Here is a 60948-nt window from a genome sequence, read left to right as displayed (position 1 = left end):
TAATTAATTTTAATTGTAAGGCCCAAATTTTGCCTGGCCCAAAATACAGACCCAAATTAAACAAGCCCGATAAGCTCAAGTTTTTGGAGCTTTCGGAAACCCTAGGGTTTCCATCTGCCTCGCGCAGCAGCCACCAGCAGTCACCACGCACGCCCCACACACGACCCCTCGATTCCTCCGAGGTCGAATCTAGAGAGGGGGTTGGGTTTCCTCCCTTCGTTCTCCTGATGTTGTGGAGCGACTAAGCCTTCGAGTGGCCTGAGCGGAGTTAGAGACTCACCTTTGCGTATGACCAAACACCAAGTTTAATGATAGAGTGACGGTGGCCGGATTTGCAAAGTTTTTAGGGGCTAAAGTATAAAGCTTTTAGGGTTTTGTTTTTAAAAAATAAAGGTTAAAATGTTTTTCAAACGCAAAAGTTGGTTTTAATAATAAAAACAAAACGGTGCCGTGTTATGGGGGGTAAAGACCCGCGCGTTGACCCGACCCGTGAGGAGGGCCCGAGCGTTTTGGCTCTGAATGGGAAATTTGCACTATCAGTCCCCTTTTTTTTCGCGCCAGTTTCTAATTAGCCCTATTCGCATTACATTTTTTTAATTTTCCCTGAGGTTTTTGTGTCATTGCAATTTAGTCTGCGTTGTTTTAACTTAACCCATGCTTACACGCAGCGTTTTGGGGTTTGAATTATTTACGGTTTTAATCCTCGAACATTTGTACGTATTTTATTTTGGCCCTCAATTCTGTTTAAATGATTTGTTTTGTTTATAAGTTACCCTTTTGATTTTGTTTTTCTTTCAATTAAGTCTAGTTATTCATTTTTTTAAAAAAATAAGTACATATTATTGTAACATATTATTTTGTATTATTTTGTTGATTTGACACTGTTTTCTTTGCTTTTTCCCATGTGCATATTTGTTTTTTTTCAAACACTTTCATATATTATTATTACTTTTTTTATATATATTATTTATATTAAGTTTATTCATTTCATATGTTATTTACCTAGATTGACATATATATATTACTTTGTATATTACCTACTTTAGCCTTTAATATGTATTATTTATTTTAGAAATTTCATTTATGTATTATTATTACACATTATTTATTTTTGTTTTTTATTTTTGATGCATTTCAAACTTTCATGTAAATTATTTATTTTATAATATTCATTTTAAAGTTCATTTAGATATTATTTAATATATTATTTATTTTTGTTTCTTCTCCTTATTTTAAATTCTTATATCTATGATTTGTTTTTGAAACCTTTGTGTTATTTGTATATTAATGCTTTCAAAATTTTCCCTTTTCCATATTGTTCATTTTATTTTATTTTAAAAATTTGATATTTCTTTAGTGTAATTTGCTTGGAATTTCCTCTAAATTAGCTTCTAATTCATTAGCTTTCGATTATTAATGTTTGTATTTATATAATATATGATATGTTGCCATTGCATGTACCTTAATTTGTTCATTTATGTTTTTTCTTATTATTTATTCATGTAATATTATTGCCACATTCTTTTATTTCATGCTCAATATGCTTGTATGTTTGTTATTTCATTGAATTTTAAATTTTAAATTTTCGCCCAACATTGCCCTAAAGTAAACCGAACGAATATATTTTAAGCCGGATTTATAATTACTTATTTGTAAACTCCTCAAGACAAGTCAATGTTTCGTGTTTGGAAATTCGAGGAATCGTGCCCTAACTTGCTGAGTTTTGATTTATCGTTGGACTAAATAATCGAATACCCTTTTAAAATTTCGTTACGTGTTTTGGAAATCATGAGGTGATCTCAGTTTTTGGAGGCTTAAAATATCGTATACTAACGTGCTGGATGTGGTATTTTATTCCTTTGGAACAAGTGAATCTTAAAATTCAACTTGAGTTGTTCACACATTTTTAAAGGGATTGTATTTTAATGTTTTTTTTTCAAATTTTCAATATTAGGACATTAATTAGTCAATTAGTACCAATTTTTGGCTTTACGAGGGTGCTAACCCTTCCTCGTGCGTATCTGGCCCCTAAACCCCTTTTCTCGATTTTTGTAGACTCAAAATTATTGTTTTAATAAATTAAAATGTTTTATTAAAATGATCAAGATGGTCCGATTACACTTCGGAAAAGATCGATGGCGACTCCGTACCTCATTTGAAAGTCTATCTCCATTTTTTCAAACTTTTTCAACATTAATTATTCTAAATCAAATTAATTATAAAAACAAATCAGAAGATTTGAACTAATTTAACATCAGCTAGCAAATCGTGAATTGAACATCAGCTAACACTTAGAACATAAATAAATTTAGTCTGTCACTTATAAGTAATTAAAAAAATATGAATTTATCAAATAAAAAATAATTAAAACAATTAAACAACATATCTATCGAAATCAAACAATTACCCCTACCATATAGCTATAGGAATTAGCCAACTTACACAATATATGGTTTTGTTCTATCAAACTCACCTGCAACCTTGACTGTACTCGAGCAAACTTGAAGCAGGACTGGCCCTGCGGCCTGCTTTGAGGTGCATCTGATTAGGGCTCAAATAATGTTTATTTCATTAATGATAAAAGAGTTTAAAAGATAAAAATATATTTAAAATAATATTTATTTCAGATAAAAAGTTTCTTAAATATTATTTGTTGTTTGATATAAATAATAGATTTTTAATAGGGTAGTTATTTTGTCCAATATTAATTGAGTAAAAAACTCAACAAACAAATCTAAACTAAGAGAAATGATTGTATGAAACAGTGACGTCATATCATTTGTATCCAGTTTCTAATAGTTTTATGCCACATCAGTATTTTCATTCTGAGAAAAATTAAATCCAAATAAAAATCTTGAAATTCAGGATAAAATTATTGATGTAGCATAAAACTATTGGAAAGAGATAATATTCCTGTTTCATACAATCCTTTTAACTGAACTAATGCCAAGAATTTTTTTAATTTTTATTTTATTATACTCTAAAAACAAATGACATCAATCTATACAATTTTTTTTTTACTCCTGTAACAATATATAAAATAATTATATTTTTTAATAAATTCATAATAAAATTTAGGTTGAATTAATTCACCGTTAAGTAAAATTATTAAATAGTAATAGTATGAATATATTTTCTTTTCTTACTTGAATACAAAATTTATTTTTTTCGACGCATTAAAATCAAAAATTATAATTTATTGTGATAACAATCATGCCATATCCACTTATAATTGGTTTTTTATATAAAAATTCAAAAAAAAATATAATCTACGAGATTTGTACAATGGTGACCTAATTGTAACTAAAATAAATACTATATATATAATAGCTTAAAATATGACTTTAAATCCTTATACTTTTTGTATATTTGAAATTTAATCGTTTTATATTTCATGTTTTAAAATTCGGGTTCAATTGTTAACTCTGTCCAATTTTTCTAATAAGTTCACTAATATGATATTTTAAAATAAAAAAAAGATACTTACTTAATAGTCATGTATAACATTGCACATTAGACCAAAATTTATTCGCAATTTTGAGTCTTGTCCCTTTTACTAGTAGTAACTAATTTTAAAATAAAAAATAGGAAGGATTTTTTGGAAAACATTAATGTTAATGTTATTATTAATAATTTTGCATCTCAAAATGCTTGTAGAATTTTTTTTATATTATTTTTTTATGTTTTGTAGTTGATGATGATATAGGAGTAGATTAAATAAAAAATATATTATCATCACAAGTATTATTTTAATAAAATTACTAATATATAATTTATTTTATTATATTATATTTTATAATTTTAAAAAAAATTAATTTATTATTTCGCCTAAAAACTCAAAAATGTAAAAAAGGTTCCTCAACATCGCGATTGAAAACAAAAATAAAGAAAGAAAATAATAATAAAAGAAAAAGAGAACAATTAAAAGCATCATCAATGGCGCAATGAATGAATGGCAGCGAGGTTTTGGATTGGAAGAAAGAGGTTAGAAGAGAATGGAGAGAAAGAGAGAAAAGAAGTAATGGAAAGTTTTGGTGGGAAGGACCTGTAGTTTTAGAGGGTTTCTTTTTTAAATAATGACGGCACAACATAGAAAAGGAGACGTGATTTTTCTACAAATTGTGCTTAGGGTAATTGACCATTGGCCCCCTTGGGTTAATCACAAATTAGACCCTTCCTAATTCTTTCATTATTCAAATTAAAGCTTAAACTATTAAAACTTCTAATTTCTCATCCCTCAAAACAATCCTTGGTTCAAATTAATATCCGATAATTTCTAAACTTCGAAAAATAAGTAGTAATAATAATAAATTTCCAGTATAAAAGTTCTCATTTCAAAAAATTTAATTTTCAGTAAACCTTGCGATATTTACCAGAAATTTTTGTGAAATTCGGGGAGTTACAAGGGACCTTCACTGTTTTAATTTGGCTTTGCTAGGTAAGCAAGGTTGGCGTCTGATTTTCAACCCGGACTCTCTCCCTAGTAGGATTTTCAAGGGTAGATAGTTTCGAATGGGTGATTTTTGGTCTTTGTGGGAGGGTCATAATCCCTTGTTTGTATGGAGGAGTATTTGTGCGGCCAAGGGTTTGCTCGCTCGTGGCATTAGATGGCAAGTGGGTGATGGCAACGACATCTCAGTTTACCATGATCCTTAGCTTGATGTTGATGATGATACTTTTTATGTCGCATCGAGTACACTTCCTGGTTTGGAGTCGTTGCGTGTGACGGACCTTCTTCAACTGATTGGTTCTGCTTGGGACGTTGATCTTATCGACGGCTTGATGGTTCCATCAGACATCATTCGTATTCTTCAAATACCGGTTAGTTTATTCCACACTCGTGATAGGCTTATTTGGCATTATGAGAAGCATGGTACTTACACCGTTAACTCTGCTTACCGTCTCGCCTTTAATATGTTTGAGAGTACCCGTTATCTTGTCGTCGATGGGCCATGGCTTAAATTATGGAATTCTACCCTCCCTCCAAAGTTAAAGATTTTGTTTGGCGCTGTCTTTGTGGCTTTGCCGACTCGTTGTCGATTAGCCGAAAGGGGCTGCATGGTTCTGACTAGTTGTGTCCGTTGTGGAGGGCAAGAGAATGTTGACCATGTTTTTCTTTCTTGTACGATAGTGGTGGCTATTTGTGGGTTGGCGGGTGTTGTTTTGCCTGCTTCGGGGGTTATTCAGTGGCTTTCTGCTATGTTACATGGTTCCAACAGCGGCTATATGGAAAATGTTGCTATCATCTTGTGGAGTTTGTGGTATTTTCGAAACTTGGTCCTTTGGAAGAATGCGGTTACGGATGGCCCTCAAATCCTCGCCTTTGCCACTCGGTTTTGATCCGACTGACTTGCTTCACATGTGGCTCACGGTCAAGTGCAATTGCCGCCCTCCTTGCGGCAAGATCCTGTCGTTCATGGTCACCACCTCTAGAGAGAGCCTTTAAATGTAATGTCGATTCTGCTTCTTTTTCTGCTCAACAGCAGACTGAGTTTGCTAATGTGTTGCGGGATGCTCGAGGGTCATTTATCAAGGCTTTCTCGGGTTCCTGTCCAGCGTTATTGTATCCTCGGCTAGCTGAGGCGTTTACGGTTCGGGAGGCTCTATCTTGGCTCAAATCGGAGGACTATTTGCAAGTGATTCTTGAAGGTGATTGTATGCAGATATTTTCTGCTCTTTGTACGGCTTCGCCAAACTTTTCAGAATTTGGAGTTCTTTTAGAGGATTGCCATTTCTTGCAGACGTATTTTCAAAGTCTCACGTTTTGCTCGCTTCGAAGGTCTTCCAATCGGGCCGCTCACAAGCTTGCACGAGCCTTGTTTCATGCGAATTCGTCTATTCTACTATTCCAGCATGTATTTTCGATGGTTTACATTCTGAAGGTATGCTTAACTCTGATGTGGAGTAGCTTTATGCTCGGGTGCATGAGATAAGCCTGATGGCTTAGGTTTAGTTTGCCTTTCTTACTTGTGCGCGTTATTTCTGTTTCCTTAATGAAGATTTGACTTAAAAAATATATATATGTAGCAAGTAGCAAACAAAATAAAATTAATGATACAGAAGATGGTACAAAACAGTGAGATGACGTCATTTATATTCATTTTTTAATAATTTAATTTTAATCAATATTCTAAAAAAAATTAAGATAAATAAACTAAGTTAGCCTAATAAATCCATTAGGGGTAGTGTGTGTCGCAAGATTGGCAGCTCTTCCCTTGAGGAGTCACCAGCTTTGTGTCCAAAGTAGTCTTAGCTTGACTTGAACTTTTCCAAATTATTTAATTAATGTACTTCAAATAAGAATATAACTCTAGCATATATCCTTCTATAAGTACGATGTTGTAGTCGAAATTAAAGAATATATAAAAAAAAATACTTGAGAAAACTCTATGAAAATATAATGAAAATTTTATTTGACTAATTTTCTTGAGTTTTGATTCTAGGTTTGTGAGAGTTATAATTGTAGTCACTCAATAATTATAATTCAAGTCTAGAAGTAAAATTTTGGGTTTGGCACATACATATAGGGATTTTAAGTTTTACCCTATCGGATGTCTTAGTTTTCATCCAATGTTCGGTTGTTTAAGTTAAAACCAACTTTCTAAGCATTTGAAAGTTTGAGAATAGTGAATAAGATCATTCAATTGAAAGCTTGAAAATTTTGGTCTTTAATTCGAGTTGATAAAAAATTCAAGCATCTCTTAGAACCCGTTTGCGCTTTGAGCACTCTCATGAGCTTTGAAACACATATACTTAATTTGATCAAATTTATTACTTTAGATATCACGATAAATTTTTTTTTAGAAAAAGAAAAATTCCACTACATCAAATATGACATTTTTTTTTCTAAATTATTTTCCAACATGTAAATGTCTAGCCAAAATACTAAATCATTTGGAAAATCTTAAAGCTTACATAGATGTAGAGGTGTGCATGGGCCGGGCTACCCGGCTTGGCCCGAAGGCCCACCCTAAAAATGGGAGAGTTTGGGTAAAAATATAGGCCCGAAATATGGGTTTGGGCAAAAAAAGGAGGCCCGTTTAGAAAATGGGCTAGGCTCGGGTAAAACTTTTTTGGCCTGGGCCCGACCCGAATTATATACTAAATATATATATTTTTTATTTTTAATCATATTCACATTTTATTTTCAATTTTAATATAATCACTTTTTATTATATTTTCAATTTGTGTATTGTTTTAAGAATTGTTTTAGTATCATTTTTTATTTGTTTCTTGTTCTAATATTTGTTTTAAATGTATTTGATTTATTATATTTTTAATTTTTTTATTTAATAAAATAAACTAAAAAAAATTAATATGGGTCGGGCTGGGTCGGGCTCGGGCTTAAAAATTTTATTTCGGGCCGAGTCGGGCCTAAAAAATAGGCTTAAATTTTTGTCTAAACCCGACCCGGCCCGGCCCATGCACACCTCTACATAGATTGCATTATACTAATCTTGACACGATGTTGAGATTCGACCAAAAATCTTAAACTTTAAATTGAAAAAAATTACAATAACCCCAAAACTCTAAATCTTAAATAGAAAGATATTACAATAAACTCCACATCTATTTTCAAGATGAATCTCAAATTTCTAATGCCCATTTTTCTAACACAAAAATACGACATTTAGAAAAGATATATATATATATATATATTATATTATATTTAATATAATATTACCCAAAAATTACAAAAACCTTAAACCAAAGCCTTTTTAATTAAATAATAAAAATAATTTCAATTTAATTCAAATATTTCAAATGTAAGTATTTTTGGTATGTTATTACAATCATTGTTATATTGTCATTATACAATTTGATTGCGTAGAAAAATGGTGATGATTTGTTGCGTGCTCTTAAGGTTTTAAGATGTAAGCACAACGTTAAGAATTGAAAAAGCTTACACAAAAATTGATAAATAAGGAGATAGATCCGAAAGAAAAAAAAATGTAAAAATGATTTTGAAATGTTGCATCTCAATTAGGCATACAACCTTAACAAAATTGCATGGTTTAAAGAAATGGTATTATAATTTAAGAATTTGTGATGCTATATAATAGGGTGGAAGCTATGAAGATGACAAACATCTTAATTGTCCCAACAATGTATGATAAAAGTAATAATTGTTTCTAGTTGCGTAGCTAAAATTTTTTTTAGGGGTCGGAATTAAATTATATATTTTTACGATAATAAAAATGTAAATTTATCATTTTAATAGTTTATATTTTTATAATTTTTAAATAATTAAATTAAAATTTTTTATTTTTTTAGGAGGGCCAAAGTGTAATTTTACTAGTACTACTTTAAAATTTTATAAATTATAAAAGGCTTAAATGAAAAAAATTTCATTTTAAGGGGACAGGACCTGCTAGCGCCCCTTGGCTCCGCCACTGATTATTATTTAGTTTCTCATTAGATTGTCTATCCATCTTGATATCAAATTAGATAATAATTCATTTTTCTTACTATACTTCATAATGCGTTTAAGTGTGACATAATTGATTCATGTAAATATAATTTGTGCATTTTTTGAGTATGATTTGTTGTTTTTAATAGGTTTAATATAATATTTGATAAATGAAATTGACTTTTTTTTTCATTTGTTACTTAATATATTTTGGGTTAATTTGAGATTAGAATTTTACTTTTTTTTTCTTAATTTGATACTCAATTTTTTTTATCTAATTTGATATCTAAACTTGTCAAAACGTTATACAAGTTACTCTAATGTATTAATAATGTTATTTTTTATGAGGTAGAAAAATATCACTGTATAATCTAGATGTGGCAAATGATATGCTATTTTATTTTTGTATTTTAAATATTCAATTACTTTTGGCTTAATTTATTTATTTCATTTTATCAATTTAAAATAATAATTTTTTTTATTTTAGGTTTTTAAAATTCTTTTTTCTTATTCAATATTAATTCGTTAAGCATTACTCTATACAAATTCTTTATCACCGTTAGTATTTTAAGGCTAATTTGTTGAAGTATAACATTTAATAAGTTTAGTACCAAATTGAATCTAAAAAAACTTAGGTACAAAATTAAGAAAGAATGTCAAGTTCAAGTATCAAATTGGACTCAAAAAAAAATTTAAGTACCAAATTAAGAAAAAGCATCAAGTTAACATACTAAATTGAAAAAAAAATTAAAATACCAAATTAAGAAAAATTGTGAAGTTCAATTACCAAATGTTATATTAAACCTTTTTAATATAGCCACTAATGCTATGTTTGGTACCGAGTATTTTTTTTTTTCACTTTATAACTAATTCAAATAATAATATTTAAACTTATTCTTAACAAAAAAAAAATCACTTATTTTGAAAAAAATCTATTTTTTTACAAGAGTTTTTACTCTTCTTTTTAATTTTAAGTTTAAATTTTTACTAATTCTTTATTTTTTATCTAACTATTGTAATACATATATAATAAAAAAAAATTTCCTCGTATTATTATACTAAAAAGAAAACACTAATAATCAAGGCATATCGAAAACAATAATTGAAAAAAATATTATTAGGTAATTGATATTTTGATAAATATTTTCGACCAAATTTCACTCTGAAATGACTTTTCAAAAAAGAAAAGATATAAAATAACTTCATTCATTCATGTAACTTTCAGAGTGTAAAACAAATAAATGAGTGACATAATGGATTTTTTAATTTCGCTCGTATTGTCAATATACGGATTACCAAACAATTATTCAGATAAGCCAACCATTGACCAACATAAAGTCAAGGTAAAGCCTATATATCAGAAAATCTTTTACACAGAACCTGTTGAGCTGAAAAGGGAAGTGTCATGTAATATTATTACTCAAAACGCACTTCTTTGTTCATGATGATAGTATAAAACAAGAACAATCTAAATGTTAGCAAAAAATGTGAGAGAATAGCAAGGGCTCAAATCTTCTATTGTAGACACTTTAAGGATCAAAATGAAAGATAGTGTAAAATGCTTACTTCATCACACTTTGCTGCCTGCCATCAGGAATTGCAAACAAAACCACAGGCTTTGAAGGTCTGGTAAAGGGCACATCACATCTGTAGTAGCCTTTCCTCTCCAGCTGCAATATCTCTCCTTGCTTTAAATTGCGCATGTTGGAATCTCCGATGGCTGCGATCTCCTTTTTCGTACACGGGTTTAGTGCATCTAGGAAATCCTCTCCTTCTTCCAGCTGCATTCACAACAGATAAACCAAAATCCATAAAGTTCTTACTAACCACCATAAGCTTTGACTAGGCACCAAATCATCCTGGCCAGACAAAGGACTACAGTATATGACACCCCCACCCATGCAAAACCCCAGAGAATATCCCACAATCCAGAAGAAAGACTCCGAAAAATATTTGGGTTCAACTTTTAGCACATGATTGTCAACAAATAACATTAACTGTAAGGTTAGTTTCCACAAATTCCGCAAATGATTTACAGTGCAGCCATGTTGATTGCATATGAGATTACAAACAGCTGTGTTGCTACGACTCTTCATTTTTCTTGAAGTCCAGCCAATATCTAGATATTGATATGGAGATATGACCCTCAAACTACCCCCAAAGTACATAGAAAACTGTTAAAAAATTGAATATAATCATGTCAAAAACATTTTCCTATTCGACACTCTTACCAGAGTCCAAGTAACATATACAAACAGGTACATATGCATGATTACAATTCATGCATAAACATTAACATCTATGGTTTTTGGCATAAAATTGGAAGAGAAACAACCCTGAGAGGAAGTTAGAGTAGCAATCATTACTACTACTTTTGAAATCTGCATACACATGGGAACAATATTCCCGTATTTAGCTTTGTGCAATTCCATGTTACATGAACCCCAGTATAGGTATCCAATACAAGTTATGTATTAGAGGGTTTTTCTCTCCTTTCAACTGAAATTTTGAAACTCACAAACTGTTAGAATGTACCCAAAATAGGGTAATACGTTGATACATTCATAGCCTTAACCCAATGGCTCAAAAAATATACTTTTATTCTCTAGCATTGTTGCCTCATATTATTGAATAAAATTAAGTTTGGGCTTGTAAATTCTATCTAATACATTCAAAGGTTTATTGAATTTATATTTTAATGCTGATTCATTGTAATGCAACAACAGATTATTAATTTTAGAAAAATGTAAGACGATACCTTCTTCTTTGTTATTAGATAGTCAAACTCCACCAAGGAAAGGTTAACCAGTTCATTTGTTTCTGCTAGCCACGTGAGCTTCAACTTTGTTGTCTTGACAGATCCTTCAAGATGCAAAACTCCTACTAACTGGGTTATGTTTCCATCCTGATCCTTAATGATTTCTTTCACAATGGCATTTCCCCAATCCATTAAGGTTACCTCCTCATCCACTGAGATGCACTCTGCATCAGCATAGTCTAACAATATCCTCTTTGTGTATGTAGTTGCCTTCTCTCCAGCACCATCATATTTCTTATGCCTAGGGATAATGCGAACAAATGGCTTATCAGGACCATTAGTTAAGGTCAATAACAAACGTCGTTCTTCAATCACTGCTGTATGCCTAGGACAAACAGGATCAATGATCTTCTTATTAAGGGTCCAAAGTTTGTCCCATTCCATAAGATTGAGATTTTTGGATGCCCCCTGGAACAAAAGGATGAGAAAAATTAATACTCCTTGGAAACAAAGCTTATATTCTAAAGCAAACTATGACACTCCAAAGAACATTGAGTCACACAATGCAAATGAAGCTATTAGGAGAAAGAATGCAGATTCAAAATTGTATGAGAAGATGAAACAAAGGCTAAGCTAAGCCTATAACAAGGAAATAATCAATCAAAGGCTTTGATTTGTATCAAGAAAATAGCCATGCAAACTTACTTGTTCCAAGATGAATTGTATCAAGGCCTCTATTTTCAGACCTCGGCGAACAATTCCTTGGACAGTTGGGAAACAGGGATCATCCCATCCGTCTACTTTACCGTTTTGCACAAACCAGAGTAGTTTACGCTTGCTGAGAAGTGTATAGACCATGTTCAATCGACTAAACTCATATATATGTACCTTTCGCATTCCCATATCCTCTTGAATCCTATGGTATTGAGCATTGCGATCATGATACTCACTAGATCGGAGTGCATGTGTTATACCTTCTTCAGCATCAACAAACGGACAAGCAAAATCATAAGTTGGGTATATTTTGTACTTGGATCCAATTCGATGGTGGGGAATTGGATTGCAGCGGTAGTACACGGGATCCCTAAGAGATTTATTTGGGTCTTGCATATCTAACTTCCCACGAAGGCATCATTGCAATCCCCTTTCAGAGCCAGCAATCATTTCCTTCCACAACTTCAGATTTTCCTCAATGCTGTTGCTCCTACATTTTGATTCAATGCCATCCATCCTTTCTTTCTGCATTTGCTCACATGGGGTATCATCCACATAGGCTTTCCCCTCTTTTATCAACTTTTCAGCCAAAGCCATTAACTTTGAAAAGTAATCTGAAGTATAGGTGATCTTTTGATACTTGATACCTAATGTCTCAACATCTTTTATAAGATTTTCTACAAACTCATTGCTTTCTTTTGTGGGATTTGTATCATCAAAGCGCAAAATTACTTCACCGTGGTACCTTTGAGCAAAGTATTGATTTAACAGAGCTGCTTTAGCATGCCCTATATGAAGAAAACCGCTTGGTTCAGGAGCAAATCTCAACCGCACCTTTCCCATCTCAGCATCAGGAAGATCTATTTCGGAAGAAGACCGGCTACCGGCTTTGGCCTTATCAGAACTATCCCCGGTCACATTCTTTACCTCTTTCGATTTAGCTGCCACTGGTTTTCCCAATCCTTTTTTGCCAACATACAAAGCGGTAACTTCCATCAAGGGATTGCTGTATTCTGCAGAAATAGAATTGTACCAACGAACAAGGTTTGGGTACTTGTTCGACTTCCTTATGCTTTCCCATCTCTGCCCAGTTCCTATAGAGTACAAAAGATTTGTCATATTTGTTAGGCATGTATAGATGGAAAGCATTAAGAGACTACCTTGAGCAAAATGCAGTTTAGTATGTAGGAATAGAAGATGGAATCAGTTACAGGCTAGTTAGTTTAAGCCACTTTCAGAAAGGCAAATGATAAGAGAAAAAAAAGCGGCACGTCATTTTTGGCCAATGGTCAGGGAATATACTGAAAAATAAGATACAATGCATACATTGTAAAAGGCAAAAGTAGGTTTAACAAAATAGCTCTACGTAAGATAACAAGAAGGATGAAGTTTTAACTTTACCAGCAAGACCTGACCATATAGCTATGTCAGCAATGGAGAAATAATGAGAAACGAAAAAGGTACGTTTCTCCAAATATACCTCCATGTATCCACAAGCATTCTCAAATTCTGAACCACACGAAATGGTAGGAGCGTACTCCAGCCACTCATCAATCTGAGAAAACAAATGAAAATATATTATTATAGAGAAACGCCATAGAAACAACTCAAAATAACACTATTTTATCTATAAACCTAAAAGGAAAAATAGTGAGAAAACAGAATATATGCAGCGAATTAAAGAGACATACTTGGGCAGCATGGAAAGCATTGTCACCATAGAAATTAGGAATGGGAGCCAGACGACCAATATAACGAAGAATTACATAATTTCCATGCAACTTGAGCCTAATTATTGCAAAGAAACAGAATGGATAAAAATTTTAAAAACAAAAATCAAATAACTTAAAACCTAAATCCCAAGTCCAAAATCCTAAAAATGAAATGAGAACTAAAAAGAAAGCTAAAAGAAGGTACCCATTAGAGAAAGACAAAGCGGGTGAAGACGCAGAGGATGAAGTCTGAATAGGTAAATCAATTCCCGCAATCTTAGCGGCGGAGATGATGGAAAGTGGAGGGCTATCCGGCGGAAATGATAATAGTTTCAACCCTGCTTCCTTCATATTCAAGGAAGGGGAAGGACAGGATCTGCAATTAATTAAGAACCAAAGTTTCAATTTATGTAGAAAATAAATGGAGTACATAATTATAAAAACTTCTTAGAAAAGCAATTACCAAGTTAGATTATACTGCTGGTAAAAGGAATTCAAAACCCACGAAACCTCTTGAATTTCTGAAACTTGAATGGACAATGATGTGCAAATGAAGCTCGAACAAATGAATGGCGGGAAAGGGGAGGTCAAGGTCGCCGCCGACAGACTGGCTTTACCGACGGCGGTAGTTTCCGCAACGTCGACAGAAGAAAAAACAAGGGGTGAAAGGAGAAGAAGGGAGAAGGAAAGACAAACGACAGCGGCGACGGTAGCGACAACGAGTTTTTTCTTTTTGGAGGGAGCGGCCGCTGAATGGAGAAGAAAATAGTGGTGGGAAAGAGAAGAAAAGAAGAGCTATTAGGGTTTTCAAATTTTTTAGGCTTAATGCTTAATTTAGTCCTGAACTATACCATTGTTTTTACTTTAGTCCTCAATTTTATGCTTGATAAATTGAAAAATTATGTAGTGTTGTTTGATACATTACAAAATATAATTACACGGTTTAATAACTTTACTTTTTAAGTATTTAAAGGATTTATGTTAAAAAGAATAAAAAAATGAAAAAAAATGTTGAAATAAATGAATTTTTGGTAAAATATTAAAAATAATCCCTAACATTTGGCTATTTGATCATTTTCGCCCTTTAGTCTTTTACGTTTATTTTTTTGTTAAATTGACATATTTTTAACAGACATGCTTACATAATAGTTAGTTAACTGACACTGATGTGAATTTTTTTTATTCCGTATTTCACACATAATTAAAATTAAAAATAATTGAAAAACTTTTATTCATTAAACAAACAGTTAAAAAAATAAAACGTAAAAGCTAAATTGTTTCTCGACAAATACAAATGCACTAAACTCAAAAGATTGTCGAAACTTTTCGGGATTTCACCAATCAAATTGGTTATCGTCATCCATAAATATACCCATTTCTTTAAGAAACTAAATTCCCAAGGTTTTCCAATGGCGGAAAAGCCATTATAAGCCAGACCCAGAGTTTCAAGATTGGACAAATCACCAATTTCTTTAGGAAATGTTCCATTGAAAAGGTTTTGGTGTAAATATAACGTTTGCAACAGTGGTAATCTCCCAATACTAGGTGGAATATTCCCAAAAAAATTATTACTATTAATATCAAGGGAAACAAGAGTTGATAATCAGTGAATATCATCGGGGGTTTCACCAACAAAAAAGTTTCGAGAAATGTTTAGGTATTGAAGCTTTAAACAATTGTAAAGCGTAATAGGGAATTCCCCAGGGACGAAATTCAAGGAAAGGTCGAGGAAAGTGAGGTTTTTGAGGTCACATATCGACGGCGGAATCGTTGTCATTATGTTTTTGTCACCGAGGTAGAGTTTGGTGACGGAACCGACGATGCAGGTTATCTCCGGCCAATCACAAGGCGAAGATGATGAGTTCCATGAAGAAATGGACGGTGGATTGTTGCTGCTTAACGTTGAGAAGAAGGGTTCGTTCATTGTGGTGTATGGACTGTGAATGAATCACTGTGATGAAGAAGGAAGACGATGAAAAAGAACAGAAATGTGAACCGGGTTTGAGACATGTGAACCCAACTTTGAGGCGGAGGCGGTTTATCATGTTGACAGTTGTTATATTAAAATGTGACATATTCGTTAAAATGATTAATTTGACAAAAAATAAATATTAGAGATTGAAATGGTCAAAAAAAATAAAAGGCCAAAGTGAGCAACCAGTCAAACCTCAGAAGCTATATTTTGCATTATGCCAAGAGTATTTACATTAAATGACAAATAACTCCTTATTTGCTTATTATTTTTCACACTATTTCATTGAAAATATTCTATATGTGTTTATTATTATTATAGATCAAATATGCTTAAAAAATTAAATAATTAAAAATATTAATTTTTAAATAAATTTACATTTTTTTTCAATGAGTTACGAAATAATATGCTGAGTTTTGAGCCAAATCTAATATGTATCTTCTTTTATATATTTTTTTTCTTAATAATTTTAGTTATCTATGTCTATATCTATATCTATACTATATATAAAATATTTTTATTGAATTGATGTCTCCCATAATTAGATCTCAACTTAATTTTTTTTGTAGATAAAGAAGCTAAATACATTTAGCCATAATAGGAATTATATTTGACACCAATGCTATCTGTAGAATCTCCATCTCAATCATCTCAGGGGAAACATCGTAAATTCTCAAACCAAGAGGAACATTTCTTCCTAATATTGCCATGAAATCAGCAACCATATTTGTTGTATGTGGAGTAAACATCACCTTCACATGTCAATCCCTTACTAACACTATGTAAAAAATGCCCTAATACGACACTTTTTTTGACCTAAGACGACATAAAAAAGGTTGGCATAGGCTTCGCGACGCTTCTCCCGACGCTTCCAAAAAGGTTGTATATAGTGCAGTTGGTATAGGCTTCGCAACACTTTTGAAAAAGCGTCGGTATAAGTCAACATAAGCCGACGCTTATTGAAAAGTTGCGAAAGTCTTAGTCAATGCCGACCTTCAAAATGGGTTGGTATAGACCTAGTCAAGACCAATATTTGAAAAACGTTGTTATAAACCTGTATAAGGCAACTATAAAAAGGTTGGTATAGTTCTTGTCTAAGGCAACTTTTAAGAATAGTTGGGATAGATCCATTTATGGCAACCTTTAAAAGGTTGGGATTGACTCATTTAAGGCAACCTTAAAAAGGTTGGGATATGCCTTGTATAAAGCAACCCTTAAAAAAATTGGTATAAACCTTATCTAAAGCAACTTTTTAAAAAAGTTGGGATAGATCTTGTCTAAGGCAACCTTTAGGAAAGGTTGGGATAGGCATGTTTAAGGCAACCTTTTAAAAATGTTAGAATAGACATTGTCTAAGGCAACCTTAAAAAAAGGTTGGGATAGACTTGTTTAAAGCAACGTTAAAAAGGTTACGATAGATTCTTCTAAGGTAACCTTAAAAACGTTGGTATATATCTTATCTAAGGCGACTTTTAGCAAAGGTTGAGATTGACCTGTCTAAGATAATGTTAAAAATGTTGAAATAGACCTGTTTACAGCAACCCTAAAAAGGTTGGGATAGACATTTTCCAATGCAACTTGAAAATGTTGGAATAGATCTTTGCCTCATGTACGATTGTTTTTTACGACGTTTTCCCCGATTTTTAAGAGACTATTTTGGTGAAATATGAGCAAATTTGTATGTATTGGGTGTGGAAAAGTTTGAGTCAATATTAATTGAACAATTAATTAACATAAAATGATCATATAAATGCAAAATTATCATTGAATAATGCAGTTAGTAATTTATATACAAAATCCTAATAGAAGTTGTCAACATGTTGCGAACAAACATCAAAAAATTATACAAAATCCTAATAAAAGCAGTCAATAGGCTGCAACATGTTGTCAACTTGATTCCGATGACACCAAAAAATTATGAGACAATTGGATTCATCAACCACTATAACATATATATATAATACATAATATGCAATAAGCCTCATTCATCATCATCCGAACTGAAGGCTTTATCATCAACTCCGCTACTTTGAAATTCAATTGAAAAAATAGCAATATACATTTTCTATTTATACAGTTAGATAAATACATGAGAATAATATTTTAATATTAACCAAAGAACCATAAATTGAAGCTAAATAAAAAGTTTTCATCAGTACATCCACTAACTATTAGTTGAGCAAGCAATGAAGACATCAAATAAGAACATAGCATTCAATTACAACAATCAATGTCTATTAAACCATTAACAAACTTATTGGCAATCTAGTTATAAAATAGTCACCTTAATTACTATGCTTATTATGAAAAACCTTGTACTTACTTGACATTAAATTTGCCATGCACTCATCGATGAAAGCCTTATACTTTTTGTCATGAGCATCCAACATTTCCATGAACTTTGCCTCTCGAATTTCAGTTAATTTCATAAATCTTTCTTCTGCCTCAGCTATCAAATGAGCTTATCGCTCTGCAGCCTCCATACGAAATCGAGATTCTGCTTCCTCGAGTAGAGTTTTCTCTCGAACTGCTTGTTCGACTTGAATTATTTGTATTTGCTGGACATGTTTAGCGCTCATCTCTTCAATCATTGTACTGATGGACGATGTAGATTGGCTTCCTCGGGTAACTGACCCATAGCCAAACAACCTGGATTTGGTCATCCCACGTCCATATCCCTACACTTTTCCATCCTTTTCAGGGCCAAACACTTGTGTATAGACCTCGTTTTCTAATTCAGTATTATCTTGAGGTGTGAAAGAACTCTCAGGTGTTGGCATAGAGTCTTTAACCATCTTGCATGCTTCATCCTACAGTTATCTTTAATTAAAAAAATCTATTTTGAAAAAAAAATAAATTTAATGTCAAAATAAATATAAATAAATAATACCCATTTATTTCTTACATAAACTTGTTGTGCTGCCTCACTGCTCAATTTGTCACTCCCATCTTTGCGCAAATGTTGAAATCTAAACTGCTCTAAATGCGAGGGTTCACGGCCTTCATTCTTAGCCTATTATACAACAAAACAATAGTTGTTAACATTCTTCACCAACGAGCACAGAATAATTAATATAAGTTACATATTTATTAAGATGTAATACTTACAAACTGTGCATTGAGGGTTGCATATCCTGTACGACCAGCAGTATGTGCATAACGCACCTTTGTTCGGGATTCTTTCGCCTTTTCTGATTGTGCCTATTGTTTAAATCAATAAGAAAAAATATGAGAGTAATAGGAAAACTAAGTTTATTATGCCTCATTCAACAAATCATGCATTTATGCACTACTTTGATCATATCGTAAGTGGAAGTAGGAAAAATGGGACATTTAATCTAATAAAAGTGCATACCGCAGCTTGTGGTGTTCCCCATCGCTCCACTAGCCACTTCCATTGATCATCATGCACACCAGGAGGATTGTTTTTGTATATTTCTTGAATCGGTCGACCTTCTTGGACCATCTTTTTTTAGTATCTAGTTTTCAAAGTCGATTTAAACTCCTTCCAAAGTTTTCCAACATGTGAGAGGATGTCTGAATCCTCCACCTTACCTTGGAGATCAAACTTTTCCTACACGTATAACAAAATAATGTAACAAGTACTCATTACATACAATTTCAAATAATGCAAAATTATTGCAATACATTAAATTAGAAAATGGTTATGTACTACATACATGAACGATTGCCAATATGTTTTCCAACACATATTTAGGAAGATGTTTCCAATGTTTTGTATTCAAAGGACATATAGAACCAGTCCTTGCAATTGTACCGAGAAATTCAGCCAATTTGGACGCTTCCTTCCCAATAGGCTGGCCATATTGGTTGGCATCTACTACTATACGAGTTCCAGGTTGAAGATTCCATATATCTTTCATGTTTGTAGGCCCTCGCTTTCTCTTAGTACCCTTAGTAGTCTCTGTCAAAAGTAACAATTATATTTTAGATATGAAAATTGAAAAAAAATTATGTATCAATGTGAAAAAATAAATACAATACAGGAGCAAATTGTGTATATGTAAAAAAAGAAAAAAAACCACTCTTAATTATATAAAAGCATAATAAAAGATTTTATTTATCATAAAAAACACATAATACGTTCATGTTATAATTATGCTCTCACCATTTAAACAGCTATACCTTTTCTTTATTTATTATTCTCTTTATCTACATTTAAACAGCTATACCTTTTCTTTTCTTATTTTACCACTGCTTGTAAATTATATCTTATACTTATGCTCTCACCATTCACCATTCCTCTATTATTTTAGTTCAAAGAAATTTCATTAATTCCACCACCAATGTAGTATTTTAAGATACAAAATTACTCACGTAGCTGATATTACGATGAGGCCAAACTAACAAATAAAAATGTTAGCATTAGACTATAAGGTTTCTAACTCTATATCCGAGAATGTAAAATTCTTCGACACTATAAGTCGCATTTTTTATTTTAATGCAATGGAATTACTTTTACAGTATTATCATTTACATTTCAATTAGAGAAAAGATGAAACGGAGTTTTTGGAAGTTAAAAATGCAACACTAACTGGTCGAACGTGAAACACAGAGCAAAACATTCAATTGTAAGATCAAACATATAGTTTTAATTGCAAACTGGAAAATTATATACGCATATGTATGTTTGCAAGATCAACTACATTTTATTTACTTCTATCCTTTCTTTGTGTATAAAATAAATCCATTTCAACAGATTACTTTAAAGCAATAAAAACTTGAGAGTGAATCGGTTCAAAATACAAGGATAAAGTATTGAACGGATTAGAACATGCAAAAATTGAACTCACTCTGTTTTATATATAATTCATACATCAAATATTAACTAATGTATAGACATCAAAGTATCAAATATTTGTAATATTATCTTATTCTAAATAGCAAATGCTTTAAAAACACTTTAATAAGTAAAATTACCGACTTAAATTATTATGTTTTAAAATTTTGCACTTTCTAGGAAGATAAATGAAGAAAAACAAAAAACACTTTTAGTTTAAAGATTGAAATTTTCAAAATTTATAACAGTTTTGCACTTTTGTTATACCTAGGGAAAATATATATCATAATCAAATAAAATTAGTAAAGCTCAAATTTCATTAGATATTTGAATAAAAACAGTAATTGCAAGTAAACTAGAAAACAAAAAAACAAATAGAAAGATCAGTGGGGCAAAAAACCAAACACAAAGTTAAAGCCGAAATTTACCTGTTTCTCTATATATTGTGAACAAAATGAAAACTAGAAAACAAACAGAAGCCAATGGATGTACCATCCAGAGTTGCAGGTACTCCCTCTACTGATTGAGTTGGAGTTTCATCTCCCGTGCTTTGACTATCGGTAGCAACACTTCCCAAGGCGTTCGAACCTGTCGAAGAGCCCCTCGAAGAGAATCGTACACCTTTTTAATGTTCGCCTTTTGCCAATCATTTTCCTAGAAAACAAACAGGTGATGGTTAACGACGAAGCACCCAGCACAGCATTGAAAAGAAAATCATAAGTTTTGAGAAGGAGGAAAAACCGGGAAAATATGAATTTTAAACTTTCTTCTCCAAGGAAACTTGAAACCTACTGTAAACTGAGCAAGACTTACTTTTTATTTTAGATTTTAGGGTTTGTCAAAAGATGGAGAATCTGTACTGCATTCTATTAAAACAAAACAAAAAAAAAGCAAAAAGGGTAAATAAATTTGCATATTTGAATAAAAACAACCCAAAAATAAAAACAGCCCAAGGAAATATCCAGCAAAACAACAAAAGAGAAGCAAATATTTGAATATTTACATAAATTTATATTCTATTCAATTTTCAAAATAATAACCAAAAAATTTATTTTTATAAATAAATTAAAATTAACAAATAACACATCAAACTTAAACAAATTATAATATGATTAGTAATATGTACCTCACATAAATAAATTAAATTTATACTTAAAAAATCAAAATACCATAACAAAATTTACTATGTACCCTAGTTGTGAAGTATTTGATTTCTTTAATGTTTCTTTCTTCCAGGGAAGAAGATGGCTTTAAGATATTTGATTTCTTCGTTTCTTTACATCAACAACATTTGATGCACATCAATGGGATGTGAACCAAAATAAAATAAATAAATTAGATAAATAACACATCAAAATCCATTGCTAATTCAGTTTATAATATTATATAATACATACTGTCATTCTCTATCTCATTGAAGCTTTAATCGTTAGAAACTTTTAGGTGGGTTATGGCCGGAATAATGGAGTCTTATCAAAATCTATACTTGAGTTTTAAAAAGAATTAAAGGCAAGCTAAATCTGCTCAGGGAAGGGAAGAGCTAGACATGCATACACCTACCAAATAGAATATACATATATAATATTTCTTCCTTTTGTATTTGACACTTTAGGAGAAATGCGAAATTTGAAAATTAAATTGTTTTATTTTCCTAAGAGAAAATAAGTTAAATTACTGATGTTAAGAAAGTAAAGTTAAATTTATTTCCCAAAAACTAAAAGTAGGAATTTTAAAAAGCAATACTTTAAAGTATTATCACGAAGGCCATGTAACCAAATTACTGTTGCTTGGTGCCTACCTTTGGGCCTAACCACATGAGTTCTTCCAGATTCAAGTGCCTCCCTTCTACCACCTGATATTTCTTATAGCACAGTTCAAGTATTAACCATTAAAATGTAACACAAGGAGGAAAAACATGCTTGTGAATTTGTAAAAAATCTAACTGAGTTAATATATATACCAATCCACCATGCATACAATGAGGAATCAATTGATTCAATTACGTTAAGAACAATAAAAAAAATTATGCAGACTTGCTAAATCATTATAGACATTACCCCTATGAGTAAGATGGAGCAAAGCAGATTAACCAGAACCAAGATGAAAGAAGAATGAAACTTTAAAAGTCAACTGTTTTTGAGAATTAACAGGTTGAATAAAACAGCAAATTGAACTCTAAAATTTATAAATAAAGAAAAATAGAAAAGGAGAAACAGGGGAAATTCATTCTGCTATACTGCATTAAAAATGTCAATTATACTAAATCTTTGCACTTCAAAACATCATTCCTGTTCAAATTAAAACTAAAATTATTAAGTTACAATATGATTATTACACTGTGGATATTCATCATCTTCTATAGGGGTTTCAACGCCTACATTGAACAAATCTCTTGGCGTTACTCTGATAACATGGAGCCATCCTTCACTCTTGCCATCCTCAACATAAAATACTTGTTTTGCTTGAGAAGCCAGTATGTACGGATCGTCCGAATCACGATTCCCTGTATGGATAAGCTTAGAAAATTTCACCATAATAAAACCATTAGCATCCTTCTTCATACTCCTAGGAGATTTAATATTCACCCAATCACATCTAAGCATAATAACCAAAAACCTTTCATAGTAGTTTAGCTCGATAATTTCAATGCAATTGCCATAATAGTTTCTCCTGTCAGCAAAAACCATCATGCCACTGTTTTGAGTCTTACGATGTTGCTCAATTTTTTTAGTATGGACCCTAAAACCATTAATTATAAGTCCATCATATGTGGAAACCACCTTATGCGGTCCTCAAGCAAGAGCAATTACATCAGCATCAACTTGTTCAACTTCCATCTTTGGAATCTAACCATATAGTAGGAAATCAATTAACTCTTATTCTATGATCAAATTTCTACAATGTTCTCTCATTACATAGATATTTGACTAAATTATTTTAATAGTGACAATTTACCTGTTTCGCAAGCCATCTTGGGAACTTTTCAACCAACCATTTGTCCTCTGTGCGTTTACTAATTTGAATGCCACCATAAATAGCTCGCTTAGACTCCAAAAATTCCCTATAATATATTCAGTAATTTGCGAAAAAATGTTGTCAAAATGTATACAAATTTTGTGATAACTTTATTTGTCTATTGGTTAAGAAAAAAATAATCGAATGACAGGATTTTCTTCAGGAAACTCACTGACGATATGGTGATAACTTATCACTATGCAATAAAACATAGCGGTTTGCTTGTGCAAGAGATCGCATGTCCAATATCTTTGTGTTCAGGGTGTCAATTTGACGTCTTCTAGAGGAGAAAATGTACCGTTTTTGAATATATCCATCATTCCTTGGAGGACGGGAAAATAGTCTCAACATCAGAAAAATAACGGGAGCAAAATGTAAGACATTCTGAAACTATGTACCCTTCAGCAATAGAACCTTCGGGATAAGCTCTATTTTGCACCAAAGCTTTCAATCCCATAAGATACCTACATCACATACATTAATTTTTACATACTTATTATATTCTATATTAAAATAATAAAAATAAAATATTATGAAATTTTATTGATATATTTCATATACCTTTCAATCGGGTACATTCACCTGTATTGAACAGGTCCACCAAGCTTAGCCTCCATCGGCAAATGAATAATTAAATGAGTCATAATTGTGAAAAAACTTGGAGGAAATATTTTCTCCATTTCACAAAGTGTTAATACGACTTGTACTTGAAGTTGATCAACTTCTTGTGGATCAAGACTTTTTGCACATAATCTCTTAAAGAAATCTGATAGATTTGTAATAACACTTAACACCTTCTTTTTTACAACTCCTCTTAAACATATAGGAAGCAAATCTTGCATAAGAATGTGACCGTCATGACTTTTAAGGTTGCTCAACTTGTGCTCTTTCAAATTCACGCATCGAGATATGTTTGATGCATAACCATCGGGTACCTTCAAGTTCTTCAAAATGGAAAGAAAAATATCTCTTTCCTTTGATGCAAGAGTGAAACATGCTTGCGGAAGATACTCTTTCCCGTTTCTCATTTTTGGATGAAGATAACTTCTGATGCCCATATCTTGTAGGTCCTTGCGTGCCTTGATATATTATCTTTACCATCGCGTGAGAGATTAAGAAGGGTGCCAACAATATTGTCACATACGTTCTTCTCGATGTGCATGACATCCAAGTTATGTCGAAGTAGATTGTAACGCCAATAAGGCAAGTCAAAAAATATACTCCTTTTCTTCCATAAAGTCCTGTCTTGATTTATAAGATTTGTTTCATCTCCCTCTACCAATTCTTCAAAGTTGTTAACCAAATTACACCCCTCGTCTACATCAAGTTCTATCAACCCTTCATCTAGTTCTTCTCTATCCCTCTTTCAAGCTTTTCCGTAAATAAAATTTACACCTTCAACTTCCCTAGATTATGGTATATGAGCTACCCCAAACTCTATAGTTCCATCAAATTCACGACTCTGTTTTCGAAATGGGTGTTCAGCTGATAACCATCGATGATGACCCATATAACAGAACTTCCGAACATACTGTAGCCATCGAGATTCAGTTTTTTCAGCACATATTGGGCAAGCAACCTGACCTTTTGTACTCCACCCTGAAAGATTGGCATAAGCTAGGAAATCATTGATTGTCCAAAGAAGACAAGCCCGTAAAGTGAAAGATTTGGAAGCTGATGAATCAAAAGCATCAACTCCTGTCCACAATTACTTCAACTCTTTAATTAGAGGCTGCATGTAGACATCAATGTCGTTGCCAGGTCCTTTTTCACCAGGGATAACCATTGAGAGTATCAGTGATGATTGTTTCATGCATGCCCAAGGTTCCAAATTATAAGGAATAAGAAGTACGGGTCATGTACTGTGACTTGTACTCATTGTTCGAAATGGATTGAATCTGTCGCTAGCCAAACCTAGCCTAACATTGCGAGGATCAGATGCAAAATCAGGAAACCTCTTATCAAACGCATCCCAAGCAGAACCGTCGGCTGGATGTCTCAATATACCATCTTTGGTTTGTCCTTCTTTATGCCATCTCATGGATTGTGATGTCTTGGAAGATTGAAATAATCTTTTAAGTCTAGGAATCAAAGGAAAGTACCGTAATACCTTGGCAGGCTCAGGACAGCGACAACTACCATCAACTTGTTCATCTGCATCCAACTTATTAGAAGATTGCCACCTTGAGCTTTTACAAACATCACAACTGATCTTTTTACTAGCATCACCCCAATATAACATACAATTATTTGGGCATGCATCAATCTTCACGTACCCAAGATTTAGTGCAGAAATCTTATTATTTGCTTCATAGTATGTAGTCGGGATTGTGCTTCCATCTGGAAATGCCTCATTTAAAAACTCCAATAAACATGTCAAAGATTTTTCTGACCATCCAAAAAGTGATTTGAAGTGGTAAAGCCGAAGTAGGAATGAGACGCATGAGAACTTGACACAACCGGGATACAGTGGAATATCACAATCATCTAGAAGAGTATTTGCTCTTTCCGCAGTCCTTTGGACTTTATTAACATCATACACCCGACCATTATTCTAAAACTCGCTTGAAACTCCGTTAAAACTCTCATTAAGAGTTGGGATGTTGATACCTAGAGCATCCGTTATGAGATCTCTTAAATCGGCTTGATTATCTTGTGACAACGTACAAATTGACGGAGAAGTTCTCATGGTTTGGTCGATTTACACCGATGTTCTTTCAATGGATTCTCCATGAAAAATCCAATGCTTGTATTCTTTTATTATACCATAAAGACGAAGATGCTGACCCACAATATATGGTTCGTGCAATATCCTATTATTGCAACGATGGCACGGACAATATATTTTTCCGTTAGAAAGTGATTTTCCAATTGTAAATTATAGAAATCTTGGACCATCTGTAACACCCCTCGCCCGCATCCGACGCCGGGACGGGGTTCGAGGTGCTACCTGACTTTTACTAACACTGCCATACTAAACAGGGCCATGAAATCTCAAATAATTAAAAACTTTTATTTCCACATACAATCTGTCCCATATACGGGCTTACGTGGCCCAAAACATACATCTGGAGTGGTTCGAGACCCAACCGAGAACTCATGAAAAACTTAGAAAATCTCTTGCATCAAGGCTTCATATGCCCGTGTGGGTATAGAGCACACGCCCGTGTGCTAGGGACACGCCCGTGTCCCAAACCCGTGTCTTAAAACCTGGACAAATACAAGGCTATTTTCCAAGCCATTTTGTCACACTCACAATAGATACACGCATACTTATACAATAACATACAACATGGCAAAATTAGGTACTTAAACATTCCTAACATGTCATGATTATGGCAATTTCACATGCAATAGATATCATAGATTTTACTCACATCTTTACCACATTCATACTATAATCATTATAAACTCATCACATAATACCATAGCACATGCATGCATAATTAAAATAGATTTACAACCCCATAATCAAAATAGGCCAACACATATGGTTAAAGCCATATCACATACTCTAATATTTAAACTCCTATACATGCCATAGGCTCAAAGTACTTGAAATCACTACACCAATAGCGTTAGCTTGACAGTGTGATAATATCTCTGACGGCCTCCAACCCGAGCTAACCTGGAAACTCTAGAAAACATGGGAAAGAAGAGGGGGGTAAGCTTTCGCTTAGTAAGTTCATATGAAAACAATAAGCACTCATTAACTTGTTTTATCAATATTTACAACATATTCTCAAGTTCACTACAAGCTATCTTTCTGAGCAATGGTCACTAAATTATTTATATCTAGAGCTATGAAACTCCGAATTAAGTTCCGTTAATTTTACTTGAAACTAGACTTATTTTCCTTTCTTCCATAAAATTTTCATAATTTTTGGTTAAGCCAAATAGTACAGTTTATTCCTCAAAGTTACCCCTGATTCACTGTCTGACAGTTCCGACCCTTCTGTACTAAAGTTCAATTATCTCATAGTACAAGACTCGAATAATGTTCTTGTCTATTTCTATTGAAACTAGACTCATATGTCTACTTACTAATTTTTTTCTAGAATTTTTGGTTGGGCCAATTAGTACAGTTTATTAGTTAAAGTCTCCCCTGTTTCAGGGTATGACCACTCTGACCCCTGTGCACTACAAACTGAATTTCTTCCTATACAAAATTCCAATGACCATGGCGTTTATTTCCCCTAAAAATAGACTAAATAAGGAATCCATGAATGTAAGGTATGACTCTTAATAATTTTTGTACAATTTTTGGTGAATTTCTAAAGTCAGAACAGGGGATCTCGAATTCATTCAGACCCTGTTTCACAAGAATTCAAATATCACACAATATGGAATCTTTTTCTTCCCCTGTTTCTTTCATGTGATCTTTCATGTGAAAATAGACTCATTAAGCTTTAATCCCATACTTTATTCTGCCTCTAACTCATTTTCCACTATTTTTAGTGTATTTTTAAAGTTACACTACTGCAGTAACTCAAATCTGTCAAGGCTAAATTACTCATTCATGATCATTGTTCACAAAATTAATACAACATCGTTTGTATAATCATCACCGAGACATTCATATCACATTTTCATTTATCGTCTTACCATATTATTGTTATGTCGAGTTTTCAACCCGAAGGTTAAGTACATACCTGTTCTAAGTATCCATTTCACAACATTTACCAATACGTCCCTTTCATCTCGAGTATTCCTCCATTTGAGTAGAATTTTACCCGTTGAACACATCGGAATATAATTCGGATACATGGAAAGTTTGCACATAAGTGCCACATATGTAGCCAAGCTACCATGTAACCTGTCCATAAGTGAACTCGGACTCAACTCAACGAGCTCAGATGCCTAGTTACATCTCACGAACTCGGACTCAACTCAACGAGTTCGAACATTTGCATCCATAAGTGAACTCGGACTCAACTCAACGAGTTCGGATGCTCAACCATCCTAGTGACATGTCACTTGTATCCTAATCTATTCCTAAGGTTCAAACGGGATTTTCCTCGAACACATCTCCTTGCCATCTTCCGTAAAATACCGAAACCAATACTCGGTAGCACTTTATATTTAACAAATAATACACATAACTTGCATTTTATTCGAAAATAACCACAAAGCATATATTTCATGATAAAAATCAGCATATCATATATTTAACATCAATAACTTAAAAATAACAATTATGCTACATTATTTACACATGAACTTACCTCGATACCACAAAGGTGAAAAAAAAGACGTAGTTATCCCTTAATCGATTTCTTTCCGTTCTAGGTCCAAATCTCGATTTTCATCATCTAAAATATCACATTCAACTTATTAAAACAAGGTACTGATCAAATTAGTCAATTGACACACTTGGGCAATTTTTACAATTTTCTCCTATATTTTGCCAAAATTACCAAATTACCCCTAGGCTCGTAAAATAATTTTTATCACATTTCTTTACTCCTTGAGTCTAGATGAACCATTTTCATAACTATAGCAACTCATAATTTCAACTATTTCACACATTTACAACTCATTTTACAACTTAGCAATCTAGCCCTTTTTAAGGTGTTTTCATGCAATTTCTTTCACAAAAGTTGTTTATTAGACAACTAGAACACATAATCTTCCATAAAAACACAGCAAACAACACGTTTACTCTCATGGAAAAACCTTAGACTCTTCATCATTTTGCAAAATAGACCCCTCATATGAAAGCTCATGCTTTAGAGGTTCCAAAAATGTAAAAATCATCAAGCAAAGACATTAAAATCACTTACAAGCAAGGGAAATATGTTGCTGAAATTTTCCAGCTTCAAAGCCATTTCTTTGCTGCATATTTCGGTGAAGGAGAAGAGAAAAATGATAGCTTTTTCTTTTTGATTTATTAATAATAAAACTAGTCAAAATTAGTGACCAAATTTCACTTAATTTTGACTTTTCAAAAATTTTGTCTCCCAGGCCGGCCATCACACTTTAAATGGCCTAATTTCACTTTAAATACCCCCAATTTAAGATACAAGGAAAAGAGATGGGCTTTCTGGTGAACTAACCTAAGCTAGAACTACCTAATCCAGAAATAAAATAACAAATTTAAATATTAAAATAAATAAAATTTATCTTTATGATAATTAAATAATATTAAAATCTATGATAAATAATATCTAAATTCCTAAATAAAATAGTCCAAACTACAAAGATAGAAAAATTTTAAACCTAAATCTAAAAAACAGAAAGAAAAAAAAAAGGAAAAGAAAAGGTTAACTAACCTTTTGGTTATATCAAACTATATCTCAATTATAGTAAAAAGTATATGCCATTATTCATGCTTCAGGATCTTTAATTTAGCCTGAAAAATTCAAAAAAATAATACCATCAACAACGTAGCTAAAAAAAGCTTCATATGAGGCAAGCTCAATTAAGAAGGGCAAATATGTTTTATCATTTATTATTTTATGCATAATATTTTTATCTTGTATTATAAATGATTTATTACTACTTTTATGTTTATGCTATTAATTGATTATAAAATATTATTATTTATATAAGTTGAAATTTAATTATAAGTTGATAAAATTTTAATTTAAAACATGCAGATTAATGAATTAATCAATGATTTCACTTTTTTTGGTACTTCATTAATAAATTAAAAAGTAGCTCTAAACATAACACTACCACCCATATCAGCTTTAACAAACTGGAGCATAAAGCTCGACATAGATAAACATAGTCTTTAGAAAAGTCTCTTACAAAGCAAACTAGGAGTGCTGCCCTTTCTAGCCGGTACATCAAGGAGACTATTTCCCTCCCTGAAATTATAAAGCAATCAACTATTCTGGAAGGTCCAAATAAAGTCTTGCAAACATTCACCAAGGTGTTGCAAAGCAAATTTAAAATGTGGGGCATTTTAAGGTTTTTGTTTGGACTCTACAGTTTAGGCAATGGCATTTGTTCGGTTAATGGTGTCTGTACTCTTTTCGGAAAAATATTAATGCTTACTGTAGATGATGCCTCCTGAAGTTGAACATCAGTGGCTCCATTTGGGCCATATACACAATATATATAGTTTTGATTTGCATTCTTAAATATGGTCGTAATTAAAATCCAGTAATCACAATATCTAGTTCCTTTACACTAGCCTGAAGTTTAGTTCAGTTTGCTTAGTATTTGGAAACTATATATAAGGGGATGCAAATGTATGAAAACTATATATCATGCTGAAATCAGACAGAACAAATGTAATTTCAATCAGATTATTACTGTTTATAATTTTCAATCAATCATCAACACAAACACGCCACAATAGAACTAAATGATGTTTATAATTTTTAATTTGCATTTGTCTATTGAAAATCAAATAACAAATCCCATCTCAAAAGACCACCACAACCAGCAAATACCCATAACATTCTACTCCATCCTTATTCATGCATAACAACAATGTCCTATGTGAAACAAAAATAACATAGAAATCAAGCTTTTTAGGGATACCCATTTCATTTCTCACAATCTTTGACTTTGTTATGCAAAATTTAAAAAAAAATAAACACGAATGAATCAACATGAGAAAGGGAAAATAATAAAAACAAATAGATCTGGGGTTTTGTCTTAAATATAAAGAAAAGGAAAAAGAAAAACCAAAAGGAAGGAAGAAATACCTGTTAGGAAAGGTGAAGGCCATGAAAAAGAGAAGAGGAGCGGAGTAAACTGTGTGAGAGAGATAGAAGCTTAACTTAGTTGTTTGAGAGTGCTTTGGAATGTTTGACTCTGAAACACTATTTTGTTTGAAGTGTTTTCTTTGTATTTCCAGACAAATCAAGTCTCCACAAACACAACCCTGTCTTTAATTTTGATTTTGCTTATAAATTAAACTTTACTTTATTATTACTTTAGTTTTAATTACATTCTTGATCCTAATTATTATTCTCATTATATTTACTTGTACCGTAACTAAAATAACATTGAGTTTACGTAACTAAAATAATTTTTATGTATGTTTCGAAACTCAAGACTTCAACAATTTTATTTTTAAAATTTGAATTTATTCACTTTATAAAATATAATATATTTTACTATTACACTCAATACTTTCAAAGTTGTATTTCAGAAAAGTAATGTTATTGAAAAAAACTTAATTGTTACTCAAATAACACTATCACATTATCTGTATCTCTTTTTTTTTCTCAAACTCATACCTCTTTGGTGTATTTCACATATCATTTCATTTTATCCATTTATTTTAAGTCATTAATATTGGAATATAAAACACTATAAATATTATGTTTATTAATTAAATAATTCCCCCCAAAAAAGAAAGATAAACCCGTAATATTTGCAACACTAAAAAATTAAAGAAATAAATTAGATATGCATCACATCAAACAAATTCACTAAAATTTTCAATTTATTAATTAATTTTGTTTCTCTAGAGATACATGGGTTAGCAATTTTTTTAATTTTAATATATATAAAGTTTATCTATTATCTCTTAAATAATTTAAACTATAATCATAATTTTAATATATTAAAATTAATATTATCTCTTTTACAAATATATAAGAAATTATTTAATATATAAATTAAAAAACAATCAGTCATATGCTAAAAAAATTTAAAATTATTTTAAATAATAGTATTTTAATATTTTTTATTTTTAACATATATTTTTTATATTTTTACTTTCAAATTTTGTCTACGTGCCGAAAAGAATACATGATAGACAATTGGATGATGGGTGAGAATACCGGGACCAAAATGACGCCGTTTAATTTAAAATAAAATGATTTTCTGTGACATTTTTATCAAAACCCTAAGCCTTAAACCACAAACCTTAAACCTCAAGACCATAAAATCCTAAACCTTAAAACCATACACCCTAAACCCTAAAGTCCTAAACTATAAATCCTAAACCCTAAACCCTAAAACCTAAATATACAAGCTAACAACGAAACCTTTAAGTTAAACTTATATCGCAATACAGTTCATATTAAAAAAATCTGAGATTAATCGCTTATATCAGTATAAAATTTATTAATTTTTAATAAATAGAAGATGAATGTTTTGGGGGATTTAGGCCAACTCTTAAATCCTAAACCTTAAACCCTAAGCCCTAAATCCTAAACCCTAAACACCCTAAACCCATTAGGCATGCATATACCAACCTTTATACAAAGATTTGGCCAAAGTGTATGTTGGCTAGTCTATCCCAACACTTAAGAAAGTGTCGGCCCAAAAGTGTAGGCATAGTGTTGGACAAAGCTGACTCTTATTTAAGCGTTGCATTAAGCATGCATATCACAACCCTTATATAAAAAGTTAACCTAAGCGTATGTCGGCAAGTCTATCCCAACACTTAGGAAAATATATATCGTCTTAGGACTGGACAAAGCCAACTCTTATTTAAGCGTTGCCTTTGGCATGCATATCCCAACCCTTATACAAAGAGTTGGCTAAAGCATATGTTGGCCAGTCTATCCCAACACTTCGGAAAGTGTCATACAAAAACTGTCGTCTTACAACGAGACAAAAGCCAACTCTTATTCAAGCGTTGCCTTAGGAATACATGTCCCAACCCTTATACAAAGAGTTGGCCAAAGCATAGTCTATCCGAACACTTAGGAAAATGTCACCAAAAAAGTGTCGTCTTAGGACTATACAAAAGCCAACTTTTATTCAAGCGTTGCCTTAGACATACATATCCCAACCCTTATACAAATAGTTGGCCAAAGCATAGTCTATCCCAACACTTAGTAAAATGTCGCCACAAAAGTGTCGTCTTAGGACTATACAAAAGCCAACTTTTATTCAAGCGTTGCCTTAGGCATACATATACCAACCCTTATACAAAGAGTTGGCCAAAGCATAGTCTATCCCAACACTTAGGAAATGTTGCCACAAAAGTGTCGTCTTAGGACTAGATAAAAACCAACTCTTATTCAAGCGTTGCTTTAGGTATACATATCCCAACCCCTAGGAAAGTGTTGCCCCAAAAGTGTCGTCTTAGGACTAGACAAAGCTAACTCTTATTTAAGCGTTGCTTTAGGCATGCATATACCAACCCTTATACAAAGAGTTGCTAAAGTCCAGTCTATACCAACACTTTCCCCAAAAGTGTCATCTTAGGACTAGACTTTTGCCAACTCTTATAAAAGCGTTGCTTTAGGCTTGCATATCCCAACACTTATGAAAGAGTTGCCTAAAGCGTATTTTGGCCAGTCTATCCCAACAGTTAGGAAAGTGTTGCCCCATAACTGCCGTATTACGGCATTTTTTACGTAGTGACAGCTCTTTGACGATTCGTGTCAAACTCCCTTCTGTCTCATCTATCTGACCATTAAGCATATTGACTACAATCAAACAATTAATTTCCACCAATAATTGCTTTACACCTCTTTTCCAAGCTATATCCAATCCATCAATGATTTCCCATAGTTTCACATCAAGTGTAGAACAAATGCCTATATTTTGATTGTAACCAGTAACCCATTTACCTTGATGATCCCAAAACAAACCTCCAGCAGAGGCTTGACCAGTTATCAAGTGCATTGATCCATCTATATTCAATTTGCACTAGTCGTTGGGTGGCGACTGCCAACAATTAAAAGACCTTGCTAGGTCATTTTGCTGATTTCTCCTATTGTTCACCAATGCGACTAATTTCGCAAAGGCTATAATTCCAACAACCTCAATCGAAACCTCACCAAATTCTCCATTGAAGAGTAAATTGTTTGTGGTTTCCATATTCTCCAAGCTATAACCCCAAATAAAGTGTTTCAACAGACACCTTAAACAATAGCCTTGTTGAAATCTAAAAGATTTCTTATCAACCATTCTTTTAAATTCATGGAAAAGAAAATATCCAACTTGTCTGGTGGTACAAATTTTACCCAAACATTTCGAGCTACCAAACAATCTCTCACGGTGTGCAATAGTGTTTCAACCCCACTCCTATATAAGTCGCAAAAATGGCTATCAGCCATTCCCCTCCTACACCGTTCCGAATTGGAGAGGAGTCAATTGTGTAATAGAAGCCAAATGAACTGTTGAACCATTTGAGGAACATCAAACATGCAAATTTCAGATTAACTTCCACTTCCCAACTTAATTATTAAATTATCAAAATGTGCTTATTATAATAAAGTAATAAATATTAATTTGTGAGTATTTTTGTTTTTTTTTTCATATAAAATCAATAATAAAAAATGATTGCTTACAATAAGATTTATTTATAACATACACGCTACCAACTTTACCATTTCAACTAAAGCGAAATTTAATTTTTATGCCACTTTTTAATAAATATATTATATAATTATTTTCCCTCGTATTGTGAGTGTACGTAACATAATCTAATTATAATAAAGCCGCTTACTGAATTTAATTTGACACTAACTCAATTAGACAATTATAAATAAATCAAATTTATATAACATAACTATTACTAAAATTATTAACATTTTCTTCATTAACTTACGAATCTATATCTGTCTATACTTATATTAAGTTCTTGATTAAATTATTGTTACGAGTCAACCGAATACTAATTTAATTTGAAAATTATTAAAATACCATTAAATTTACAAAGTAACAAATTTAATATAAAATAATACTAAAATAATATTTAAACTTAGGACATATGAAATTTAAGGTTTAACTTAACTATTTCAACCAAAACTTCACTTGGTATAAAAAATAATTATAAAAATATTCTTATAAATAATTTTTTCACTAATACTAATTATTTTTTTCAAAATATTAATTAAGCAATTTTATTTTATTTATTTTATTTCTTTTGCCCATGTAGTTGGTGTACCATCATTTTCTCACCCATTCATTTATACAAACATAAAACTAGTTTACATATAAACCTTACGTTGTACTTTATTCATCAAGTGTTTATCTTTTTCAAAATTAATTCGAATTTGAATTATCATTGTACTAAAATAAAACTAGTTTGCATACTTATGCAATGCATAAATTAATTATATGCGATATGAAAATATTTAATTAAATCACATTTTATATTTAAATATAATATATTTACACAAAAATATGATTTTGAAATTAAAAATAATAAGTGATAACCAAAATATTTAAAAAAAGCCATTAATCAATTCTAATAAATTAAAATTAAATAATTAATTTATAATATATGAATTATATACTATAAATAATTAGATAAATTTAAATAGTTCAAAAAATATATTTAAAAAAAATAAAAAAATATTCAAATTAAAATTTGATTGGTTTTGATCGATGAATGGTTAATTAATGCATGATCAACATAAGTCATAACTGTCAGCACTGGTCAATGTCGATTTATTTTAGTTTGGATAATTTTTGAACTCTTTTAAATTTATACTAGTTTTTATCACACCTATAATGTGAGCGAATGAAATATTTTATATTAAAAGTATTTATAAAATTATTTTAACAAATAATTATTGGTGGAGTGGTAAGAGATTTTCATATGAATTTTTTAGTTTTGTGTGCGATTCTCAAATAATGTTTTTCAGTTATTTTATTAATTTGAATATTGTATAAAATTATGAAAAGACAAAAATACCATTATAATAATATTGATTATCCTTTAAAATAAGGGTATTTTAGTAATTTCACAATTAAGTTAGTGTTGAGTTGATTTGTGATACCAACTTAATCAACCATTTTATATATAGTATATATTTTAATTTTGATACAAATTTTAAAATTTTATATAATTAATATATTATAAATTTTTTCTTCAATTTTTTTGAAATTTATATATATTTTTATTTTTTTAGATAAATAGTAACTTAACAATACTTACATGGCTTAACAACTTTTAATATCACCGAATGTTGGGTATAATAGCAAAATACATTACACCTTAATAAAAGAATTTATATTTGAGTTCCACAAATAACATTCTTTATTACTGTGAGAAGGAATGTGCACGAATTTTAAAATGATTTAATAATTAAAATTAAAATTTTAAATTTTAATGACTAAATCATAGGATTAATCATTAATCTTCTTAGCCTGAAGGATAAGAGCATTTTTCTTGTGTGTAGTGAGACCATTTACGGCATCAAAATCTAAGTCTTCCCTGTTCATCCCATTCGGCATTTCCCAATCAAACTTGTACAAAAGATTAGCTAGGCCAAGCTCCACTTCTGCAACAGCATTTTTCTTGTGTGTAGTGAGACCATTTACGGCATCAAAATCTAAGTCTTCCCTGTTCATCCCATTCGGCATTTCCCAATCAAACTTGTACAAAAGATTAGCTAGGCCAAGCTCCACTTCTGCAACTCCCATGTGCATTCCAGGGCAAACCCTTCTACCCGCACCAAATGGTATGAGCTCAAAGTTTAGCCCTTTGTAGTCAATAGAGCTACCGATTAACCTTTCAGGACAAAAATCTTGTGGATTTTCCCAAGCTTCAGGCTCTCTTCCTATTGCTAAGGTTTTGGCAGGGACTTCGTACCCACCGATGCTGCACTTTCGACGTGTTTCTCGTGGTAGTAACAATGGAGCTACTGGTTGCAATCTGAATGTTTCTTTTATTACAGCTTTTAGGTATATTAAACCTTGAACATCATCTTCATTTACAAACCCTTTTTCTCCAACCAAATCCCTCACTTCTACTTGAGCTTTCTTCAAACACTTTGGGTTTTTCATCAAGAAGCTCATGACCCAGATCAGAGTAGCCGCAGCTGTGTCTGTTCCAGCAATAAATATATCCTGCATAAAAAGGAAAAGTAAAAGAAAATAAGGTTGTATATACGTAAACTGTGAAGTTAATGATAGAAGTTTTGAGGGAAAATGAAATGACCATAAGAATAGCTTTTATGTGATCTATGGTAAGATCAAATGAAAATATCTGATCCGTCCTTATCCGTAGTAACACATCAACTATGTCCTCTTGCTCTGATTTTAGCTTATTTGAATCAAGATGTTCATCAATGAGTTCTTGAAAGAAGGTATCAAATTCTTTAGAAGTTCTTTCAAGACGATTAAGAAAACCCATACATCTATCAGCCCAACCCATGAAAGGAAAATAGTCAGTAAAACAAAAGCTTGAAAGTATGGCTTGACTTTCTTTAAGCAGCCTATGGAACCTACTTCTTTCAATTCCTTGTTCGTCATACCTCTCGCCGAAGCCTACTCTACAAATTATAAAACTGGAAAAGCACATTATTGCCTCACTAAAGTTGATAGGCTTAGAACCAATGGAGAATTGGTATATTTTCTCAATAAGGCGTGCAACTTCGTCTTCTCGGATATGTCGATACTTTTGCACTCTGTTAAAGAGATGTACAACACAAACTTTCCTCATCTCACGCCAGTAGTGATTGTATGGTGAAAAAGACAAGTCAGAAGCATTGTAAGATAATTGGCGTGCAGCACATAGATTAGGCCTGCTGCAGAAGTCGAGGTCATGGGTTTTCATAACCTCTTCAGCCATTTTTGCCGAAGAAACTGTTGCGGAAGCGACGATAATATTAATAACAATATTATCAGAAATATTTAGATAATTATTATGCCAACAATTATACTAAGAAAATTCCCAGTTAAATTGGAGGGGTCACAATGGTCCCGCTTAAAACCCAACAACTAGACAGAACTCACTTAGATATTTATAGCAATAATAACTAAATAAATATAACCAACATAAAGCTATTAAATAAAAGCAAACAAATAAGAAATAAAATACCAGAGTTTTAACGAGGTTCGGCCAATTTAGCTTACGTCCTCGGACACTACCAAATTAATATTTCCTCTAGAAATATTACAAAGGAGAAGATTTTGAGATGATACAACCAAAGGGGGAGGGGTTCTATATATAACAAACCAAACCCCCTCCCTTTCTATCTTTTCCTAATGTGGGATATTGCCAATATTCAACAAATCTCCACCTTGGCGATATTCCACATCTTCGAACATCTTCTCATAACACAAACTTCAATAGTGTCTTCAAATTTGCGCCAACGACGCCATATCAAATGTGTCGGACATTGATCAAGTCTAAACAATGTTCAAACTTGGCCCTTGTAATCACCTTAGTCAGCATATCTGCAGGATTCTCCGTAGTGTGAATCTTTTGGAGAAGTATCTCCTCTTCTTCGAGAATTTCCCGCACAAAGTGATAGCGAACGTCTATGTGCTTCGTTCGTGCATGAAAAACTTGATTCTTTGCTAAATGAATAGCACTCTGACTGTCAGAATACACCTTAAGTTGTTTCTGACCAACTTCCAAGTCTTTAAGCAATCCATGAAGCCAAATTGCTTCCTTCACAGCCTCTGTAATTGCCATATACTCTGCCTCTGTTGTAGACAAAGCCACCGTGGACTGTAAGGTAGATTTCCAACTAACTGGCGCTTTCGCTAAAGTAAACAAATAGCCAGTTGTAGACCGTCGCTTATCCAAATCACCTGCATAATTAGAATCACAATATCCAACTATGCATTGACCAAATGATTCATCCTGCTCGAATGCCAATCCGACATCTATGGTATTTTGGAGATACCGCAGAATCCATTTCACAGCTTGCCAATGACCCCTGCCCGGATCATGCATGTACCTGCTAACAACACTAACAGCCTGTGAAATATCTGGTCTCGTACATACCATTGCATACATCAAGCTTCCAACTGCATTTGCATATGGGACTTTTGCCATGTACTCTTGTTCTTCCTTAGTCGTTGGAGATAACTGGTTACTTAGTTTAAAATGAGGAGCAAGTGGGGTACTTACAGGTTTTGTACCTTCAGACATACCGAAACGTTGTAGTACCTTCTCCAAATACTGTTTTTGTGACAGCCAAAGTTTGCCCCTCTTTCTATCCCGAGTTATTTCCATGCCGAGAATCTTCTTAGCTTCCCCTAAATCCTTCATCTCAAACTCTTTACTCAACTGAGCCTTCAGTCTATCAATCTCCAATTGGCTCTTTGCTGCAATCAGCATATCATCAACATACAAGAGTAAGTAGATGTAGGAATTATCTTGAAGCTTGCGCAAATACACACAATGATCGTATTTGCTTCTTTTGTACTTCTGGTCCTTCATGAACCTGTCAAATCGTTTGTACCATTGTCTCGGAGATTGTTTCAATCCGTACAACGATTTGCTAAGTTTACACACCCAATTTTCTTTACCAGCAACCCTGTATCCATCTGGCTGAGTCATATAGATTTCCTCCTTCAAATCACCGTGTAGAAACGCGGTCTTCACATCAAGTTGAGCTAGCTCCAAATTCAACTGCGCTACCAAGGCCAACAAAATTCTAATGGAGGAATGTTTAACAACTGGAGAAAATACCTCATTATAGTCAATTCCCTCCTTCTGAGCGTAGCCTTTAGCCACTAACCTTGCCTTGTAACGAACATCTTCTTTGTCGGGAAATCCTTCTTTCTTTGCAAATACCCATTTGCAACCAATCGCCTTCTTCCCTTTTGGTAGTTGTGCCAACTTCCACGTCTTGTTTTTCTCTAGAGATTGCATTTCCTCTTCCATTGCACCTAACCATCTATTATTCTCTAAACTCTGAATGGCTTCGGTGTAAGTGGATGGAATATTATCAACAACTGGAAGTGCATAAGCTACCATGTCAGTGAAACGAGCTGGTTTCTGAATTTCTCGTCTCTGCCTTCTGACTGCAATTGGCTCTGACTGCTGTTGAGGTTCTTGGGTAGAAACCTCTTCCTCATCTGACTCTGCATCTGCCAATGAAGAATCACTAGTGGTACCTTCTGCTGGAATTACCACACTCTGCTCAAACTCCACCTGCTGCGGAGTACACTCCACCTGCTGCGAAGTACTACTCACTCCTTCTGGATTTACCTTATTCAACATGGTAGATTCATGAAAGGTAACATCCCTACTGATTATCGTCTTCTTTGCCTCTAGACACCACAAACGATATCCCTTAACACCAGCATTGAAGCCCATGAATAGAGCCTTCTTTGCTCTTGGATCTAACTTTGATTCTTTCACATGATAATATGCAATAGAACCAAAAATGCGCAAGGTGTCATAATCAGTAGCAGGTTTTCCATACCATTTCTCCAAAGGAGTCTTGCCATTTATAGCAGATGATGGCAAATGATTGATGAGATGTTGAGCGTACGTCACAGCCTCAGTCCAAAACTTTCTATCTAATCCAGCATTAGATAACATACATCGAACTTTCTCCACAAGCGTTCGATTCATACGCTCTGCCACCCCATTCTGTTGTGGTGTTCCACCTACGGTGAAGTGCCTTACTATGCCACAATCTTGGCATATCTTTAGGAAAGGATCGCTTTTATATTCTCCACCGTTGTCTGATCGGAGAACCTTAATCTTCCTTCCTGTCTGATTTTCAACTTTAGTTTTCCACTTAAGGAAAACTTCAAGCACCTCATCTTTGTTCTTCATAGGGAACACCCAAACTCGTCTGGAAAAATCATCAATAAAGGTGACAAAATAACGTCTTCCTCCAAGTGATGGAGTCTTGGACGGTCCCCATACATCAGAATGCACATAATCCAGAATACCTTTAGTATTGTGAATCCCAGTGCCAAATTTCACCCTTCGTTGTTTTCCCAGAACACAATGCTCGCAAAATTCAAGTTTGCAAGTCTTTGTACCTTTCAATAATCCTTGCTTGGCTAGAGTTTGCAAGGATTTTTCACCAGCATGGCCCAAACGCATATGCCACAGCTGTGTTGCCTCAGCGTCCTTCTTGGTACTCGTAATTGCCGCTGCTGTTGTCCCGACCACTGTACTACCTTGGTAGTAATACAGATTGTTCTTTCTTATGCCTTTCAACATCACCAATGCTCCTGAAGTTGCTTTAAGAACTCCATCTCGTATTGTCACAACTAGGCCTTTAGATTCTAACGACCCCAAAGAGATGAGATTCTTCTTCAACTTTGGGACATATCGTACATCCCGCAAAATTCTAGTAGATCCATCATGACTCCTCAGTTTAATTGAACCTATCCCGGCTATTTTACATGTGTTATCATTACCCATGTAAACAACCCCTTCATCTAGTTTTTGAAATTCAAAGAACCATTCCCGAATGGGACACATATGATAGGAACAACCAGAATCCATGATCCACTCATCTGCATATAATGTTGAAGATGTCATACTAAGAGAAAAGTCTGACTCTGCTTCACTATTGCATTCTGCAACATTTGCATCTTGCGGAGTCTTCCCTTTTTTCTTCAATTTTGGACAATCTTTCTTCCAATGTCCTTTTTCTTTGCAAAAAGAACATTCATCTTTGGCAACAGCTCGACCTTTGGACTTTCTTCTCTTCCCCTTAGACTGACTTTGCTGACGACCTCTTGTTACCAATGCTTCCACTGCTGCTTCACCTGAACCTTTCAACTTATCCTTTCGGCGTAGTTCATAGCTATACAATGCAGCAGTTACTTCATTGAAAGTTACTTCCGATTTTCCATGAAGTAGAGTAGTTTCAAGGTACTCAAACTCCTCAGGAAGCGATCCCAACAACATTAACGCCAAGTCTTCGTCTTCAAAAGTCACATCCAAATTCAACAAATCAGCCACCAGCTGATTAAAATTGGTAATGTGCTCGTTCATCGTGGTACCAGGAACATAACTGAAACGAAACAGTCTTTTCTTCATATGTAACTTATTTTGACTGTTCTTCTTCAGAAATTTCTCCTCCAATGCTTTCCACAATTTACTTGCAGAAGTCTCTTTACTGAATGTATACTTCTGCTCTCTGGAAAGACATGATCGAATTGTACCACATGCCAATCGGTTGATGGTCTTCCATTCTTTATCATCAACCCCTTCTGGTTTTTCTTCCTCAATGGCAATATCTAGACCCTGTTGAAAGAGGGCATCTAGAAGCTCACTTTGCCACATGCCAAAATGACCTGTTCCATCAAAAATTTCCACTACAAATCTCGTATTTGCAGTTCTAATCCTCGGCAAAATGTACGAAGTGGAAGTTGTTGATATGGATGGTTTTTCTTCTGTCATTTTTGCCATAGCTTCTACTTAATAGCCACCAAATGCAGAATACCCACAAGCTTTAAGAAATGTTTCTGATGTGTAAGATCAGACTAAGCTGCAAACACAGAGCATACTACAAAACTTGGCTCGGATACCAATTGTTGCGGAAGCGACGATAATATTAATAACAATATTATCAGAAATATTTAGATAATTATTATGCCAACAATTATACTAAGAAAATTCCCAGTTAAATTGGAGGGGTCACAATGGTCCCGCTTAAAACCCAACAACTAGACAGAACTCACTTAGATATTTATAGCAATAATAACTAAATAAATATAACCAACATAAAGCTATTAAATAAAAGCAAACAAATAAGAAATAAAATACCAGAGTTTTAACGAGGTTCGGCCAATTTAGCTTACGTCCTCGGACACTACCAAATTAATATTTCCTCTAGAAATATTACAAAGGAGAAGATTTTGAGATGATACAACCAAAGGGGGAGGGGTTCTATATATAACAAACCAAACCCCCTCCCTTTCTATCTTTTCCTAATGTGGGATATTGCCAATATTCAACAGAAACCACAAGGGTTGGCCTAAATCCAAATCTCAGAAAAATGAGGGGACCGTATTTTTTAGAGAGTTTATAAAGAAAAAGATGAGGGGCTGAGTTATCAAACATCAACATATGTAAGTGTCCAATCAAAGGAAGACTTGGAGGGCTTGGGGGAAGACGATTAAAACTGCCATTGTTGCTAATCCTATGTTTTAGGAGAACGAACAACAAGAAGGGAAGAGCTAGAAGAAAGATACTCACAAACACTGCTATTGTCATTGTAACTTCTTTTTGAAACATGAGAAAAAGTAGGTCCTTTTATCCACACTTTTTATATTTCTTAAATATTTGATGCACTGTATAAATCTCATAAAATATGGGTAAATAATAAATGATAACTCATTATTAAATAAAATAATAAATAATAAATAAATTTATAAATAATACTGATAATAATTTAAGTATAATTAAATAATGATTAATTTAAATAAATATTAAAATCTTAAATCTTAAATTCGAAATCCTAAAGCCTTAAATTCAAATCTAGAATTCAGGAGTTATTAATATTTATTTATAATAATTATTTTAGCGCTTAATTATGTTTAAATAAAATTATTAATATTTATTTACAAGTCCATATTTTTTGTTTAATTTAATGATAATGTATTATGTTATTATTCACTAATGGTGCTTGAGACTTATGCATCGACAGTGCATCAAATATTATTAAATTAAATCACCATAGGGGTTTGAACTTGGTAAATTTTCTCACATTGAGACTTGAACTGTTTTTGTCTAAGTTAAGCTTGAACTTGACAATTATTCTCACATTGAGGCCTGAATTAAGCAACTGTTACTACATTGGGGTTTGGACTTTTTTTTTGTCAAAGTTAGTCCTTATATTTGGCAATTGTTCCCACATTGGGACTTGAACTTTAGGATTTTTAAGGACTAACTTGGACAAAAAAAGTTCAAGCCCTAATGTGAGAACGATTGTTAAGTTTATGGCTTAACTACTCGGACAAAAAAATTTAAGTTTAATACGAAAAAAAAATTTAAGTTTAATACGAAAAATTATTAAATTTAGAGTCTAATTTAAATTAAAAAAATTTAAACCAAAATTACCAAGTTAAAAGCCAATATTACTCCTTAAATATAAATTTTTTTTTGAAACATGTGTTTGCATGTAGCTTTGTATTTTGTTTGAAGATGACATTTGTCGTACATGCATACATATGTTTGATTTTATGTCATCATGTCCCTTTTCAGTTCTTAGAGGTTGACATCGATGGTAGATGGGGGTTAGAGGATAATGTGCATGATGTATAATGGAGCATCCGGTGGATTGTTTGGCAGTGATGTCTTATTCAGGCATTGTCATCACCTTTACTCTTGGATTTTAGGCAAGTTATATGTGAATGTGTGCAATTATTAGTGTTGTAGGCATTCACCTGCATCTTTGGTTTATGTGGAAACATCTCACATGTTCATCAGTACAACAACCCTAAAAGCAGAAGTAAGGCCTAACCTCTGAGCAATGATAAATTGGTCTTTTCCCTTCCAATTTGCTAAGCACCATAAACCAGAAGGCATCTGACCTTTCAACTGCCACAAACTTGTCACATGTTTTTATCACCACAAACCTAAAAACTGCAGTAAAGCCGAACCTCTGAGCATAGAAACATAGCCATAAAACACATAATTACAATGCACAGCATGAGCTGGCTTGGAACTGAAGACACCACCAGCCAAGATAGACCTGAAGACATTATCTTTCAACCACCATAAACATCTCACATGTCCATCACCTAGCTAAACAATAATGCTCCACACATGATGCGAACCCTTCAAAAACTAAGATATATTTGTTTAATTGAAAACATCGTATATACAACATATCAAAGGCTATATAATTACCGGAATTAACAAGGCATCGGAATTTATTTATATATTAGTATCATTCCCTCGCTTCGGATTAAGTTGATTATTTATTTGTGGTAAAATACGTGAAAGATAAAATATACTCTAATCTTTGACCTTCTTCTTTTTGAATTTAGAAATTTAAAACCCAATTATTTCCTTAGTTAAAATTTTCTACTAAATTCACTAATGTGACATTTTAAAATAAAAAAATAACTTCATAATCATGTAACATTAAAAATAACATTGAAAATGTTTATATGGACTTTTTTCTTTAAAACATTCATTCGAACTTGTTATGATAAAATAAATTTTTTTGTTAGAATATTGTTCCTAAAAAAATTGACGTCAACAATTTTATTGAAATAGTTTATAATATTAAATATTTAGGCTAACTAATGAAATTATAAGAAAGATCAAATTATGTCAAAAAATAAAGTATATAGATTAAATCTCAATTGCAAGTTTCAGAATAGTATAAGGTTAAAATTAAAGTTTGATTATTGTCTTAAAATGTAAAAAAAATACAGTAAGGTAAGCCTAAAAGAAATAGAAAGCTACTTATTTGTCTCTAAGACCTTTAGGGCATTCAAATTATATATAATCACGTAATATTTTAATCGAATATTTAATGATATTAACTATTTGGACTACTTAATAACAATATAAAAATACAAGGATCAAATTACATTAGAAATTGAAGTGTAGAAGTTAAATTTCAAATCTAAGCATAAGAGAGAGACCAAAATTGAAATTTAATCATTTTTTCTAAAATTGCATAAAGAAAAGGTAAGACGTACGCAAACTTAAATCGGAAACCACGTGTTAGTTTCTAAGACTCTTAGTGTATTCAAATTATATATAACAACGTAATGTTTTAATCAAAAAGTTGATGATATTAACTATTTAGACTAATTAATAACATTATAAAATATAAGGACCAAATTACGTTAAAAATTAAAGTACTGAGATTAAATCTCAAATTTAGATAAATTAGAGGGATCAACATTGAAATTTAATCATTTTAATAAGATGAAAACAAAAAAAAGAAAGGTACCATGGTTTAGGTGTGCCAAGTGTAAGTAGAAGGAATCAATATAAAAAAAATAGGGACCGAATTGTATATCAATCTTACTTGTAGGAATAATAGAGGGATAAAAATGATATTTAATTATTTTCATATAAAATGAAGAAAAGGGACTCTACACGTGTTTGGACCTTCCTTTTATATATAGTTATATAGATATAACATTTTAAATATGATGAAAAAAAGAAATACATGATCTTAAAGATAACATTGTTGAGAGGGATAATCATGAATCTCGAACATAAATAATAAAACGAATATGAAAAATAAAAAATAAAAAAGAATACGCGAATTGCCAAATGATAACCAATTTATCATTCGTTGATAATGTCAACCAAGTGCAGTCAATTGAGTCCTAACTTAATTGGTATCAACATTGTTATCACTGTACGTAGGAGACCGTGGGTTTAAGCACGTTTGTCCTTTTTTTTTTTAAGTTGAGGAAGAACTATAAGTAGTTCTAAGTATTGTCTAAAAAAATCAACTAAATACGAAAAGAACCTTGTTGGTGTTTAAAGCAAACAATATTTATCGAAAATTATAGGAGAAGAAAAATGAAATTATGAAGATTTGTATAAGACACAAGAACTAGCGTGGGAATGGAATAGAGAAGTAATAGATAATACAATATGTTTGGTATGCATGAATGTAATAAATAAATGATAACATGTTAATTTGCATAACTTTTTGTGTTTAATTCGGTTAATTTTTAAATTGATCCTTGCTGAATTAGTACTTTTATGTTTTAATCTTGTCAGGGATGCATTTGGGATGCTATGAGTAAAAAATGAACAGAGAATGATGAAATTGAAACACAGTCAATAAAGTGAGGCCGAATAAAAAATGTGAAAAAAGCCAATGACTCATCAAATTCTTTTGACTTTGTCGAAGCCAAAATTAGAAAAAATCTAATTTTATTTTTTATTTAATTATATGTTGAAGTGGTTAAAGCCAAATTTAGTAAATATCATGTATATAAATATGGCTTTAAGGTAACTTTAAAAAACGCATCACATTTTACATTTGATTTCCATTTGGAATTAAATAGAATTATTTTTTTTTCTTCCAAAGTTGATACGTCAATAGCTACTACTGTTGTTTTATTTTCATTTCTTTGTTCTTTCCTAAATTTGTCTAATTCTTTTCAAGTACCTTTCTTTCTCATTCTTTTCCATTATCATCAAATCACCTTTCAAAACCTACAAAGCATAATTAATTTCATATTTAACTAAATTTCATCTTAGCTTTAGGCCGGTATTCTTTTCGGTCGGGAATCATGAGATGTATATCCATACTAAAAATCCTTCCAATTGGTATTCACATTTTTCCTAAGTATCGGGATTGACAACTCATCCCTTAAAGTTAACTCGATTTCAAGTCAAAAAATGTACATTGAGTTGGAGTCGTGTTTGCTGACAGTTGGAGAAACAAGTCGACCGTGCTGTATTCAAATCTCCGAGAACAAATCAAGGAAGAAGTGATTGGGTTTAAAACCACGTGGTTGAGGCTGTTAATTCGATTTGGGTTCTTCAGAGCGCAAGACTGCCGAAATCTTGAATTGGAAACACGTGTATCTCAGTTAGGTAATTAGTAAGGGTTGGTTTGCAGGTCGAACCGGGACCAACTACGAGAGGAAGAATTGGTGGTTAGAACGTTCTTAACTGCTATAACTAGCTTATTATTTGGAGGAGAAAATTAATTTTCAAGGATCGATTCAAAAATCCGGAATCCACCGAATCTAGGGTTAAGACTTATTATCTTTGATTACAAGATCTAAATTTAACTTCTAATTTAATTAATTATTAATTTATGCTGTTTCAATTATTTAGTTTCTAAACATTTCAAAACTCCCCTTATTTATTTGTTTATTTTTCGATAGGTCCGTTTGGAGTTCTGGGCACGACTATAGTCATGATTATCGACACGACAAAAATTCTGATCACAAGTTAAACGCGAAAATTGATTATAATACCAATCCTTGTGGACTCAACCCGACTACTACTCTTTATTACTATTTAGAGTTATATATTGTAGGAATTATTTTTGGTAGTTTCGACGCCCATCAATAAAGAATAATAAATTATTGTTTGATTGATATGACTAGTGTTACGGAATAGTTCAGTAATAATTATAAATGATATTTTTTACCCTTGGAGCAAAACAAATAATAATTTATATAATTTAAAGCTAATAAGAATGTTATTTTTAAAAGAACAATAAATATATATAATTTATTTTTAAAATAATTTAATAAGAATAGATTTACAATTTTTTTAAGAATATATAATTATTAATTATTTAAATTTTATAATTAATATTATTGAATAATTGTTGTATAAATTAATATTATTAAATAATTATTGTATAAATTAATATTATTAAATAAATATTATCCAATCATCCATTTTTTTTCTATTTGAATGTCTATTGCTTAAAACCCATAAATTATAATTTTTTTTTCAATTTCTGGTCAACCACCATAATTGTGGTTGCACCATTTGTTTCTCTCTTATTTAGTGCATTCTCTCTTCATCTCTTTCATGTCTCTACTGTTCATACAGAAAGAACAACTCTCAGAAAATCCAGCTTTCAATAGCAACTACCATAAACGTCGTTGGCTGCTGCCGTACCTAAGTCCATAACTCCCAAAAGCTGCAAGTTTTTTCTTCATTAAGTGTTCACTATATATAAACTTAATAAAGAACATTTATTAATGATGGTATGATGTAACCAAAATTTACATACCTTGATTAACATAAATGATGCTTAAGTTTATTCAATAATTCGTGTATTTATTGAAGATGTTAATGCTTCACTTAAAATAACATAAAATGTATGAATACAATACGTTTTGTTATGAGAAAACGTGCATATACATGTTCATATATATAAAAGTTATGAAAAGGTCCCTATGCTTAGCTATTCGTAAAAACATATACTATCAAAGTTAGTCGTTAAGAGTATAGAAGAACCAATAAATAAAATAAACATCAATGACTAGAGGTTAAATTTCTATTCCACTTTTAGTTAAATTTTCATGTTTTAATATATATGAGTATGTTTATATCTTATATAAAATACTAGAGGTATCTAATATCTTTATAGATTTTCTAATAGTTGATATTAGAGTCATTTTTATTTATGTCTTGATGTTTTAAATTTTCTGTGTATATATTGGAAGATGGCTGATTAATAAAATTAGGTCTAAACTAAGTTGGATTGACTTGATTGAAAGTTGAAGATGAAGAAAATGACATTTTCGTTTAATTGTGATAATTTTTTTTTAAAATTGTAACGACCCGATTTTTAGTGGTGTCAAAAATACAGTTTCAGAACTTCACTTCTGTAAATCGAGTCTGTGAGGATAAAATGTAGAGATTAAAGAAGTTATTATGAAAATATATTGAAGCTTGGTTAAGAAATTTAACCGAGAAAATAGTTAATTACAACTCAGGGACTAAATTGTAAAAGTCCAAGCGCTATTGAGTTTTAATTTAGAGAAAGCTTGAGGACGTAGATAGCAATTATTTAAAGGATCAAAATGGTTATTTAGCCATTATTGAATATGGATTAGTGGATGATGATGTTATTTCTACTTTGTTTAATTAATAGTTGATCATTATAATAATAACTTTATTAAACTGACTAATTAAGGTTAATTAAGGTTTAATTGAAGTATATATATCATACATAGTGGAAAGAAAGATGAGAAAGATGAGAATTCATCTTCTCCCATCGTCCAAAGAAAGAAAAGTATAGAAAACTCAAAGTTCTTCATTCATTTGACCGTGCCAAAATTACCAAGGTAATCAAGCTATTTTCATCAAATTTTTATAGATTTATGATCACGAGAGCTTGATTTAACTAGCCCATGTATCAATTTATTCAAATTTTAAGCTTTTAGAAAGTTTTTGTTATAGAGACATGGATGAATTGGGATTGAATTTGATAGTTAATAAGCTTAAATCATGATAGGGACTAAATTGTAAAGCTAATTAAGCTTATTAGATAAATTTGAAACAGTAGGAACTAAATTGAATAAATTGAAAGCCATAATGAGATTATGTTGAAAATAGAAAGTCTAGAGTCCCTAATGAAAGGAAGTGAAATTAGATATTGATTCAATGCTATATATCGAAAATATGCACAGTTTGAGTATAGGGACTAAATTGAATAAAATGTAAAATATGAGTGGTTATGTATTTAGATGTGAATTGGATGTAAATTGATATCGTTTTATTTATTGAAATATTAAACATAGCTAAAAACGATATCAGGCTCTCGTGAGAGAAAGGAAAGTCGAGAGTCATTGACGAGTAGTTGGCCTATCGGTTTGTACTTTTATGACTCGAGATTATTATATACATACATTTGCATTTTGATTGCATGGTTAACTATTGAGGTAAGCTTATATTTTCATATTTAACGATTCGTATTGAATGAAATTCAATGTCTAGAAATTGGACTAAATTGAATATAGTATAAAATAGTGTTATAATTGATATATTGTAACACCCCTCACCCGTATCCAACACCAGGATAGGGCTCAAGGCATTACCGGAACTTTACACTTTCAGTATACTAACTCGGGTCACAAAATTTCATTTGAATTTAAAACTTTTCAATCATGAACATCTCGTCTATTGTATAGGCCTTAAAGACCTATAACATATCAAGAGGTAGTGCGGGACAAATACGGGCATGTTCGATTAACCTTGGGCTCCTCAGAAAATTTTCTTTAACATAAAGGGACACACGCCCATGTAGGTGGGCTGTGTGGACTCACATGCCCGTGTATTTTGGGGCACGCCCATGCCCTTCAACCGTGGGCAACACTGACTTATCAACACGACCATGGCACATGCTCGTACTGCCTACCCGTGGACGACACTGTCATTTTAACACGGCCATGGCGCACACCCGCGTGGCCTACCTGTGTACAACTTTGAGCTAATATTTTTGAGTGCAGGGGAAACACGGCCATAGCACACACCCATGGGAGAGAACCGTGTGTCACACACGGCCTAGACACACGCCCGTGTGTCCAACCATGTGGACTCTATTAGGCTATTTTCCAAGCCTTTAGTCACCCTTTTCTACTACTTGTTCCTAGTGGTTACCAAGTTTGAGAGAAAACATAATTTTACACTTGTAAATAATCTTAATGAAAATAGTTGTATGGAAACCTCATATCATTGGTTTCATACATAAATAGTTATTTCCCCTTTAGTGTTATGGGTTCCCATGTTACTTTAGTCCATCCGAAATTGGCTCATTCATGTGACTCATTGCTAATTGATAGCAGCCCATCATTTGTAATTAAAACCATGCATAAAATCGTAGGTCATAGCCTACTTAAATTAAGCCAATTTTCATGGCCATATACAAAGAAATAAACATATTTTTACATGCCTTTACTTGGCAAATTAAATGACACATATAACAAAATACTCAAAAATACTATACATGCCATTGAACAAAACAAATAAAGTCTTTATACCAAAGCTTGTCTAGTTGATATTGTGTTGACTCTCCAATCGTCTTCCAGTCTTTATGAGTCCTCGAGCTCTACGAAACATGGAAAAAGAGAGGGGTAAGCATTTATATGCTTAGTAAGCTCGAATAACCGGAAAGTAAACTTACCGAGTAATTAGCATACATCTATATTTAAATCATGAAATCATCAATTATGAAACGATTCCCTATCACATGCACTCAATCAATGAGTTAGTTACATAACAAAGCATCATATGATTTATGTAGATGAGCTCATCATTCATCATCTTATTGACATGCATCATATTAATCCCGTTGAGTTTCTAGGAAATCTCGATGGAATACCCATTATCCGTCAATTCTTACGAATGATCATTTCACATGTATGCACTCCCGCGAACCTCACATCTCACGACAGGATTACCAGTCCAGGCTAAATCCCCCATATCATGAACTTATAAGATGATGTCGGGATTACCAGTCCAGGCTAAATCCCTTATAGCGACAAATACCCTTAATGAGCTCGGATATGAATTACCAGTCCAGGCTAAATTCAGACCTTAATCGGATTACTCATCTGGGCTAAATCCATAATGCACACATATTCTTCGGGAGGCTTGATCATTCAAGGAACACCCGTCCGGGCTAGATCCTTTTCATACTTGAGATCACAGATTACCCGTCCGGGCTAAATCCTTTCTGCAACACATGCAGGATCTCAGTTCACATGTCAAAGAGGGTTTGTCCATCGAATTCCCTTTTTTCAACCTCAACCGAGACATTTTTCACATGTTATCATCAAATATGTATTTCTATGATATTCATGCCAATAATAAATACAATCATCATGCATTCATAAATCATACAATTATACATATTAGGCGTTTACTTTAAGTTATTCGAACTTACTTGGTATTCTTTTCGGGATTGTGTTTCGGTTATTCCGAAACCTTGCGTTTACCACGATCGACCTCTGAAATTTGTTCCTCGGGGTCTATAGTAGTAAAATTAACTCATAATACCCCAAATTATACATTTCAAGTTTAATATCTACCCCCAGTCTAAATGATCGTTTTGCCCCTAACCTTTGACATTTTTACGATTTAGTCCCTAGGCTCGTATAATGAAACACATGCACTTTTTATCTTACCCAAGCCTAGCTGAACACTTTTCCTTCTTATGGTAGCCCACATTTTCCATTATTTTCTCATTTCTACTACACATTTACATCTTTTGCAAAATGGTCAATTTAGGGGTTTTTCATGAAAATCAACTAGGAAAAGATGTTTAATACTCCTTCATCTTTCATATTCCTCCATAATCCATCAAAATACAAGCAAATCATGCATGGGTAAATTTTTAAACATGAACCCTAGCATGAAATATGCGTAGAAATGGAGAAAGTAAGCTACCGAGATTTCAAAAATACAAAGAGCATGAAAAACAAGGCTTGGGAACATTTACTATTGAGCTTGGAAAGCTTGAAACCCTAGCTATGGAGAACCCTAAATTTTCGGCTGGATGAAGGAGAAAAATGGCTGATTTTAGCTTGATTTTTCCCATTTTAATTCATTAAAATGACAAGTGACCAAAATGCCTTTAAGCCCTTTCTTTGAAATTTCATCCATGCAAGCCCATTTTTGTCCAAAAATTTAGAATTTGGGAAAATTTCTCTCCAAGACCTTCTAATTCATAATCTAAAGCAATTTCATACAAATTGCTTCTAGAAATTAAGTTTTGCAATTTATTCAATTTAGTCCCTAATTTCCAATTGGACATCTTATACTTAGAATTTCTTCATGAAACTTTAACACATGCATATATTCATATTCTAGGCCTCATAATAATCATAAAATAAATATTTTGATGTCAGATTTGTGGTCCTGAAATTACTATTTCGACTAGGCCCTATTTCGGGATGTTACATATGTGATATGTGATATTCATATGGTATGAACTATGTTATGTGATATCATACACATATGAAGTGAAGATGAATTGAAATGAGATTATGATATATGAATCGATTATAAAATGAAATTGGATCAACTGTTCGAGCTGAGTCGGATATAGTTGGCTTACCATATGATTACATTTATGTATGAGTTTCTACCTCGATTTTACCAATGAGGTGTGAAGCACATTATTACTTTAGATGTCCAATGAAGTGCGGCGCACATATTACTTCGTTTATACTGATGAGGCATGGAGCACAATATTTGCTTCAGACGTTCTGATGTGGCACCGGGTGTCGTATTGGTGTGGTGGTTGGATGATCTATGAATTCGTCTGAGTCTGAATCAGGTTAGTAAGGATTATAAAGTATGATCTTGATAAATGATATTGAATTGAGATGATAATGTGAAATGTGATTAAAGACTGCATGTGAAAAATCATGCGAACTAATTAGAAAATAAGCTCTGGAGGCCAAAAAGAATATGAATGAGTCAATAGACGAGAGAGAGAGAGAGAATTGAAGTGTGAGTTGAAAGATTATGGCATTTATTGAAATTGAGGATTGAGTATCATATTAGTCTATGCACGTATGCTTGAAATTGAAATGGAATTGTTTGCATTCTTGTTAACATAAAGTATGGTATTGAAACAAATGTTTCAGTTGGTTATTAAATGAGCTAGTGTGTGAAATTGGCATTTGAATAATGAATATGTAAATTGATATAACTAAATCTTAGCTTAAATTGATCGAATCCTTATTTTGATTACACAATTATGTAACAAGCCAATTCATGTCATTTTGTATAACTAATCTCAAGCTTAATCAATCAAGGGATAATATAATTGCATACATGTCCAAGACATTATTCCAATACATTTTTAATGCTCAATTCAACATTTTCCTTTTGAACAATAAGTTCATTTCATCCCATTTCAATTTTTCATTTTCACCTTAATCGTTTCACCGATTGAACCCTAGTAAATGGACTCAGATACATATATAACTACACCACACTTGTTGCTCGTTCGAGTTGAATATATATATGCATACCTGTCAGGTTATCTGTCTAGGCTAAACCTTTAAAATGACATGTAACACCCCTAACCCCTATCCATCACTAAAACATGGTTACAGAGTGTTACCAGCGTTTACAGAACAAATACAGTTAATTCATGTCAATTACTATTCATATCCAAAACCAATCATATCGTTCCTTAAATGGACCCTCGAGACCCAATTTATACATTAGAAACAAGTCGGGACTAAATAGTGAACTTAGAGAATTTTTGGAAAAATTCCAAAATTTTTCTTAAATACATGGGTCACACACCCGTGTGATCAAGTCGTGTGGCTCACACGGCCACATGACACGTCTGTGTCCTAGGCTGTGTAGACATTTGATGTAAGGCACACGACCGTGTCCCAGCCCGTGTTTATACTTGTGTAACTCTCTGACTTGGGTCACACGGCCAGCCATATGCTCGTGTGCTAAGCCGTGTGGACAAATTTATTTTCAAAAATTAGGTTCAGGATTCACATGACAATTCTGAGCATTCTGTTTCTCAATTTTTAAGATGCAAGGGATACATGGCCAAACCACACGTTCGTGCGCATGACTGTGTGTCACACATGGCTGAGACACACGCTCGTGTGTCTACCTGTGTGGACGAAAATAGGCCATTTTCTTGGCCACTTTTCTCACCCAAATTTCCATCCACCTACATTAACATATAAACACATACACCAACCAATTCAAGACATTTAATCCAGTCCAAATACAAGTTTTATACAAGATATATCATCATATGAATTCAAATTTACCTTTTGTAAGACATATATGTTTACCATAATTTAATCTAACCATACCAAGTACATATATTAATCATATTATATCCTCATATGTATATTCACTAAACATACCATCACTAGCCATTCCAATGACTAGATTACAAACAACCATTTACATGCCAACATTGGTCAAGTTAGCCTATACATGCTATTTTACCAAAATAAGTTTGCTATTTATACCAAAAAGAGCTGAAGGATAGTGTGATGGTGCTCCGATCGATTCCAACATTTACAAGCTTCAGAGCACTATAAAACATAGGAAAAAAAATCAAGCAAGCATTTCAAATGCTTAGTAAGTTCACAAAACAGGAAATTAACTTACCAATTATTTATTTAAAAAGAAGCATTCATAATACATCCAAACCAATGAAATCAATAACCTAGTCACACATAAAACCTCATCAAGCATGTTAGTTATGTAGCTCATATAAATATCAAGAAATATGGATGAGCTCATCAATGTTCCATTTTCATATACATGTATTTGTCATTTTCATATAAATATCAAGAAATATCAAGAAATATTTTTCATATACATATCATATTTTTACATGTCAAGAAATCTCATTGTAATTCACTTTGAATTCATATTATCCCTTTTTGAGCCGTTACCCGTTGAATCATTTGAAAACTCGATGAGTACATGGGCTATACACTCAAGGTGTACAATACGATAAATTCGCCAACTCACATCCAGGAGTGTTCATATAGCACATAAACGGGAAGCTTATTCGAGCTAAAATAGGAAGCTTGTAAGAGCAATATTTAGGAAGCTCGTACGAGCATATAATAGGTAGCTCCAAAGAGCCATTAATTAGGGAGCTCCGGATAGCCATATATCGGGAAGCTCAAGCGAGCCATATCGGGAAGCTCACAAAGAGCCAATTAACGAGAAGCACACGAAGAGCCATAATGAGGAAGCTCATAAGAGCTAAGGTGTGTCCACAACACATGTAGGATCACAACCTATCGGGACGCTCCAAAGAATTATAACGGGAAGCTCGTAAGAACCATTAAACAGGAAGCTCATTAAAACTAATATCAGGATGCTCTTTCGATCTATAGTATGTCTGCAACATATGCTAGACCCTAACCAATACAATGGCCCAGTATCCAATCGAAATTCGTGTATTTAAATGAAATTTAATATTTACCAGACATTATCGGATTTATAAATTTAATTCTTAAACGTACCAAATACATAATTCAACATTCACGTATACAACATTCCACTCAAACATGTAAATATGCATAATTTAGTTACACGAACTTACCTCAATACTTGTTCGTTTCGAAAATTCTACTAATTCGACACTTTTTGTTTTCTTCGATCCAACTCCGTACTAGGTCATTCTGGATCTATATAAATGAATTTAATCATTAATTTAATTCATTTCATGCTCAATTCAATTCAATTCACATTTTAGGTAAAATTACCATTTTCCCCCTATACTTTTCATAAATGACGATTTCGTCTCTAGGCTCGGGAAATGAAATTCATGCAATTTAATCCTAATTCCAAGCCTAGCTGATTTTTTCATATAACATTTACAGCTCATGTATTTCACCAAAATCATAAATTTTCTATGAATTTTACATCTTTACAATTTAGTCCATAAATCACAATTTCATCAAAATTTCCTTTACAAAAGTTGTTTATCTATCAAAAACCTTTCATTTTCTACCATAAATTTCAAATTTTCAGCTTATTCATCTATGAAAAAATTTTAATACTTTGATAACTTTACAAATTAATTCCCAAAATAGGTAGATTAGGTTACTACGATATCGTAAATATAAAAATTATTAAAAACGAAACATAATTACTTACTCAATTAAGCTTGCTTGAATTTCTCTCTCTCAGCTAGGGTTTCCATAGAAAATTCGGGAAAAATAATATAAAATTATGATATTTTCTATTTAATTAAAATATCATCTTTTATTTATTTCCCTTTCCAATTTAGTCCTTTTCTTTTTCTAATTTTCCATGGATAAATCATCAAAAATATCTACTAACTTTTCTTAATGGTCTAATTATCATATAAGGATCTCAAGTTTTGAATTTCATAGCTAATTGATACTTATAGCTACTAGAACTCAACTTTTGCATTTTATGCAATTTGGACCTTTCTATAATTAAACATGAAATTGGTAAAATTTTCTTATCGAAATTTTCATATGTCTTTCCTATCATGATGCAGACAATGCAATAATTTTAAAATAAATTTTCTTTTTGACTCGGATTTGTGGTTCCAAAACTACTATTCTGATTTCACTAAAAACGGGCTATGACACGACATATCAGGTTACACGTCTGACCTAAACCTGTGTCACATGTAATTGAGGATCCGCAACAAATACTGGATCTCAGCAACATTTGTAATCAATCCCGTACAAGCGTGCTCGAAACCCTATTGAAATGCCAATCGTATCCTAACCTTTATCAAGTTTACATTGGCATATATTGCACATATAACCATCACTTTTCAATTTAGTCCAATTCTCATATTTCATACCAATTCACAACCAAACATATATATACCAATAAAATACTTAAAAACCTAAGTAAATTAATACCATGAACTTACCTAGCCAAAACACCAAATAAGTTGGTTCTTCATGGGCTAATCAACAATTTTGACTTTTCCTTGATTTCTTCCGGTTTGATCCAATTCTTGATCTATACAATTATTCCATTCAATCCATCAATACCAAACATATATACATTATTCCATGACATGAATGAACCTATATAATTTTATTTTTATACCCTTAAAGTTTATATTTTATTCAATTTAGTCCTTGAAATCAAAATAACAGTAACTTTCAATTTTGAGCCTCGATTTAAAAATTGACTTCAATTACATTCATTAGAGACCCTTTACTATCTATATATACCAAAATTTGACAACAATTTTACATTTTATTCACTTTATCCCTTATGTATAAAACTAAAAATTAAACATTACAAACTAGTTCTTTTCACAATCTTAGCTTAAAATCTATCAATTTAACACCAAATTCTTCAAAAAAAAAAAAGAAATGAAAACTTTCAAAAATTTTAACAATTTTACAAATTGGTACATGGGCTAGCTAAATCAAGCTCCCATGACCTCAAAAATTAGGGGTGAGTAAAACTTGATTCTACTTGAAAATTTGATTTTTTTTCAAATTTCGAGTTAAACGAATCGAGTTATTTGAGTTAATCAAATTATTTGAGTCAACTCAAATTATTTTTCGAATTTAAGTTTGAATCAAATTTAATTTTCGAAGCGAATTTGAATAATTTGAATAAACCGAATACCAAACTATAATGTTTTACATTTTATCCCAAACCCCCAAACCTTTTTACTTTTCCCCCAATACTTTTACTCCCTCCTACTTTCACCAAAAAACTTTTACTCCCCTCCCATTCCACCCCCATCTACCCCAAACCCATTTTCCCTTTATTTGTTTTTTGAATATTTCCCCTATTTGCTTTCCCCTAAAATTTTACCCCCCAACCTCTAAACTTTTTATTTTCTCTCTAAACTTTTATTTTTCACCCTTTACCCCCAAATAAAAAATCATCCAAAAAAATCTCTAAACCTAAATAGTAATGATTTTATTTATATCTACTATTTATATTATTGAATTGTTTAATCATATTAAATCTTTATAAATTGCTATTAAAATTGAATTATTGATGATGTCATAAAATATTTATGTTAAAATCTTATATTGGTATCAATTTCACATTTTATCTTTAGAATAACTTTTATTAAAAAATCACATTTTTTATATTTAATATATTTTTTAATTTCAAAATACATAGTGACAAAAATCAGAAGATAATTAAAGCAATTAAGTACGCAAAGATTAATAAATAAATTATGAGAAGATGATAGTTAATAACAAATTTGATTATAGTGGACAAATTTGATTACGGTCGGTGATAGTGGCTACAAGGATCCAAAGTCATATTTTTAAATTTAACTCGAACAAATATATTTCATTCGATTCGATTCGAATTCCATCTCACTCCACTCGATTCGAGAAAATTTCAAATCGAGTTAGGATTATAAAATAGAATTTGTCAACTCGATTAACTTGAAATTTTTTCATTCGATTCAATTCGGTCGAACATTCACCCCTATAAAAAATATAAAAATTACAAGAAAAGGACTTGGAAGTGCTTACTAATCAAGGACCAAATGTAAAAACTTAAAAATGGTTTTTTCTTTAGGTTTTTATGATTTGGACGGTAAAGAAGATGAAAGTGAGACAACTCCACTAAATTTCTCTTTTATACGATGTTTAATAGTTAATTAACTTAGTTTAATTAAACTAATCATGTTTTAACTAGCTTAATTAACCATTAATTAGAAATTAGTGGAATCTTCCATCATCAAGCACTAATTCATGTTACAAAATGATTTAATTACCATTTTGGACCTTTGGCTAATTGTAATTTAAGTCCCTAAGTTTTTGGCCAATTAAAAACCTATAGTGATTGGACTTTTACAATCTAGTCCCTATACCTAAATTAACTATTAATAGAAAAAATTGATAGGCCAAACATCAATATACTTTTATATAGGTACCATTAAACATTGAGTTGTTACTAGCGTCCTCCCTTTTGTTTCTTTGTTTTAGCCAATTGGAGAAGATAGAATTGCATGTTACCTTCCACCAATTTCATATATATATAAGGATTATAATGTAATTAATCTTAATCTGAAAATTGTGCTATTACATGCATCCTCCCTTTTGTTTTAGAGAAGATGAAATTGCATCTCTCCTTCCACTAATTTCATATATATATATATTAGAATTAGAATTTAATTAATCTTAATTTACCTAATTAATCACGTTTTAATTAAAATTAATCATAATTAAACTAAATTAGTTGCATCAATAATCATCTTCCACTAACTTTCATTTTAAGATGGTTTATTAACCATTTTAGTCCATGATATAATTGTAATTTAAGTCCTCAAGCATTTTCCTAATTAAAAATCTATAGCGATTAAGTTTTTACAATTTAGTCGCTGGGCCTTAATTAATTACAATTTCAGCTAAATTACTTAACCGAATTTCAATTAATTTATATACTAACTCTATAAATATCTCTATTTAAAATTTATGGACTCGATTTATGGAAATGAGATCCCGAAACTACAATTTCTAGCACCACTAGAAACCGGGTTGTTACACCATGGTTATTCCAATACAGTACTAAGATTTTATAAATGACTGGTGATTCCAATACAATGATTTTGCAAATGAATGGTGATTCCGATACAATCCAAATTAAGATTTTGCAAATGAATGGTGATTCCAATTCATTGCACTTAATCACCAAATTGTTAAGATTTTGCAAATGAATGTCAGTGATTACAATACAATGCACTTATCCACCAAAAGGACATGACTTTTCTGAAACAAGACTTAGCATTATTACTTTTTTGATGTTATGACCTTTTTAAAACGATACTTTATGACATTTCTAGAATGACACTTAGTAGTGTTATGACACATAGTCACGTTTTCGTGGTGTTTATACGTGCTTTAGATTCGATTGCAAAAGTATAATATATAGTACTAGAATACAATGCCTTTACAATATGTAAAAATATTGTTTAAAAAATAAAAAAATTAAAATAAAAATGTTTTTATCAAATAATTTACTATATTTTAATTGATGCATACAACTAGCTCATGCATCGCACGGGTAGGAAAACTAGTTAATTA

The 60948-nt window shown here is 32.1% G+C and overlaps 2 protein-coding genes, 1 long non-coding RNA gene and 1 pseudogene across 3 annotated transcripts; 1 reads left to right on the top strand and 3 right to left on the bottom strand.

Annotated features, from left to right (window-relative positions):
• The first annotated feature begins 4512 nt into the window (after positions 1 to 4512).
• On the top strand, positions 4513 to 7897 carry LOC107895390 (uncharacterized). Its single transcript, XM_016820678.1, has 4 exons — positions 4513 to 4614; positions 4657 to 5178; positions 5220 to 5882; positions 7832 to 7897. The coding sequence occupies exons 1-4, from the start codon at positions 4513 to 4515 to the stop codon at positions 7895 to 7897; spliced, it is 1353 nt and encodes a 450-aa protein (XP_016676167.1).
• A 1896-nt stretch (positions 7898 to 9793) lies between these two features.
• Positions 9794 to 14385, bottom strand: LOC107896244 (glutamate--tRNA ligase, cytoplasmic-like; annotated as a pseudogene).
• Positions 14386 to 22804: 8419 nt separating this feature from the next.
• Positions 22805 to 30162, bottom strand: LOC121207655 (uncharacterized). The gene is made up of 3 exons (XR_005902758.1): positions 30136 to 30162; positions 29655 to 29734; positions 22805 to 22870 (listed from the first exon to the last, which is right to left on the bottom strand). It is a non-coding gene; the product is annotated as an uncharacterized lncRNA (long non-coding RNA).
• A 6043-nt stretch (positions 30163 to 36205) lies between these two features.
• Positions 36206 to 43220, bottom strand: LOC107896243 (cytochrome P450 83B1). The gene is made up of 3 exons (XM_041078013.1): positions 42934 to 43220; positions 37199 to 37845; positions 36206 to 37107 (listed from the first exon to the last, which is right to left on the bottom strand). Exons 1-3 carry the CDS (start codon positions 43205 to 43207, stop codon positions 36385 to 36387), a joined length of 1644 nt encoding a protein of 547 aa, XP_040933947.1. The 5' UTR covers positions 43208 to 43220; the 3' UTR covers positions 36206 to 36384.
• Between the last annotated feature and the right edge of the window lie 17728 nt (positions 43221 to 60948).

This window comes from Gossypium hirsutum, chromosome A10, assembly GCF_007990345.1.
Source record: "Gossypium hirsutum isolate 1008001.06 chromosome A10, Gossypium_hirsutum_v2.1, whole genome shotgun sequence".
Taxonomy (NCBI): Eukaryota; Viridiplantae; Streptophyta; class Magnoliopsida; order Malvales; family Malvaceae; genus Gossypium; species Gossypium hirsutum.
The sequence above is the reverse complement of the archived record's forward strand: the minus strand, read 5'-3'. Positions and strand labels throughout refer to the sequence as shown.

Excerpts from the sequence above, each read along its gene's own strand:
- LOC107895390 (XM_016820678.1), top strand. The coding sequence starts at position 4,513 with ATGGGTGATTTTTGGTCTTTGTGGGAGGGTCATAATCCCTTGTTTGTA. Across the intron at positions 5,179-5,219 it reads TTGTTTTGCCTGCTTCGGGG|CGGCTATATGGAAAATGTTG; the intron begins GTTATTCAGTGG and ends TGGTTCCAACAG. Across the intron at positions 5,883-7,831 it reads CGATGGTTTACATTCTGAAG|AAAAATGGTGATGATTTGTT; the intron begins GTATGCTTAACT and ends TTGATTGCGTAG.
- LOC107896243 (XM_041078013.1), bottom strand. The coding sequence starts at position 43,207 with ATGTTTCAAAAAGAAGTTACAATGACAATAGCAGTGTTTGTGAGTATC. Across the intron at positions 37,846-42,933 it reads ATTTAGGCCAACCCTTGTGG|TTTCTTCGGCAAAAATGGCT; the intron begins TTTCTGTTGAAT and ends CTTCCGCAACAG. Across the intron at positions 37,108-37,198 it reads ACATAAAAGCTATTCTTATG|GATATATTTATTGCTGGAAC; the intron begins GTCATTTCATTT and ends CTTTTTATGCAG.